We start from the raw sequence: 72,089 nt of genomic DNA on the forward strand, positions 1-72,089 counted from the left end.
ATCTAGGCAAATTTCTACTTTTCAGATGTTTCAAAAGCAGTGTAGAATAATAAACAAGCACAATACGTTTAACAATATGTATAAAAATACCAAGCCAAAAAGTGAGTGAGCAATGAAAGTAGAGTGCTCAGGGCTCGGCATGACCAGCCGATTGGTTGAACCGGGCCCATTCAACCACCCGTCTAGGTAAAATAAGGTGCGAAGTGGTGTGTTGGGCAAAGGAACACTGTTCCTGGAACCAGTGCCCTCAACCACCAGCCTCCCGTCCTCCACCGACACAGGGGGGCGCAACCCACGGCAAACGGGTTGGTGGATCAAATATCCCCGGGTCCACAACGGGGGTCGAAGGGCGCTTAGCGTTACCCAGCACCCACCACGAGGAGGTGGCCCTTCATGGGTGCCATTAGTATAATGATTATGCCTCACATTTTTTATAATTTGTTTCCTAGATTCATAAAAAGCTGATGTGTTTGCTTGCAATTCCTGGACGCAGCACATATCGAGCCAGCCTTTATTAAGGTGAAACAGCAGGCAGTGACACCGGATCTGGTCGCCCTCTGTGACTTTTACGAATCAACATGGATCCGAAGCTCCGTCTGGACCGTGACTAATTGGAGAGTTTTGGGACGGCCATTCGGACGAACAACGACCTGGAAAGCTGGCACAAACGCTTGAACCAGCTGTCCGGGCGACGCTGCCTACCTTTCTACAGACTGCTTCTCCTCCTCTTCAGAGAAGCTGACCTGCTGCCTTTACAAATTCGACTGGTCGCAGACTGTCAGCTGGCCAGAAGGCAGCATGCTGGCCAGCGTGCCAAGTCCGATAAGTTTTTTAGGTTATGGGACGAATTCCAAGCCACAAATCTTACCGTGTCCCAGCTGCTGCGAGAGGTGTCTAAGTTAAATGGACCAATGGTCACTGAGTGACTGATACGTGCTTCCTTCCTTATCATCATTTGCGTGATAACGGTGTTATCTAACTACTACTGTGATACGTGCTTCCTTCCTTATCATCATTTGCGTGATAACGGTGTTATCTAACTACTACTGTGATACGTGCTTCCTTCCTTATCATCATTTGCGTGATAACGGTGTTATCTAACTACTACTGTGATACGTGCTTCCTTCCTTATCATCATTTGCGTGATAACGGTGTTATCTAACTACTACTGTGATACGTGCTTCCTTCCTTATCATCATTTGCGTGATAACGGTGTTATCTAACTACTACTGTGATACGTGCTGTTGTTACCTATTGTTGTTGATCATAAATATATTACATTATCACTCTTCTATAACAATGTTGTCTGTCTTTTACATTTTAAGACGCTTCATCTTTATTACACACAAAGTCACACAGTAACAATATTTTCGTATCACTGAAAACAAAAAAAATACAACACAAACCCTACATATACAAATACAAATACATGTAAACAAGTCTAGACAAGATACGGAAAAATATTCGTTCACTCTTCAATCACACTTTTCTTGTCCTTAGAGAGTGAGTGAGTTAATATTTAACGTCACATCGGCAATATTTCAGCCATATTGTGACGAGAACATTCGATATTAGAATGAAATATATGTATATTATATAGTGCCATACACTCGGTGAGGGGATTTTCATGATTATTTCCAATATAATATGAAAATCCCTCACCGAGATAATATGGCACTGTGCCCGATACCGTCACAAACGTCAGGAACTATGTTTGCCACACCTGAACATAAACATATACAAATCCAATAATATATAACATTCTACATCTGTACATTATCAATCTACTGTACATAAAATATCTGTTCTAATAACCCATCCCATCATACATACATTCATTCATACATGCAAAGTTTGGCGCATTAGTTTAAAGAAGTAGATGTACACATTAGGTTTACCTACACAATAAGTTAGATAACATCCTCGTGGGAATGCTGTCTAAGATTACCTGCAATACACTTACATATATAAAGTATTGCTAAGACCTAGTTATGTTGCATGTAACAGATAGTTAATTTGATTAATATTTACCACATATAACATGATACATGCTTTAAAGGAAGCTAAGAAATAATACATACATACTAAACATGAAAACATAAAATACACAATCCAAATATAAACTTACCTGTTATAAGCTGTTGCTAGCTGTGACCAGTGACCAGACAGACTGAAGTGAAAATGATAGCTGACCCACAAAACACCCTGCTATTGAAACTAAGGGGCCTGGGGCTGGGGCAAGACAATAGATACAATAGACAACGTAAGCGCAAGGGTGACCGTGCTATTGTGAAAGTGAAGCAGGTTAGATTGAGTGGTTAAGCTGGGGCTAGACTTACTGATTAAAATACAAATTAAAATACACTTGCTTATATATACATAATTACATACTCCTACATTACTACTACTGTGATACGTGCTTCCTTCCTTATCATCATTTTGCGTGATAACGCTGTTATCTAACTACTACTGTGATACGTGCTGTTGTTACCTATTGTTGTTTATCATAAATATATTACATTATCACTCTTCCATAACAATGTTGTCTGTCTTTTTACAATTTAAGACGCTTCATCTTTATTACACAAAGTCACACAGTAATAATATTTTCGTATCACTGAAAACAAAAATACAACACGAACCCTACATATACAAATACAAATACATGTAAACAAGTCTAGACAAGATACGGGAAAATATTCGTTCACTCTTCAATCACACTTTTCTTGTCCTTAGCTGCCCTTAGTTTCGTATCACTGAAAACATAGCATAACAACTTCGTTATACACAATCTAAGTAAAAATCAAACTCAATATATACTATTATTCAATTATTAATACACACGTCTACGAGCCAGTCTGGGCTACGAATCCACCGCGTCTACGAACTGGTTCAGTCTATGAAATCACCGTCTCCCATCAAAACTACTGTCTACTTGTAGTTACATATGTATATGAATCATGACCAAAAGGACACAACTTGTAACATAACGATTTCTTCCGCGGAAGCGAGGTGGGGTTCAAAGTGAAAATTGTGGTATGTTATTGTCCGATAAATTTCTAGCTACAGTACATTCCACGTGGTTAACGTGAATTCACCCAGTATGTAGACATTAGTCGATCTTCTTCCTGTAACGGTGATGAGCAAGACTGGTCGCCGTTTTCACCATCACTAGCGTCTGGCTCGAACAAATAAGGCCTTGCGATTGTTTCTTCATTGGTATCTGAGAAACAGTCACTGCTTGAGATCTGGCAATCCATTGAAGGGAAAGACTGTCGCTGTATGAATTACTTCCGGACATGTCAGAGTCTGCTTTGTAACGAACGAAATGCCAATCCACTGAATTAACCATATTTAAATCACTTGACATAAATGTTTTAACACCCGAGTAAATTTGGGGAACAAAAGCCAGACCAAGCCAACAGGTACCCCTTGTGACAACAGGCGATGTTGACAGAATCGTCTATGAAAACAAGCTGTAACTCGAAAGTTTGGCAAAGCAGGTGACAAGATTAAATGACAGTAGATTGTGAAAACATAAAGCTTTCACTTTTCACAACAATTGTCACGATTTCAGGTTTATACAAGCCTGTAAACAAGATAATTACCCCTGAAATGTACATGAAATTCCGCATCGGCCCTCAAATCTATTCCTTATATGACGTCACACAGACGCGCCGCTCTGATTGGTTGAAATTTCGTTCGCGGGTGGGAATTGTGCACTGTTGTCAAAAGGTCGATTTAAGTTAATTAAAGGTCGAAATGAGTAGTTTTAATGACGGGGTTTCATTTATAATGAATGCCAGTTAGTGATTTATGTATTTGTACCCCCATAGAGTATATGTGATCTTTAACATGATTTAGCTCTGTGTAAAATTCATAGGTCAACCCGACTATAAACAGCCAGGATTCAATTAGTCGTAGGGATCGATACGTGTTGACAGCAGAACAATAAAGGGCAACAGCAGCCAGGCGACGTGGCGTGTGCCACGTGGGGTGTATTTCCCATACTGCCTACAGGTTAACACAACATGATACGGTCCAGTGATCAGGAAGTGAATACACCGATCTGACCTGTTCTACCCCTGCTGAAATGAACTTGACTAGTTGGCTGGTTAATTCTATGGTGTCTTCCCACTCTGCCTACAGAAGTTTTAAAAAATGACAAGTGTTGGTTGGTAGGACATCTTTATTCATTCTAAGAATTCTCAGACTTTACATGGAGACATGGATTTATCATGAAAACTGATAGGTTTTACAGTCTTTCAGTAGTTTTACAGTCTTTCACACAAAACTGACAATCACTTTGCAAACTTGATGAGATGTCCAGCAGCATCAAGGTACTGAAGAGGCGTTTTTCTGCCGCTCTGGAGGTGCTCCTTCAGTCTCAGAAGTCTCGTATCGAGCTCTCTGTAAACACGCTTGCGTGACTTGGGGAGGGCACCACAGTCGAGCTGAGCACATTTAGCTTTGTCTACGGCTTTGATATTCTTGATGTTGCAGATGAAGAGGTAGATGTTTGGGTGGGCTTTGGCAATACGGTTTTTCAGCTTCAGGTGCCACCCCTCAAGGTGGTTGTTAGTCCGCGGGCCAATATTTCCATACTGCGTCCAGATCCTTACCGAAAACGTGCCTCATAGTCCACCCATGTACTCGTGACGTAGTGGTTGAAGTTCCTGACCTTCTCTGTCCCCGGGCCTTCGTCCATGGCAGCGATCCAAGTGTCCTGTACCATGTCCCGCGGAAGTAGTGCAAAGGGCAGCTGCTCTCCTGACATGGGTCTGCATCTGTGGGATGTCCTTGTAGTCGTTTGTCAGTCCTTTCTCAGACACATTTCGCCACACAGGCTGAGTGAAGTGGAAGATGCATCCACGCACTTCACAATCCTCATAGATTTCCTCCACTGCCCCTGATGGCTGACCCCTCAAAGTCTATCTGGATTTCACTAGGCGCAAGTTCACCCCTACTTTGTCCCTAACAACATCATTCAACAACGTGAATAGTCTGACATAGGTAGCCCTCGTACGATTTGGCAACAGCGCATGCACACATGGATACATATCCCCATTCACCACACAGTGAATGACATGCCTTTGCATTCAGAATGTACACACTTCCAATGTGTTGTGGTCTGTCGTCTGATGTTGAGGCGATATCGGTACCCAGCAAAGAAAACTTGCTGTCCTCCTGCTTGAGAAGTTATGAATTGAACGTAGGATGTAGGCAGTTTGGAACTGTGGGACCTAACCCCAAGTGGTCTCTGATCATTCCAGAGGCAGACAGTCGCCATTTTGCCACAGTCGCCAGCGTGAAGACAGGGAGGTAGGTGTTTGACTATTGAGCCACACTACAGTCTGTTACGATTATACTATGAATTTCTTTCCTGCGTTGATACATCTCCGAAAAGGAAAGACCCAGTGTCCTAAAACGAGGATATTTGCCTAATAATCTGGAAATTTCCCGATGTTTATTGGCATACCTGTGATCAATGCCCTTTTCTTTCTTTTAGCCAGTATTTCCATTCGCTGTTGACTTTGCCATTTAATGTGTCTGTGTGGTGCATTTCATAAGCCACGTTCAGCCATTCTCCATAATCGATTACAGGACGATAAAGAACATCTACTTTGTTTTGACAACAGATCGTATCCATATTTTAGATTTTGTGTCATCTCCTCCAGGCTTCTAAAAAAAAACACCTCAGAAACAGTGGGGCACTGCGATACTGAATTCAATGATATAATATTATCAGATAAATATTTTTAAAGATGTTCACCCGTTAGGATTACTACTAGTTTTTCCCCCGGGGCCCTCCATTTCAAGTTCGTCGATAAATCCAATCATTTTCCGGTAAAATTCTCTATGGCAATGTAAAACTTCGTTGGTCTTCATTCCAATAACCTATTTCACTTATATCCGACATATTTAGGGAAACAATAATCAAACACCTGCCTCTCGGTCTACAAGCTGTGGCGCTTTACCAGGCGTTGCTAGGTTGGGCAGCTACTTACCAACGGCGGTCTTGGTTGGGCCTCCGTTTTATAAGCTGTGCAGCCATGTTGTTTAACTTAGCAAAGGCGGTCTTGGTAGGGCCGCTGTAAGAAATAAAACCACCATTCTGTGTACGACACTACGCCTGGTGTTGTTTCAAGAGCTCCGAAGGTGTTACACAAGGTGTTACAGTATCTTGCTCCGAGCGCGCATCACCACAACCTGATGGATCACTTTCTATATCTTTATTAGAAACTACATGAGGTATGGAGCTGATACTGCTGAATTTAACTGACTGACATTTCAACACGCATCGCAAAATGATTGCTCAGTGTTCCTTTTGACCTTGATAATATCGCTAAAACAACATCTTTCTTTTAACAATGTGAGGCGATATGTCACGATACTTGAATTCTGACGTATGGCTGCCCCTGGTATTGCCCACCATTCCGCCTGAAGACCTAACATGTCACTTCGGTGTGAGCTTGGTCTCTTGCATTTACTCTCCGCCCGCCCGGGCGTGCAACTCAACGTTAAAATTAAATCATTTATATTTTTGCATATTTAAACTAGATTTACAATGCAATGCATGCTGTATTGCATATTAACAAATTAAAGGATGCTCCACATTTCGAAGTACATTCATGTGAGCAACTACCGATTACTCAAAACATGCAGCAGAGGCTCGTTTGATACAAATATGTATGCATGATCGCACCTGTCATTCAACCACTTGCATACTAAAACTATTCGACATACTAGTCTACACACGTTCCAGCTCGATGAAGCACCACAACATTCCGCTATTCCAGTCAGGATTGTACACAGCCAGTAGCAGCACACAGAGGAAAACTGATATGGCGAAGCACGTTATTCGAAGGGCGACCAGATATGATTTTGCTGATGTCATGAGGATCGGAGACGTATACGACGGCAAGGACTACCTCTGTTATCGCTACAAAAGCTTCATCGACGACCCCAACAACAGATCATACATCTACATGGTCGGCCGTGCTGTGGTAGGTGCTCAGCAAGTTACTTCCAGAAGCTAGAGGGCGGTGGGGTAGCCTAGTCGTTAAAGCATTCGCTTGTCACGCCGCAAAGACCCGGGTTCGATTCCCCTCATGGGTACTACGCGTGAAGCCACTTTCTGGTGTACTACCGCTATGATATTGCTAAAAGCGGCGTAAAAGCATAGTTACTCACTCACCTACTCACCGTATGACTCACTCCAGTAGAGAACATTCACAGAAAGCTGTAACGAGACACCGTATTGTGGTTTACAAACGGTTAGGTCCCGTAAGTTCGACCTTTGGATGGGTGTAAAAACAAACTGGTCAGTTTGGAGGGGTATGTCGTTTAGGTCAACTTGTTCCAGAAGAAGAAGATGTCTATTCTCATAAATTACATGTTGTGGCATAGAGAACATACAGAGATAATTTACAATATGAACAGTATGAATTTATACATGGCAACAATAACAAAAAATAAATTACAATTATGCACATGAAAAAATGTAATCTCATTTGTAGAAACATAAGCCCTCCTTTGATGTATTTGGCTAATTTCATGGCGAGTGGTTTATAACTGGATTTCATAATTGAGGTGGATTTATCTATTGATGGATTATTATAAAAATACTTAGGCAGATATTTATTTCTTAGGGTTGCTAGACATGGGCATGATAAAAGGAAGTGGTATTCGTCCCTCACTGCTTCATTACATAATGTACATTGTCTGTCGGATCTTATAACGTTAGTCCATCTTCCAGTTTCTATGGGTAGTCTATGGTTAGTTGTTCTGAAGCGTGTGCACCATATTCTAAGATTTGGGGGTAGTTCTAGAAGATAAGAATTTAGATGAGGTAATTCTTTATAAAGATTGTAATATTTACCTTCTGAGGAAGCATTTACAGTTGCATTCCATGACTGATAAAGCTGCCTGATCCTTTTAACATTAGTTTTTAAAGCATTAGGAGAAACAATATACTGTGACATCCACACATGATATAAGCCAGTATCCTGTAGGATATTTTCTATTGACGTAAGCAGGCTAAAGTTATAATTAAGCCAGGTTGACTTCATGGTATACATGAGAGAATATATTTTGGATGACAGCCTGTCTGGGAATAATAACATTTTACACCAATGAAAAAGCATTCGGATTTTTACGGAGATATTTAACGGATATCGACCCAGCTCGCCGTATACCATGAAGTCAGGAATTGTCATTTTAACCTTGAGAATAAATTTACAAAACTTTAGATGGAGACGTTCTATGATTTGTGTATTTTCATATCCCACACTTCAGAAGCAAACAATAATATGGTTTGTACAAGTTGGTCAAACAGTTTTAACTGGCAATCTAGTGGCATCTCTAACATTCTTATTTTTCTCAATACTGCATACATGGCTCTGGAAGCTTTGGAATGTAGTCGTTTAATACCTTTACAGAAACGTCCATTATTTTTTAAAACAAAATACCAAGATAAATGTATTCTCTTACAACTTCAATATTTTCATCATCAAGTTTAAATATGGGACTTTTTTACAACTTCCTCTAGAGAATATTACAACCTTAGTTTTTGATATATTAACCTTTTGTTGCCATGTTTTGCAGTATTCTGAGAAGATATTTAATGCATACTGAAGATCATCACTGGATTCAGCAAATACTACAGTATCATCTGCATACAACAATAAAAACAACTCAATGTACAAACCTATCTGATCTTCAAACATACTCTGAGCTGACTTCAAGCCAATATAATAATGTTCAGCAAGGAAAGATTCGAGGTCATTCAAATACAGGGCAAATAAAAAAGGCGACAAATTTTCGCCCTGTCTGACACCAACATTACAGGAGAAGAAAGGGGGTTCAATCCCATTATGTACTACAATCTTTTATATTTTGATACATGTCATGGATAATGCCAAAACATTTCCCACCAATATTATTCCTAATCATTTTTTGCCAGAGACCATAGCGCCAAACAGTATCAAATGCTTTACGAAAATCTATGAAGACACAAAACAATTTCTTCCTCATATTTTGGTATATATCTATTAGAGCTTTAAGAATATATATATTATCTATTGTGGAAAACGACTTTCGAAACCCAGCTTGTGAGTCACTTATCAAATTCGCATTATCTGAAAACGTTTATAGGCGCTTGGATAATATAGCCCAGCCAAGATAAGAATTGTATTGCTGTTTCGTTGATTTTAGTAAAGCTTTTGATACTGTGTGGCACTCAGATCTATGGAGTAAGATGATTAAATATAATATTTCAGGTAAATGTTTTTCGTCATACGTAACATGTACAAATATATTAAGTCATGTGTTTCATACAATGGTAATACCAGTGATTATTTTCATTGTGGTTCTGGTGTTAGACAAGGCGAAAATCTCTCCCCATTTCTCTTTGCATTATACCTAAATGACCTGGAAGAGTATTTATTAACCAATAATTATAATGGCCTTGAACATTTGAATAGTAACATTCATCATGATCTCGGTATCTATTTAAAAACTTCTTTTGTTACTCTATGCAGATGACACAGTTTTATTCGCAGAAAACCCTACTGATCTAAGCAAATGTTTATTTTATTTGATGAGTATTTTAAAAGATGGAAATTAACTGTAAATGTTTCTAAAACAAAAGATAATAATTTTTGGGAGGAGGCCTGACAAAATGCACCATGTGTTCAAGCAACAACAAGCAAAATATTGAATCGGTCTCAGAATATGTAATATCTTGGTATTTTTATTTACTCGCACTGGTAGATTCTGTAAAGCTCATAAGAGAATTGTCAGAACAAGCCTCAAAGAGCAATGTATGCAATTTTTAGAAAATTACGTTTGTTAGATATGCCCATTGATTGTCAACTTAAACTGTTCGATAACCTTGTGCAGCCGGCGATTTTTGTTATGCGGCTCAAGAAGTCTGGGGCTTTGAGAAGAGTACTATCTTAGAAAGGGTTCATTTAAAATTTTGTAAATATATATTAAAAGTTAAACAATCAACACCAGATTTTTATGATATATGGTGAACTGGGAAGATATCCAACAGATATACCCATAAAGGTTAGAATCATTTCCTATTAGGTTTAAACTAATCTCATCAACTAGCACATTATCTAGTATTTTATATCGGATCATGTTTACAATGAAAACAGATGACCCAAACATATATTTACCTCTTATCAATGTTGTTTAAAACAATTTTGGAATGTTCTGGCTTAAACTATATATGGATGTCTCAAACCTGTACAAGTAAGATTTGGCTTAAAAGTAGCTTATACCTTAAGTCTATATTATGTAACCAGTTTTATCAACACTGGAACGAATGTAAATCGAAAATCTACTAAAGGCCACTATTATAATATGTTTAAGATATATTCCATACCTTGAAAGTTATCTATTACACCTCCCATTAAATGTACGCATTTGGCTTACCTATATTAGAACTTGTAACCATAAACTTTCAATAGAAACAGGTAGATGGTATAATATTATTAAAGAAGAAAAGATTGTGTACACTGTGTAAGAACACAATAGGAGATGAACTTCACTTCATGTTATATTGTCCATGTTTAAGTAATGTAAGAAATTCATTCCTACCAAACAATTATTGTAATTATCCATCATTTAGATAAATTTATATCCCTCATGTCTTGTACGCATAAAAGCACTATTGTTAAAAAATAAGCAACTATGTGAAAACTGGACTACGTATGCTCCCATGAAACAAATCTGTACATTTATGTTTTTCTCTATGTCACTATTGCGTGATCTTCATGAGAATAAACCATTCATTCATTCGATAGGATTGCTGTGAACAGCTTGCCTAAACAAATAACAATAGATATTCCCCTGTCGGTATCAGGGGTCGGCTTGGCTACCTTTGTTTTTAAAATGGGCTTTACGTAACCATCTGACCAAGCTTGGGAAAAGCCCGTGATCCTAGTATGCCCCGTTCTTACCGCTCTGCCTTCTCAAATTCAAGATCAGGTACTGCTCCTCTTCATTTGGAAACCGGCAGATATATACTAAAATGTGAATGTGAATGAGAGTGTATGTTCTGTTGTATTGCCCTGTGTATGATAATTTGCGTGAAAGTTTATATGAAAATGTCTGTTGTAGCTATCCCAACTTCTTAGATCTCTGTGATGATGATAAATTAGTTTTACTTTTTAAACACCATGTATATTTCAGTGCCAAAACCTGCTTTTATATCTTGCAAAGAAGAAAACATATTTTTACGGATAGATTTTATACTGTATATAACTATATCATTATTTATTTTTAGTGTTTATAGTGCATTTGATACATTCGTCTCTCATAACCCTTAAAGGGTGGCTCACTTATATGTTATCTTTTATAAGTATATTTATATATGTATTTTATGTGAGGGTGAGACTGAAATAAAATATCTGTCTAGTACCAGGTTAAACAATTTAACATAGGCTGGTAGCATTACATCAGCAGAGGCTTTGATATATTCGTTACGTACATTATCTAAACCACAGGCTTTGTTATTTCTTAAATCTTTAATGCATGACATAATTTCAGCTTCAGTGATCCGGCTGTCTAACACGGACATGTCAATTGAAGAGACATCACTTATTTCTATATTATCATCGTTATGTACATCAGTATTCATTTTTTTTAAATGGTTGAATAATGTATTGATTTCAATTTCACACGGCTGGTTTTCGCTTTAACAAATGATTCAAGATACCCCAAAATGTTTTAGGGTCACTGCTTTTCGTCTCTCGCAGCCGCTGAGTACATTCGTTCTTAAATAATTTGTACGACTTTCTAATAGTTTTTCTATAGTGTTTACTGGCCGAAATGAACAATTCTGTCAACATTGCCTTTGTGTAACCCATAAAACCTTTTGTGCGTATGGTAATCCTTTCGAGCCAGTTTACATGATTTATTAAAGCACGGTTTATGCTTTGCTTTACCCCTTTGGAATAGCTTTACACCCAAATGTATATTTGGCTGCGTCTACAAGAGCTTGCGACGTGACATTCGTAATTTCATTAATACGAACAGATACATTACTGGTATCAATAGAGTCAAATAGCACATCGATTTCATGTAATACATTACTATCAACCTGGTTTACATAAACATCACATTTCCAGGCTTCCCGTGGATTCAGTGTTACACGTGCAGTACCCGTGTCATTGACTTGTGTGGGGTTACATACCTTCACCTCGCATCTTAACTTGAAAGAAATGGCGCAACGAACATCTGACAATATGCCATCAAAATCACATATTTCAAAATCCTCAATGTTAGGGAACATTTCAGCCGTAGCAACACAATAATCAACAACACTGGCATTCTTGCAAGTATGTTTTCCGATATCCTTGTCTCTCCCAACTCTCCTATTGACAATATACACACCATTGTTTTTACACATCCAGAAGCTTATAGCCATAAGAGTTCACAGTTTGTCCCGCAATGTCAATGTTATTTTCACTCAGTGTTTCCAGCTTAGAGTACATTAAAGATTCGTCTATTTGGTCATTATCCTAAAACAGTCATCAAAAACTATATAATCAGGTAAGTCCTTAGTGTGAGCATTAAAATCACTAGTTATGCACACATAGTTGGTAAAGTGTAGACATATTAACAATATCAAGTTCGAGTTGCGTAAAGTGTTCTTTATCTGCATATTTACTGTTTTCTGGCGGCATATAATCACATCAAGCATTAAATCAGATGGGAGGTTAAGATAAGCCTTGGAAATTTTACACCATAGAGTTATATCATTTGTCCTTGGGAACACAGATATATAGTCTCTTAGATGTTTTGTTATAGCTACTATGATTCCTTCCGATCCACGGTTTGACGGGTATTTGTGTAAACACAGAACCCGGGGATATCAGTGACATCGATTTCACACAGTTTAGTCTCAGTTAGACACAGAATATCATGATCGTTGATGGTGTTAATAAAGTCGGGGTTGAGGAGTTTCGATGTAATACCACATACATTTAGAGAACAGAAGAAAGTTACTTGATACAGGTTTAGGTACTGTATGTTCGGCGTCTCCTATGCGGTTTCCATCGCTGTACCGCTTCTGGCCTGCATGAAGTCCTCTGAGTGTGTGGTGGCCGTCTGGAGTACATCACATCTTGACCCGTGGACAGGCTTTCCAAGATCGTAGAGTCTGTCGTTGATATACAGTCTGTCGACTGTTAGTTAGCACGACGCACGGGATATAACTGTTTCCTTTTGTCCTGTATTTCATTCGGGAACTGTTCTTTGATATAGAAGTTTGATCCCTTCAAGTGTGCGAATCCTGCCTGTCTAACTACATCTCTGTCCTTATATTGAGGACATAATCATAGATGATTGGCCTATCGATCACCAATCATGAAACCTACCAATTCTTTATTGTTAATTCTGTAAGTCGATTGAAAGGGCTTGATTTGACCACACCCCTGGTTTGTACGGACACATCGTCATCCATTTGTGTCAAGATCGTTTAGTTGGGGGTCAAAATCGGGTGTCAATCGACTTGCAGAAATAACACTAAAGAATTGGTAGGTGTCATGAGTGGTGCTCGATAGGCCAATCAGAAGTGTCCGGCCTTGTCATAATGTATTGTACTGTGAAGCATTTCGAGTCGGGGGTCATCTCAAATGTTTTGTTTTTTTAACATCTTTAATCCTCGCAAAGACACGAGGGCCTGTGCCCACGGTGGCTTACTTTAGCTTGGGGGCGAGGAAACGGGGACTGCTGCGGGGCCGGGGGTCCTGGCGGTGGTCCATACGTGAACGTTGGGGACGTCTGGTACTGTCCATACATAACATTGTTTGGTGTACTTTGAGGTCCCTGAAACATGGCCATCCTTCTTATTTCATCTATTTCTAACACTGTTTTAGTCTGTTGTTTTTGCACATTTCTCTCATCATGGGGTGGACTTTCTTAAGTTTTCCTACTTCTGTTTCTTTTCCTTTTCTTATTGACGTTCATTCATTTGGTTGCGCTTGGGTTCTCACCCGTGAGCTCTTGAAAACACGTCCGTACCCGACGAAGCCCAAGCTCTTGTTCAGGACAATGGGCAGTCAATGTTTTTACAACGGCACAGCTAATGCTAAAATGTTCACCGGAAAATAAATGAACAAGGACGTTGTAAAATGTCATTTGTATTTGTGCATTCATTAGGGCAGTAATTTCCATTCTCTACATGATAAATAATACACATAAATAAAGTTGATAGATGTTATAATATTTATTTTTATTTTGTTGTTCAGTAATATTTTAAGAAGATGTGTATACTCTTGTCATAACACGTAACTTTCTTTCCACAAATGGCATGCAACCTTTTACAAGATTATTTAATGTATTTTACCTTTAAACCTCCCTCTGTACCATCGTAGTTCTTACTTCACCAACAATGTTCGATGCCAGTTGATCTTGCAACTTACAGACGGGTGGGTGGTGTTTTCTATTTGAAATTGCATGGTAAAGCTTTAGGAAACTTCTACCATTTAAAAATGCTATTTTCATCTCTCAGCTTGTACAATCCGTCCTTTTCAAAATACATAATCATTTTACGCTTATGCTGCGGAGATGTCCACCCAAACCCTGTGCCAATATGTAGAGATCTGAAAATTGGTAATCAAACTCCAAGCCACAGAATTAATCAGCCTATTCTTGACTCTGTTCATAAATTCATATTCTTTCAAATAGATTCAAATTATTCTAAACTCTTATGCATGCAATTACCACGAATCATTTGATATATTTTAGACTTTTTGCTATGTTATGCATTTCATGCCTTTGTGGACATAATTGTTTTTGTACTTTGTTTGAAACTAATTATTGATTGCATAGTTTTGTGTAATGTTTGATGGAGCGGCACTTACATAAGCCGTTGGCTTGTTGTGTCAATCCATAGTCATATTATGTTTATATTTCATGAATAAAATATGTGTATAAATTATATCGTTCACTGTTGAATCTCTTGATCTGCAGTCTTTCCCCTTTTCCTCTTGTTGAGGATGTACATATAACCATTTACACATAGGTATCTTCCACCACGAGACGTAGGAAGAAACTTGTAGTCTAATTGTACATTTGCCATAAGTGAAGTTGTGGAAATGACGATGAAAACTGCCATTTCCAACATTCTTATAGCATGCAATGTAAGAAAGTGAATAACTCACCGGTAATCAACATAATCACAGTCATTGAGTGAGATTCATTCACTCGCTGGTACACATGCCATATTTCGTTTCCTGAGTGAACACATTGCACATTTTGTAGAAAGCCAGTGTCTTAATCTCTGAAAACAACACTGTTTTCACAACATCAAACACTTCACCTTCACTTCACGCACTATAGCGTTTGGTAGTCGTTATTGGTCTCTTGTTTGTATCCATGATGGATGCGACCATAGCGGCAGGACTTGCTCATCTGTTCGTAATCACTTTTTGGTAAGTGACTGTATAAACAAATGCTTATGAAAAAATCGAACTCATACAATCAACAATGTCCTGGGCAGAGGACTGTGGACATTGACAGGGTTTTGTTGCATATAGTTGTTATAAATCGTTCATTCATTGACTAAGGCAAACACGGTCAATCTATTGCTGTAGATATATTGTTAGCAAGGGTTTTGACTTGCTGAATGTCAGTCGTATTACACAGAATGGAGTGTTGGTGTTATGATAGTATTCCGACACACCGTTTTAGCAACAGATTATATGATCAACGTGTCAAGAATAAATTATTTGTATTAAAATATTCCTATATGACAGGTCGGCTTCACTGCATCATTCCTCATTGATTACACCCATCCAAAGGTCGAACTTACGGGACCTAACCGTTTGTAAACCACAATACGGTGTCTCGTTACAGCTTTCTGTGAATGTTCTGTAGCTACTGGAGTGAGTCATACGGTGAGAAGGTGAGTGAGTGACTATGCTTTTACGCCGCTTTTAGCAATATCCCACAATATCATAGCGGGAGTACACCAGAAAGTGGCATATTTTTGTATGATCAAGTAACTTTTAAATTAATTCTGTGTTACAGGTTGGGTTCTCTGCATCCTTTCTCATTGATGGAGGACAGACTTTGCTGTGTCGTAGCGGTAGAGTGAAGGCCTCATTCCATGGTCAAGGCATATTTCGGACATTGAAGAAATATGTACGCCATCAGTACAGAAGTAGAGAATCCCTAAAATACGAAGTAATGGTTGCAGACAATATAAACTTGAGAGAAAGACCAACTTTGAGGCAATCATTTACTGAGCTTTCTTGCAAGGTATGGAAAACGTTCTAGATCCTAGAGTTTACCATGTTTTACACATCAAATCAACACAAACAGAAATACTTGATTAAGAATCGCATCATTTATGTGTCGGCTGAAGCAAACCTCAAATATACAACCAACCTTATGAACAATATCGGGTTCACGTTTTATGACACCGCCTCCGTGGTGTAGTGGTTAGAGCGTCCGCCAGGAGAGCGGAAGGTCGCGGGTTCGATCCCCGACCGCGTCATACCAAAAGACGTTAAAATATGGTACTTGTTGGTCCCTGCCTGGCGCTCGGCATTAATGGGTACAACAAGGACTGGTGGGCTCGGAGTCAGAATAATGTGTCTGAGTGGGGTATTCATGCTTCACTCCGGCATGGTATCTCAGTGGGCTAGCACTATAAAACCAGCTTAAGTCTGGGCTAGTACAAGCAGTACACATACACATACACATACACACGCATGCACGTCGTCATATGAGCGAAATATTCTCAAGTACGACGTTAAACCCAATTTCACCTTACCTCACGTTTAATGATGTATGGACTGATATGCTGTTCATGGTCACCTTTTGTATGTTCAAATTTGTCCCCAGCTTCAAATGCAACCGATTTGATTGGATGGTCAGGTGCCATGGTTAGAGATGATTTTGTGTGTTATCGTTCCCCAGTGTCATGTAGCGTTGTCCACTCACTCACTCACTCACTCACTCACTCACTCACTCACTCACTCACTCCACTCACTCACTCACTCACTCACTCACTCACTCACTCACTCACTCACTCACTCACTCACTCACTCACTCACTCACTCACTCACTCACTCACTCACTCACTCACCAGTATATTTCAAGACCGGCATCAATCATTTCGAATCGGAATGATCATGATCAATGTACAACCGCTACTTCTATTTTAGAACGTGATGTACTACACCAGCAGCGTCTCCCAGGTGGCAAGGTTACCTCAATCAACATCAATTAACATGGTCAAGGAAATGACAAAAGTTGACATGGCAAGACTATTCTCCTCCCAAGAGTCATGCCGTCAATTGTTTCCTGATGGTAAACTCACGGTAGATTGGGCGCCTTTTCGACCGATAACCGCAAACATGCAGTACATATTTCAGCAAGACTCCCTGATCCTCTCGTCTAAGAACGAGGGTGACGCGTCGTTGGTAACATTGGGAACACAAATAGCAGCCAGTGGAGGTCGCATGTACCATGTTGACATATATGGCAGTGACGTCAACACACTACATCATCATGTCTTAAGACATCTTCATCACATGATGACGTTCCGCCAAGATGACGTTCTTATATGCTTGGTATCAGAGGAGAACATGACTCCCATAATTCAGGATATTATGAAGACCTTCTGTATTCATGAACACCATTGCTGTTGTACAAAAATGTATGTTTTTGAAAGAGACCTGGTTCGCGTTCAGTGAAACGTTAACAGTATACTCTGCTGTCACTTATGTACTCTAACGAAACATCAACTACTATTTGCCAAATAGTCCAGGGCGAAAAAGCGAATCTGCCCCAGGACGTTCATATATTTTTGCCGCCGTGATATTGCTGGATTATTGCTAAAAACGGCGTAAAACCTCAATCACATATATTTTTGGCGGTTGAAGTAGCGTAAAATTATTGTCCTCCTACGAGGGTACGTAAGTCCCAAATCATTTCAAGTCAATTTAAGTGTACCAGGTTTTTAATCGTAGTATTTTTGTGTTTTTAATGTATGGCTAAATCTCAGCATCAACGCCAATGGCTGAAGGGATGGTGTAAATCCAGCTTGGGTCCATGCAGGTAGCAAACGTAATGCATGTCCCCATGGGCCATAGTATGGTGATCTACCTTCAGTTGTTGGCGATCTATAGCCCGTATTTTATATTGTATTGTCTTCTTTGATTGGAATATTTTAACTTTGCTCGCTAGTTTTATATTTATATCTGTGATTCTCTAGTCTTTTTACTGTCCATCGTCGACAGGTTTTAACTTCAAAATGTTTCCACTTTTTATTGTATGGATTGTTTTCGTCACGATATGGCTGAGATATTGCCGATGTGACGTTAAATAGTAACTCACTCACTCACTCATATTTTTTTGGTATCAGAGGAGGACGCTATCCACATAATTCAGGACATTATGAAAACCTTTTGCACTGACAAATACCAATGCCTAAATAACAGCATGTACCTCTTTGAAAGATATCTTGTCTATATTTAGTGGGTGAGTGAGTGAATGAGTGAGTTAACATTTAACATCACTTGGGATATATTTTATTTTATTAGTAAACTTGTGAATGAAGTTTGGATTTGAAGCAGAGAAGGGGTGTGTTGTCAAAGAAGTGGAACCATACAATTACCTTTTGAATTGCACGAAATTGAGATGCATGATGTATTCTAGGAACAAGGCCAGCAATGTTCTCTTTAGAAGGCCAGACGCTTTTCATTTTAACTCAAAGCAGTCTTAAGAAATCAGGAGTCTTACCCACCCTAAGTCACTGGAATAAGTGCCGACATGCCACGTCTCGGGGGACATCACGGAAGAGCTGTAGTTATGTTTCATTTTCATACCTTGCAGCGTGAAATTAATCATTTATTCAAATATTCCATAGAAACATGAGTTACAGTTTCAGCAAAACGCCAAGTCATAGGACGTCCCTGCAGTGGAGACCGCATAAGGGCCGCATGTTCACATGCTACGAAGGTGCCAAGCACATTGGGGCATAAATTTCATAATTTACAGTGCGTTTTTTAACTGCATTAAAAGACGACCGCACTAAAATTGACGTTTCTTCATATTGCAAGTTACTGGAATGCATGGTGCAGGGGTATCCTTTCGAAGGTCGGTGCAAACATGAACATAAACCACACTCTTAGTAGCAGACTTGTCAGGAATAGCTGGGAGAGTGAGGAAGACCAATGGCCGTGATAACCGATTCCTAACTGAATACACAATGCCAATCATAATGACCCATGCAAACGCAACGGACATTGGACTCCATCTCTCCAGCAACACCATCAGAAGGAAGCTGTGGACTACTGGTCTAAGAGCACTTTGTCCGATGAAATTCAATCCTTCATCAGACCGAAAAACTTTGGAATGGCTTCTTGACATTTCAGTGGAGGGGTCATGTTTGTTACAGTTGGACAACCAAGGGCATATCTTGGGCCAAACGGATCACTGTTGTGTGGTGGAACTCGTTCAGTTATCTTTAGCAGAGACGCCTTGTCACAAATCAGAAGAAGAGATTAGGTTCCAAGGTTTATTGAACCAACCTCCAAATATACAATACAAAACACGCTTTTCACACATTCATCCTATACAAAACAGAAATAGAGCTCTCTCACATGCAACTCACAATTATGTAATTCACATGTAACTCACACGCACATAACCCAGGCTTTTCAATCCTCACCCACATATACTCAAACCATGACACACACTTATTCACCTGCACACAGACCCTCAAACACTTACCTAACCAGACCTACTCATCGGCACAGTCGTAGAACAATAACTGTTATACGGTACATGTTTATAGTGATAAAAGTAAATGAGGGTTACTATGGCAAATAGTGATACAAGTAATTGGTTAATGGTTACTATAACAACAAGGTAACAGTATCCGTGTTTGGCATCAATCCCTGGCTTCTGTCAGTACGAATCCACAGTTACCAGGCTACTGGCGTTAGCAAATTTCTTCCGTACTTCCACTGTCCGACTCATCAGCCTACAATAGCCACTACTCCAACCTTGGCAATTACTCCTGGTGATCTCACGCTTGCCCTCTGGTCAACAGCACATCACCCTTTTGGAGAATATCAAGTTCAACAGTCTTCATGTCTTTATATCCTTCGTGCTAAATACAAACCACTTGTATTTCCTAATATGTACGACAATCATTTGGTAAGAGTCCCAGCTTGAGATGTGAAGGTTTGGATTAGGGTTAGGGTAAGGTCCTGACATCTGAATATGTTTAGAAATCTCAGGCCGAAGGCTGCGTTCGATTCCCCACATGGGTACAATGTGTGATGCCCGCCGTGATGTTGCTGCAATATTGCTAAAAGCGGAGTAAAACCCAAATCGCTCACTCACTCCTTCCCTCCCTTATATCTTACTTATAAATTCCAATTATTCCTTCTTTTAGATACTACCTCGGAGGCATTTCAAAACTTGTGCAAAGTTCAAATGCATTTGTGAGTATGAGTTCGCTTGCAGGCGCACATACTTCCTGAGTGTCGGGGCATCGCGAATCGCCATGTTGTTGTAAATGTAGCTTTAACGTTGTGTCTGCTGTATACCTAAACCTATTTCCAATGCATGCTGGAATATATATTTCAGCATATTTCGTGAGTGCAAAACACCCATTGTACTAAACACGCTTTACAAACATGTCACTGATTTAGTATGCAGCCTATACACATTTAATGCAAATCGTTAAGCAGAACCTGACTGCCATACATTTGCATGATAAAATAGTTTACACCAGCTCTCTATATAGTTCCAGCCTCGTGACGTTTCACGACACTAAATACTATACTGCTCAGCAGGTAGCAGCACATGGCTCCCGTTTCTGTGATCCAACTGATATGACAAAGCACTGTATTCGAAGGGCGACCAGACATGACTTCGATGACGTCATGAGGATCGGAGAGGTGCATGGCGGCAAGGACTACCTCCGTTACCGCTACAAAAGCTTTTTAGACGACCCCAGCAACAAGTCATACGTCTACATGGTCAGTAGGGTTGTGGTAGGTACCCAGCATGTTTCAGAATTACTTGGAAACCTCTATTAGTAAGACGTCGTGTACAGAAAGCTGTTAAGAGACTCGATGTTGTTTTACTAAATCAAGTGACAAATCTTTTATTCGTATTAAGAGAAGAGAAATTATATGTGTGAATACTACAGTGATGCATAACTTCGCACTGAATTTACATTACACTATTCTTGTATCTCATTTTTCATTCGAGATATATGATTAGATAGTTTTCTCAGTACCCTCACACCGTTCGAAGCGTGTGAGTGAATTTGGTTTTACGCCGCTCTTAACAGTAATTTCAGCAATATCACGGCGGGGACACCACAAATGGACATTACACATTGTACCCATGTGGGGAATCAAACCCGGGTTTTCGGCGTGACGAGCCGACGCTTTAACCACTAGGCTACCCCACCGTCCCCTGTTCGAAGGGAGAGGCAGTATATATGTAAACATACTCGGATTATGTAATGGCATTGCGATTAGGTGCCTCACTCTGTGGGTGTGGGTTCGAATCCCTGATAGACTCAACCCCCAAAAAGTACTAGAATCTGTACTTTACTAAGAAAATGTAATCCCAAATATAACATATGTTACATTTGACCACTTTCTAAATGGCATTGAATCATAATCGGATTATGACAATACATTTTAGACAGAGAGAGGTGTATTCCGTTCATGTAGAAATTACTTATTGAAGTTGAGTTGAGTTGGGCTTTACGTCACATCGGCATTATTCCAGCCATGTAGTGACGAGAACAAGGGGGCCACCTGCCCTTTATACACATACATGTCAGACGGATTCAAGATATGACATGAAGCGCCATAAAAGTGACGGAATGAACATAGAGGTATAATTGTACCGAGATGTGAACACAGATCAGCAGGATGCAAAATATTTGATACGTTTATTCATAGCTAAAAAATATATATTTAGCAAGGTTGTTTATAACAATATTATTTTGAGAAGTAAACAGTAGAGCTAGCTTGTTTTCAGAAGGATATACATGATAAAAACGTGGTATGAGAGATGCTCTCAGATCGTCATAGAATGGACATTCAAGGCAAAAATGGTATTCTGATTCGATCATAGGAATACTGACTGACTGACTGAGTTGGTTTTACGCCGCTTTTAGCAATATTCCAGCAATATCACGGCGGGGGACACCAGAAATGGGCTTAACACATTGTGCCCATGTGGGGAATCGAACCCGGGTCTTCGGCGTGACGAGCCAACGCTTTAACCACTAGGCTACCCCACCGCCCCGATCGATCATAGGAATAACACACAAGGGACACAACCGTTCGTTGCGTGCAAGATTTAAACGTCTTCCATGTTCAATCATTAACATATGATTTGAACAGCGAATCTACAAAGGACAATACAATATACCTTCACATTTACAGCACTGATGTAATATTCTTCGGACACAGTCATTTTTATCTGTCTGCAAAAAATCTAGTTTAGTATATTTTTCAAGATCTGAAGCCCACGTTTGAAGATCAATATCAATACACCTCTGCTTAAATTGTATGAGAAATTGTTAACATTTGTAATTTGTTGATCAACCCAAACATTTCCAAAACCATAGCTGAAGAAAAGTTTCTTAACTCTCAAAGCCCAACAATCAGGATTCTTTTCAGCTAAACAATACTGATATTTATATACTTTATACAAAATAATATTCTTATCTTGACTTATTAACCTGGTCCAGTATTTCACAATTTTATAGTAAATATTAACCTTCAAAGAATAGCGACCTATTTCACCACGTGCAACGATGTTCGGAGTAGCAATAGGTAGGTGAAGTATTTGCTTACAAAACTTGTCATGAATATGTATATTTGGTGAGGGATGAAAACCCCAAACTTCAGAACCATACATCAAGATTGGAAGAATTTTAACATCAAATATATGTAATAAAACTTTCAGTGGTAAATGTGTAAAGTTTTTCATAGAAGATCATACAACAGACAGTACTTTCCAGGATTGTTCCGCTAACGTTTTTTGGGGTTTGATACCAATGTCCAGAGCAAGAGAAATGGACGCCGAGATATTTATATGATGAGACTATCTGTAAAGGGGTTCCGTTTAAAAAGAATTTTTCATATTTCCTAAGTCTACCTGTTTTTCTAAAAACAATAATTTTAGTCTAATCAATGTTTATTTTAAGTTTCCATTTATTGCAATACGTGCTTAACTTATCAATTCTCTTCTGCAGCCCTAGAACTGTGCCATCAAATAGAACAATGTCATCAGCGAACAGCAGAATAAGCAGTTCAATAAAATGTAAATCGATACACCTCTGCTTATCAGCAGACAAATATTCAACTAGATCATTGATAAAAAAGGAGAAAAACAAATGGAGATCCTTGGCGTACTCCATATATGCATTCAAAGAAAGAGGTGTAGCCTGTTTTAAGTGAGACACATGACTTTACATTTTGGTACATATTTTTAAGCACAGAGAACGTCTTTCCTTTCACATTTCCAAGCCACAGCTTGTAAAGTAACTATTTCTGTCAACAGAATCGAACGCATCCTTTAAATCGACAAAAGCACAGTATAGCCGTCCCTTATATAATGATAAGTGTATTTATTGACGACAGTATGAAGAATAAAAATATTATCAGCTGTTTGGAAACCATGTCTAAAACCAGCTTGCTCTGGGGTGAAAATTCTTCTTGCTGAACGTATGCATACAACCTGCTATTAATGACTTTAGCAAATATCTTTCCTGAAACTCCCAAAAGTGTAATCGGTCTATAGTTAGAAGGTATAACTACACTGTCCTATTTATGCAGAGGAATAATAACACCTAGAGTCCAGGCTGACGGGTATACCCCTGAAGATAGTATGGCATTAAACAAAAACTGCAACACTTGGAAGCAACTGATTGGAGCATTTTTGAAGAACTCTATACTTATCCCACTAAACCCCGGTGCTTTACCTGACTGCATACTCTCTACCGCGTCGACAACTTCCTGCATGGATATTTCCCTATCAAGATATTCCTGGTCTACAGTAGAGGTAATGAGATCAACATCGATAGAATCTATAAACGTTTGAACTAGTTCATAAAACTCTGCCTCAACATTTGACGTGCAAACACCTCTAAACAACGTTAAAAATAATCAACCCACTCGGAAGCTTTAATCTTGTTACATTTAAAGGCACGTTTCTGGATAACGATTGCCACGAATGATTTATTATCCCTCGTACACAATGCTTTATTTAGTTTCAACATAATCTTGAAACTGACCAGACATTTTCGATGAACAAAGCTGCTGATAAAACTTCCACGCATCGATGTACCGTTGTTTATCACTGAAACTTGCATGAAATGCACGGAGAAAACGACGAGCCTCACAACGAGCTTCAATGTATTCTGTATCAAACCAGCTACGTCCCCTGGTATCACCTGATTCACCTGAAGAGACAACCTTCTTACAATGCTCAGCACACGACTGCATTATATACTGAAAGCCATTAAAAATGCAATTTGACATTCATACTTTCTTTACTCACACTAATTTCAACATAAATAAAACCTAACTTTAGATGAGAAGATTCCACTTCATCAGCAATATCAAAGCTGTTAAACAGTTCGAAGGTATTTTCTGTACAAAGAACATAATCTACAGTACTTTGTCAATTATTTGCAAAAAACGTAATTTTGCCAATACCCTTATCGTTGAACAAACGACCATTACAAATGATAAGTCCTGTAGTTTTACAAAAAGTCAAGAGTTGATGTCCACGTTTGTTGATTACACGATCCTGGGATACACGTGGCTCAATCCCATCATCAGATTGGTAGTTTATCAATTGGTAAATAGGTGGGGGTCATCGTAAATTATGATATCGGAATACACATCACTACCAGTTCGTCCATTAAAGTCTCCTTGGAGAATAATTTGACAGTCAGAATCCTTTGATCGAAAATTTGTAATATTATCTTCCAGAATAGTGAATATTGGTTCATTAGCAAAATCACTCGAGTTGACAGGTGAAAAATATACAACACCATAATATAACACGTGCAATGAACGGTGGCTGTGTATCTTTAACCACATTATATCTGTACAACAACTGTTTAATAAGATTACACATTTTGAAATCTCTCTGCTAATAAATGTTAAAATGTTATATAGTACTGCTATGTATCAATTGCATCTTGTTCAAACACCTTACGAACAGCAAATCCAGCCGTGTGCACCCCTCGTTGTGAAGCGTGAAAATAGCACAATTTTGCATGATGGTTTTCTAACAACTTTTTCCGCGATCGGTCAAAAAACGTCAGATGTCAGATCCTGTTGGGTACAGGTTTCAGGACCATGTGTCTTATTTGTGTTTTGTGCACTTATCCCTAAACATAAAACTGAGAGGATCCGACCTTGAACATGAACCAAACCCCGGTACGAGAAGTGGAAAGTCATATACACCTAGGCATATCTCTACAGAGCCATGGTGGATGGAAAAGTCATATCGAAGATATCGTTAGGCCCATGAGAAACTGTCTCCTAAGTTTTAAATATCGCTTCTCCACAAATACGCTAGAAACCATGTACAAATCGTTTGTGATGTCGATACTTGACTATTGTTATCACATCTGGGATAATTGTAGGAATGACCAAACCGTTATTCTTGAACAGTTACATCTAGATGAACTTCGTACAACATGCGGCGCTTTTTGTGGCACGAGTCATCATAGGTTATATATCGAAACAAAGTCTAAACCATTAAAAGAAAGAAGGCGCTACATTAAACTCATGGATTTTTTCAAGATGAATAACGATCTCGCACCTGAATACCTCTGTGACCTTGTTCCTAAATTTGTCTCAGAAAACAGTCAATAATAATAATCTCCGTAATAAATCTAAGCTACAAACTATAAATTGTATGACTAAAATATATGAACAATCGTTCCTACCTGACACAATTAAAATTTGGTATTCATTAACTGATAATTTCGTATTCGCTAAGTCAATCGGTGTATTCAAATCTCTGCTTAAAAATGATGAATCCAATAATTACATAGACCTGAAGTATGGCAGTCCATTCTGTCAGATCGTCCACTGTCGACTTAAGCTCGGCTGTAGTGATTTGAATGCGGATAAAGTAAATAGACACATTTCCAACAACCCTGAATGCGCTTGTGGATGCCACAATGAAGATACTGTTCATTATCTTTTTACATGTAAGTTATACACTGCTGTTAGAAATAATACCTATTTCTATGTAAATGGCCATAGTCTCCAAGCTGTGTTATACGGACTACCTACAGCTAACAACGATGTCAATAAGAACATAATAGAGTCCCTGCATCAATACATTTTTAAGTCTAAACGATTTGATAAATTATTCCAGACAAACATGTAAACAATTAATTAAGTGTAAATGCAGCCTCAAGGTTGATAAGCACCTACAACGCACATATATGTGGTTTAATGTGTCGTTTTGTGTATCCAGTTCTTGTGTATTTTGTTTAAATGACATATGTACTGGTGAGGTATTGATATAAGCAAGGTTCTGCTTGTTTACCAAACCATATTCTTTTGGAAAAAAATATGTTTAAACCAAGTTGAAGGTCAAGACATTACTGACACCAATGCCTTCCCTTTACAACGAGGAACCGTTAAGCCTAGTCCCTGGACTGAAGACAAAACCTCAGCCATCGAGTCCATGCCATCCTTTGACAGCGTCAAGAACCAGCTGTACAAGGCCAAGACGTACAGTCTTCCCACCTTTGCAGGCGACCGCTTCCTATGCATCGATGACGGCGCTGATGACAAAACATAAGGTTTCACCACCAGGAAGAATCTTGAGCATCTCTGCGAAGCTGATGTCATTTACGGTGATGGGACTTTCTATGTATGCCTTAATCTCTTTCTCCAACTCGATTCACGCCAAGGTTGCAGATCAGATGTTTCCACTGGTATTCTTTCTGCTGCCCAACAAGACCAAAAAGACCTACACCCGTGCTTTTAGACTCCTGAGGGATGCTGCACCAATGCAGGTCTCCAGTTGAACCACAGATTGTTCAGGTAATGATATTACAATTATATCTTGATCACATAACGAATTTACTTAACCATAACGTCGTGATAAATTGACATTCACACTAATTTATTTAATTCTTTTTTTACAGATGGATTTTGAGTCGGCTTCCAAATCTGCGGTCCTGTCCGTATTTCTAGCTGCAACGGGGAAGGGATGCTTCTTCCACTACACACACTGTGAAGTGTGGCATTCCATAGTTTGGAGTTTTCTTGCTTTGAGTATTTTCATTCATGTTATAAACTGTGCCCAGTTTATCTTCATGCCTCGACTGCTGTGGTCTGCTTTGCTTTCTTTGAGAAATGGCGAATGGATTGGAATCCGCTTCAACTATGTCTCGCATCCCAATCAAGCAAGTCAATCAAAGTATAATCATGGGTGGCCGCAAGTACTCTGACATGTTCATTCCATCTGCTCACAGGTAAACGTCTGGCTACTTGAAGAACAATCTCGCAACTCGACAAGTTGGATTCCTAGTTCAACAACTGTAATGTGGTTATGCAGTCCCTCAGTGAAATGTAGAGTTTTCTCATTGCTTGGGCATCATTAGAGTTGAGAACCTACTTCCAGTGTGACATCAAGGGTTGCATGTTCCATTTCCGACAGGCACAACGGAAAGGTGCCAAACGACACGGCTTCCAGACAGCTTTCAAAGACATACAATCAGTGAACCAGTTTTGTGAGTTGAGCTTCAGCCCTGCCTTTGATACGAATGCAAGCAATCGGAGACTTCTGGTGGAATGCATCTTCGACCCAGGAAACGAAAGAACCGAGAACTAAAAACGAAAAACTACAAACAGAGAAAGACCATCTTCAAGCAGGAGTGAGTGAGTTTAGTTTTATACTGCTCTCAGCAATATTCCAACTATATGGCTGGGGATTATTCGAGTCTGGAGCAGACAATCCAGTGATCAACAGCATGAGCATCGATCTGCGCAATTTGGAACCGATGACATGTGTCAACCAAGTCAGCGAGCCTGACCACCCGATCCTGTTAGTCGCCTCTTATGACAAACTTAACTCACACTCTCTTATGCAAAAACCATTTGCAGATAAGTTTATTTCAAGCTCAGTACTATTCCATATTTCCACATTACTATGCGTTATGGTGATGCGATGGTATCAGACCTATCCATAATAGTCATGACCGGCGCAATGTTAAAAGACACACTTTTTTAATGTTAAAAGACACACTTTTACACAGTGGATAACGTTGCCACATAACCTTTATAAGAGACAACAAAATAGACCAGGTATTCAGCATTTATGAAATTGTTAATTTGATACACCTTGTACCCGATGGCACTGAATAGGGCTCGCATTCACAATCACGGGTTTGTCTGGTGACCGGATTACAAGTCAAATATCCACTTTGTTGAGTAATTGGACATGACACGTTCTGATAATTTGATCCTAAATTGCCTACATATATTAACTGAGATCGTTATCTCCCGTGGCTACATTGTCAGGGAGTGTTAAAACGCACTGACCGAAAGCAGGATCAATGTCAGTCAGTGATACTCGTAGGATTTACACGCTGAATATTCCAACCATTTATGTACAACAACTGATTCTGAGCAATACCTCTTGGTATTGTGTGGAACAAGCGCTGTGAATAATAGTCACGCGACACTATATGAAATGAAACACATAATTATCAGGGTCACATTACATCCCAGCTGTCACCTGTTTGGGTCGTCATTACCGCTGGATTTCCGTTCCGATGGATTTCAGTACATTCCTGACAACACCGACTCGGACTGCCCGTTATTGATGAAAGATGAGCGAACACTGGAGCGAGTCCCACAGTCAGGGACAGTCACGGTCAGTCGTGTATCCATATCCACTTTTCTGAATACTCTAACGTATGTGTACATTGTCCAGATGAAGGTGCCGTCGCTGTAACTCATCGGAGCTGGTGCACGAGTGGTGCATCGCCACAGTCATTCCATACACGTGTATGTGGAGATCTGAGTTATAATTTGCCTTCAGCAACCTAAGCCTGGCGTAAGAGGCTGCTGACGGGATCGGCTGGTCATGCTTACTGACTTGGTTTATGTATCTCGTCCAATTGCGTAGCTCCACGCTCATGACGTCAATCACTGGACTGTCTTGTTTACAAGACCGACGTCATATTGCTGGAAGGAATATATCTGAGTGCCAAAACGAACACAAACATGTATATTAACTTCACTCGAACTAATTAACTGATTTACAATTCCAGGCTTCTACCACTCCATTCTGACTGTCGTTTTTTAAAACCTACAGTCAGTACTTCCTGACCTATGTCTCTTTGCAGTGAAACAATCGCTGACTATCACATAAGGCGTGCCACGGTTGATGACTTTGACGACGTCATGGATATTGGGGAGGTGATCAGGGGGGATTGACTACCTGCGCCATCGTTACCACAGCTTCATGGACGACAGTAACGTCAGGTCGTACGTCTGCATCATCGGAATGGAGATAGTGAGTAGCTTGATAACACACGTTTGTAACCAGTTCTTGCCATTCCTGGACAATAGACGTCTGTATTGATGTATGAACGCAAGAACTACCATGTATGTAGTTTGACATTTCACGCCACGTCGGCTGTATTTCAAACATGTAGAGAAAAATGTTTGACACATTGTGTGATGGATGTACAAAGATAACAATGTAATGACGAAGCCATTAAGATAGGGAAATGTGACTGATGTTGGTATGAAGAATCGTGTCACTTATTCATGTTTTTCCAACTTCGAAAAGCCTTTCAAAGAAAAATTTTCCTATATTTGCTAAACATCTGTCAGTAACAGAAAACAATGTTAAGATCAGTCATAGTTATCAAAATGGAAACGATAAAGGGAACATGAGAATGTTGATGTCAATATTTCATACAAATACAGCCCCCGCTCCTGCTGGTAGATTGACGGGGGCGGTGGGGTAGTCTAGTAGTTAAAGTCCTCTTGAGAGGGTACGTAAGTCAAATTTTCACGGACCAAGTTTTTATACGTAGTATTTTTGTCCTTTTAAAATTTTGGCTACAATCGCAAGCGGCTGAAGGTATGGTGTAAATCCAGCTAGGGTCCATGCAGGTAGCAAAAGTAATGTAAGTCCCCATGGTTCCTAGTTAATTACACTGTTTTAGTTTTAAATGCTAGTTTTATGTTCATATCTGTGATACTCTAGTGTTTTTACTGCCAATCGTCGACAGTTTTAGCTCTTCACAATGTTTTCACTTTTGTATTATATAAATTGTTATCGTCACGATATGGCTGAGATATTGCCGATGTGACGTTAAATATTAACTCACTCGCTCTAGTGGTTAAAGCGTTCGCTCGTCACGCCGAAGACCCGGGTTCGATTCCCCACATGGGTACAATGTGTGAAGCCAATATCAGGTGTCCCCCTCCGCGATTTTACTGGACTACTGCCAGAAGCGGCGTAAAACTAAACTCACTCACTCACTCGTAGATTCACGTCTTGTGACCGGTCAATGAGTGCTGCCATTATGTCTACATAACACATGATTATCGTCCATGCGAAGTCCATTCGTGTGTAAATCATCTTAAATTAAAACTGAACAGAATGCAAATTTTCAAAGTTACGATATGATCTTCAGTTTTGAAGCGTTTGCATGAGGCCACTGCATGAAAGATTGCAGACAGAGAGTAACTAATAATAAAGTACTGTCCGAAATAGAAAAAAACCCTTGAAATTTTCGCATTTATATTTCGAATTTATATAGTTGATATGTGAATGTGTGAAATATCTGTTAAACTAAGTTCGGCCTAACTACAGTCTCGGTGGTAGGGAAATAGCAAACGTAGAAAAAAGACTTTACTGAGGAGAGATTAGTGCAGAAATGGGCAATGCGGTTTTTTTCCAAGGCGACTTATTTGGAACAGACAATGGCTTTATGCTAAATTAGTGTGCGACGATATAGTATTACAAAGGAAACTTTTTAAATGTCCATTTTGAATTAAACTAAGCTTCATTATAAACGATAGCTGACGACGTAAATGAATAATAACGTAATACTGAAATCATTAAGGACGCAGCTACCATGGAGTCTCACTATCACTATAAAATAGAAACAGGTAAGAGGGGTCGTCTCAAAGCAAAACAAGGACGGGTGTCGCAGACGGTGGTTGGGGTCGGGCTGGGGGGATAGAGATATCAGCTGACATAAGATAATCCTTTAGGGGAATTAAACTGTGGAAGCAAACGGCATGTCATAACAACTTGAAAATACTATCCAGTCCTCCTATATAGTTTGAGACATTTAATACGCTGTCTGATCGAAGCTTTTCTATGGGTATCATACTCTTTTACACATCTCAACATAAACTTTTTGGAAGAAAAACACGTGATGTTAATCAATAAATGAGACATATTCAAAACACATGAACAAGCATAAACTATCTTTGAGATGACCCCTTGCGCCTGCAGGCAGCATTTGCATTCGTCGTCATACCTGGCTGAGCGACCTAATTGCTATCTATAGTCTGATCTAATTTTTTTAGCAGCTATTCGTTTTTTTCTAAGTTATACCAGATTTTGCGAGTAAACATGGTTTTCTGGATACCCTATTACACATCCCACTGAACGTCCAGTTAGGCCCATGTGGGTTATTTCGACATATGCTATTTGCAGTTGTTTAGGAATACTGAGTAATAAAGCTTCAGATTACGACTTGTCTAATTCCCAAGCATGCCTTCAACCATCCTCTGGCTACTTGCAATTGTTGGCAAGCTTACCAGTACAGCAGCAGTAAAAGAAATCATACCGACAGATCTATATAATATTCTAAAACACACTATTTATTAAACAGTTTTTTAATCGTACAGGAACAACCCAAGGTTTACACTGTTCTAAATGCCTTCTGTGTTAATAGGTTGGTTTCTGCTGTGTTAATCTTATCGACGATGGTTTGACCTTTCATCTACGAACCGGTAGGGTGAAGAAAGGCTTCCGAGGGCAAGGTGTTTACAGTCGCCTACTCAAACACGTTTACGCAGAATACAAAGACGTAGGCGGCATCAAATACGACGCAGTGACCATCAACAAACACAACTTTGAAGCTATGAAGAAAACCTTTGAGGACACCTATAGTGTATCGTGCAGAAAGGTCTGTAACTATGTCACTCATGGCAATAAGTGCAACATGTTTCAGATACACAAGCCTTACCTGTAACGATTTGAAACAAATAGGTATATAAAACAAACAGGAATAGGCATCGGCCACGAGTGGGGACAGTGCATATAATGCGTCTCCAGCACCCCACTGCTTCGCATATTAGGCGACCGAACCGATAGTCTGTTTGCCTTGTGATGCATCTCTGTATCGGCAGATGAATGAAGACCAGTGGTTGAGGGCGTCGGAGAACAACACAGTCCCAACACACCATCCCAATTTTGCAAAAACGGGTGGTAGTAAAAGCCTGTTTTATTCGTTCGCACAGATGACGTTTTCAGAGCAAAGGGATTATTCACATATCAAATACTTGTACACTGTTTCTCATTTGCTTATTTACGGGGAAATGTAACTGTGCTTTTAACAGAGTTCAATAGATAAACAATCATTCCCTAATGTATTAATATACCCCAGTACATATTCTTGACGTGAAAAACGGATGGGGATGGACCTCCCATGTGTGTCTCTTGCGATGAAGTGTTCACCATCAAACATATTCTGCTTGACTGTGTGGACTTTTCGACTGCAAGGGATGCACATTATGATGCGAGAAATCTGAAAGATCTGTTTCAAGTGTGAGCGGGCATCTGATTGTAAACTACCTGAGGGAAGTTGGCCTGTATCATAAATTGTAACTTTGTAAAGAGAATAACAAATTGCTTGCTTTTGTATTTGGTGCTATGACATTTTTTGTTTTGAAATAGAAATGTAATGAATATATATGTTTTTAAAATATAACTCTTTTGGACCTTGGACTTAAAATGGTAATGAATGGAAACTTGATCTCGTCACTATATGGCTGGAATAATGCCGATGTGACGCAAAGCCCAACTCAACTCAACTCATCTCTCGACGTAAAGGTCGTGATTTACTCTTTGTGTATGATAATGAGCACAATGTGGATGTCTCCGTCTTTCACTGCACATTTATCATATACAAACGTTTCCAATTGCGATCTATTTGGCTATCAGGGACTCAGCAAAACACCTCTGTTCAAATAACGTTCACACACTGCCTTGCCTTGCTGAAAATAACACGCTGTGGTTAAGATTAAGCTGTGTTTTCATTAATACGCATAGGAGATATGCAGCCGGACAACACCCATGCCATGCAACAGGTCGGTCGTCCACATGTTACATCATGCAGACATAGTCAGTTGGTGGATCTACAGAATTCATACTAAACTTCTACATTAACATCGAGGAAACCAGTGAATGGCATCATTTTCATTATCAATAGATAAACCCTTTCCTTATCTTCACAATTCTTTGGCAGTATCGTAAGTGTGAGTTTATGAATCAGAATCAAACTGTGATGGTACTACGCATTTGCCAAACACTGAAGGTATCTTGCCCCTCCAGTAGCCCCTGTCATCAGCTCATTGAATGGTAAATGACCAAGATACGAACAAAAATAGGGACTAGCATTTAACATTATTTTGTCACTGTTACGTCACATGTTAAACTTTCCTCCACGTCTTCTCTAAAGCATTTTGAAAGGTTTTCTGAGGCCATAAATGCTATACCTTTGTGAAGACTTCAGAGCAAGAGTTGTATGACGCTCTTTCACATCTGGGGCGGTGGGGTAGCCTAGTAGCCTAGTGGGTAAAATTCGCCTGTCACGCCGAAGGCCCGGGTTCGATTCTCCACATGGGTACAATGTGTAAAGCCCACTTCTGGTGTCCTCCGCCGTGATATTGCTAAAAGTGGCGTAAAACCCAACTCACTCACTCTTTGGCATCTCCACGAATTGGGCCTACTTTATTGTTTCTCGAAAGATGTGAAATGTAAACACCAAAGACTCGAGTTGCAAGAATATTGTTTGAAGTAAGTTTATATCGACTACTGAAAGTTAAGTAAGGCGGTTTTACTGGTCTCCTGTATTTCCGGATAAGGTGCGTAAATCAGTGGAATGTAGCTTCGGTTAAACCTCTTGGCAATATGCCCTTTTTCTGATTTGGAACAGGGTGTAGACGTCGTTCTATTTTATGTCACACATGCTCAGCAGGGTAGAGATCCAGTGAATGTACAGGCCATTGTGTACATTGTGCTGTTGAAGACGAGCCAAAGCAACTGTATTCACATGAGGAAGTCGACGTGCTTTATCATGTTGTACTATGAATCTTGGGCCACGGCGTTGAAGAAACCGATTTGTACAATCGGAAATGTTAACCTTTAGCCTGCTGAATTAATTTCAGCATAAGGCCTTGTAAAGAGGGTGGGTGATTTCCAACAGTCGGTGTGTCATTAAATAAGGGACAACTAAAACAATATTTTGGCACATTGATACTAGATAGAAAAATGAACATTATTATCCAGAAATATCCTGATAATTTCAAACATACAGATGTTAATGACAAGGCAAACATAAATCATGGAACTTTTCCTGAATTTACCTGAATTACTTAATTGACAGTAGAATGCGTTTCATATAAGGAACCTGAATAAATCGTTAAATTAGCGCAAACCAATTTCAATATTCGTATTGCCGATATATCATAATTATCTGACTTCAAATTTGTATGTTTGTATCGACAATTATCAGCGCGATTGCAAATTAAAAAACATTTCTGAAAAAAAAATAATCGAAAACGTTCGTCGTAAACAAATCGTATTTTCGATTACACAATGTCATTTAGAATGTGGTCAAATGTAACATATGTTAAACTTGCGATTACACTTTCTTAGTAAAGTACAAATTCTAGTACTTTTTGAGTTGAGCCCCATCCGGGATTCGAACTCACACCCTCAGAGTCAGGCACCTAATCGCCAGCACACAAAGTCAGACGCCTAACCCACTCAGCTACCGCGACTTCCACAAAAATGGAAGTCGGACAACTGGTAGTCTGGACTGCGGGCTTTGTGTACCCCTCTGATAAGTGTAACTTGGCACGGCTCCCACGGCCAAAAGCTATGATTACACGATGCCATTTAGAAACTGGTCAAATGTAACATATGTTATGACTTCGTGTGCTGGCGATTAGGTGCCTGACTCTGAGGGTGTGAGTTCGAATCCCGGATGGGGCTCAACTCAAAAACTACTAGAATTTGTAGGTGGAATATTGCCGAGTGTGGCGTTAAACAAACAACAAATCATATCTTACAAACCTACGATCGCATGATCTTCTCAAAGGACGTAACTCTACAGTTCTTGTCTGTTGTGAAACATCCTTTTTATATATCGTACAGCTACCATCTGTCATCTCATGTACTTTTGTATTGTAGACCATCTTAAGTTACCAATTTACGAGTGAAGAGACGGAATCTCCAGCACCCATAACGCCTTTTCTGTGGGAGGTAAACTCGTCGGCTATGACGGCATTGTTTGAGGACGCCAAATCCCGAAATACACTGTTCCCTGAAGGCAAAATAATAATAGATTGGGTTGCTCTTCGTCTCTTCTCATCAAATATGAAATACATACTGGCAGTGGACACATTTGCTCTCAAGTCGACATCCGGCTGTAAAGTGTCACTTCTTACAGTTGGAACACCGACAGAATGTCAGCGTGGACTCCGGTACCTCATAGACGTTTTCGGAACTGACGTCAGAGTCCTACGTCGTCACGTTATACGTCACCTGGAACATCTGAAGGCGTTGACACAAAAAGAAGTTGTACTTCAATTATGCACTTCTTCGAATTTAGCAAAAGTCGTGGATGACATAATGAAAGATCTACGAATGTCACAAATCCATGAATTGTCAACTGAAATTTTCTGTCTTGAAAAGGTTTTCCCAATGACAATGTAGGACTCGGTCATATTATTCAAATCACGCATGTATCTGTTACCCGTTACACCCGAGGCTAGCCCTCGGCTATCTAGAGCTTGTTGTCTCCGCTTTTTTAGTTCAACAAATATGTTATGTTATTGCATACAATAATACCGGAAACTTTTCAAATTGTTTGACATTATTAATAAAAAAGTATGTTCTGTTTTTCACAACGCTCTTAATTATGTTTAAGCGCACCATGGCTTTTTCAAGTACATTTAACCAATCTTACATCTCCAGCTCCTACATTCCACTCTAACAGACAACACAACACATTGTATCAACATTGGGCTCGCTGTGCACAACACAGCCTAGATTTACAATAATCATAATCACCTTCATGGCTTACCCGTAAGCGACTTATTTACACAATGTGCAATATATGCAACGAATGTTAACGAGTCAGTTACACAATGCTGAAGCCCGACACGTAAAACCAGAGATAAAGTTTCAAAGAAAAACTCTTGAACCCAAGGGGCGTAGCTACCATTAACAAAAATAAGCCCGGGCTTACTCATGATTGTTGCTAAAAAGGTTGGGCAAGCCCTCAATACTATCTAAATATAAAGCTTTACAACCTATCACCTACCTTTATGATCCTACCCGCATCAAGCACAAGTTTAAGCATTCTCAGCCTCAATCCATTAAATCTTCTGCTCTAGTCACAAATGTATGTACACTATTCGTGATCACAACAGTATTATAGCGGCTCTGCGGTTCAGATTACACCTGGATTTCATCACACGGTGGTATAACGGTTCTTATCTCCAAATTGTACATGCTATCCATTCATTATCAACACGGTGCTATAATTTGTTGCTCTGCTACGATTTCACATATATTTCATTCGATCTCAACACAGTATTGTAACAGCTTTTCAGCTCTTAACAGGGACAAACACTTAAATTGAATACATGCACTATTATAACGGCTCATCAACACCAACACAAACCACGGTCTGAATACCTGTTTTGGATTCCTCAATAAACAGCATCACGTGAGAGTGGTAAAGTACAATATCAGCTCGAGTAATCGTTAATAATTCAGCAGATCTGAGAAATCCCGCATAGCCAAGCAAACAATCTGCAAATATTCTTAAATCCATTAGAGAACCTTTTGCATCATACAACTGCTCTAAACCAGATGCTTCAACTGATTCTTTTTTATACACTTTTTCCAGCCAGCTTTCTTTTTGCAGCTGCTACCACGTTTATAACTAATCCATTCTCTGTAGGACTAACCAAGCCAACACTGAAATCAAGCTATAATAAGCATTCAAAACAGGCGACACTGAATCACCTGCTTGCACAATAAACAAAAAATAAATTGCACCTTGCAAAGGTGATATAGGCAAAGCATCAGACATGTTATTACTCTTTGCCTACCTTTCCCATGTTGTATAACCCATGCTGTTCTTCGTTGTTATGGCTCTTGAATGAAATATCCCGGACATGGGAAGAAAGACAACCAATGTCATCGTGATTGGTTGGTAGAATTCATGAAACATACCTGTAACAGGTCAATCAATATTAACGAAAATCAAGCAACAGTGATAACATGCTGAAACGCAAATGATGTTCACCAAACATACCTCCTCTTATTCTACCAACAACATTTGCGTCTTTTGATCTTGACATATATATGCAATCTTTCTCTTGTGGTATGTACCGACACTGTGAATACAATATTTGTCAGATAGAAGACGACTTCCACTCTGGAACAATAAGCGTGCCTACCGCGTCACATTCATACATGTATCAAATAACTCTGGGTATCAAACACACGGGGGACATCCCAGTTCATTTCTCCTTTCGACTCACAGTGAAACAGCCTACAGCCTAACACCCTGGATCGCTACAGCGTAGGTTGGTAGGTTTATTTAATTCCTCCAGGTTTGGAGATACAAAATTAATTGAATATTAAAAACTTAATTTTTTAGCCACAAGTGTTGAAATTTTAGGATAGATTAATTAGGGTCTTTAAACAGTGAAACTGGACCAGTTGATCCCAGATGCAAACTGTCCAACCAGTAGCAGCAGTTGTATGGTGTCAATGTCATACGTGTGACGTCCGAGCACCACTTCGGTAAGCGTTCTCTGTTCTATATTGTCTAACAGAACATGTGTGTCTACACCGAATATGTCTAGAATATCCAGCCACATGGTTTCTCGTCTTGCGCTTACCACATTGTCAGTACAAAGGTGAAGAATGTGGTGTACAAGACCATGAACAATGCAGGAACACATTGGGCACTGTTCAGTTCTCACTGGGTGCGTGATAAGAGAGAGAGTAGCTTTAAGCCTCTCTAGCCTGTGTGGGTGATGTCTACTCATGGTCCATATCAGATGTGGAATGTACACACTGTGGTTGATGAGGAACAGCGACATACTTGCATCAGTCTCCATCCATGACACAAGTTCATCAGTCTCAGTTTTGAAAACATGCTTCTTCACTTGGGTATTCCAGGTGTTTTGGGTTTGGGAAGGAACATAATTGGATCTGTGACAGAGCATATGTGAGTCCGTAGCAGTTACACAGTCTCTTGATCTCCGGGATGAATCCATGGGTGACTGGACTATTGGTGACTGTATCGCTCAAGTAGCAATATAGCAGGACATGCTTTGCTGGACAGGATGTTGGGCATGTGAGCAATCGTCCAAACAGACAGAGTTTTCTAATGCTTATGGTTGCAGTGATCGGCGGGATACCTGTAAGTGAAAGCACCATATCAGCTCTAGTTCGTGTTGGTAAGCCTTGGATTATCTTCAGGCAAAATCTGTGCGCCCTTCCCAGCTGAAGACAGGAACCTGTAGACACGTTGTACTGAGTTTCACAGCCGTACAATGCACGTGGGAGAACAACTGACTCGTATATCTTTGCTGCTGTGAATGGGTGAAGTCCATTTTCATGAATACCAAGGTTTCTGGTGGCAAAGAAGGTTGACTTTATTGTTCTACAGATGGTGTCAACCTGTTCCGTTGACTTCATGTTCTTGAATATTGAAGTGCCAAGGTGAGTGTGCTGGTCAGTCTCCTGTATTGGCTTGTCTCCCAGGAATCTGGTTCTTTGGGAACGTTTGTAGGTTGCAGTTGATTCGTTAAATACTATCACGGCACTCTTCTTTGCACTGTACTGGAACCGTCATTTACTGCTGTACGCAGCACAGATTGCCAACAGGGAGTCTAAACCCTGTTTCGTAAAGGACAGCAGTGTTATGTCATCAGCTTGAGTGGGTGCAGCACATGGGATTGTGTTAATACAGGCTCCAGACGGTGAAGCAGAAAGAAAGACTCTAGCTGTTCGTCAAGATATAGCTGGTAGAGCCAAGGTGGTAGTACACCTCCTTGCCTAGTCCCTTGCTTGATATCCAACCACTTGCTTGAGTAACCCCCTGTGAATAACACAGCTCTGCATAGTGTCACACATTGATAGGATAACATCCAGAAGTACTTTTGGAGTGCCGATGTGTCTCAGCTTTAAGAAGAGGCCAAACACAGTCAAATGCTTTTTCAGCGTCAAGGAAACAGCTGTAGAGTTTAGTGTTATTTTCCACAGAATATACTATGCACTCTCGGAGAAGAAATGAAGTCATACCCCCTCTTATTTTACCAGTAACATTTGCTTCTTTTGACTTTGACATATATATGCAATCTTTCTCTTGTGGTATGTACCGAGACTGTGAATACAATATTTGTCAGATAGAAGACGACTTCCACTCTGGAACAACAAGCGTGCCTACCGCGTCACATTCATACATGTATCCAATAACTCTGGGTATGAAACACACGGGGGACAACCCAGTTCATTACTCCTTTCCGACTCACAGTGCAACAACCTACAGGCGAACACCCTAAATTGCTATAGCGTGGCCTCAGACCACAATTATTTTCCTTCTTTGCTATCTACAGTGACATGCCAGTGCACCATAATTAATATCGGTCGTAGGCTCTTCTCCTGTTGCATGCTGACCAACCTGCCACTTGTCACTTAATCGGCAAAATATGAGCCTGGATCGACCATGTCAATTTTGCTGTATCCACTGTAAACAATGGTCACCGGAAGTTACGAGCCGAAACACACTAGACAGTCTTGAACTTGGGGTCAAATCAAGGAAGGCTGGTGTCAATACCATGAGTAGATTGTGGACCAAAAGAATTTTGCAATAAAGTACAATGTCTTAACTTTCATTTAAGCTATCACAAGTCACCCTGAAAAAATTAGCACAAGCAGAACAGCCTATTTAAACAAGGCACTATATTCTCATATTTTACTTCCGGGTCATGGTAAAAGTTAACGGGGGTAACTGTGGTCTGAGGCCTATCAGGACACCAAAACGTCTGCAAATTAAATAAAATTTCATCAATACTAAGCCCAGACACTATGTAAGGCTCACAGAAAAGCCCTAACTCATACACAACTTGACTTATACTCCTTTTACTCCATGCTGTATCTCTGGCATTTGAGTGTTAATTTGGGGCATGAATTAATTTCAAACACAATTCTAATTTGTCTATAACTCCGTAACCAGGTGGAAATTGACAAAAACATCAAGTGTTCCTCTTTTGTTATTGCATGTGCTATCAGAGGACACTGGTTTCAGTCCATTAAAGCATTTCTTTCATTTTTTTTCCTATTTTTATATACATACATGCATTTTATACTAAAATAATTCCATTAAAGTTCATATTTTTCAACACAAATGAAAATTTGTTAAATTGTTATTCATTAGAAAGCCCTATCTTTCCTCGTTAAATTGATTGTCTGGTCAAGTAGCTGTGTACAGCCAATCAAGTGCAGCGAGTCACCAAGCGTGTCCACTCTCACCTGACACCTGGCCAATACACGACAAAGTGTCAGTAGGTGTGTATGGCTCAACTGCGATTTACACCAGTGGGACAAGACATGTGTATGTCTTGAGTTTCCAATACATTTTCTAATACATATACCTGCTTGTCAGTGCCAGTGACAACACACAGAGATAGGATATATAAGTACATGCTGTGCTCAGAGCTCATTAGTTCTATTCGACACAATCACGATGAAAGGCGACCGCAAGAGAATCAAGTCACAGTTCAGCAAAGGCCATACTCCCTGGAACAAAGGTCTCACCCTTGAATCGGAAGAGTCGGAAAGTGCCTCTCCACCCCAGATACCCAGGACAGTCACTAGGTTGAGTGCAGAAGACTTCTCCCTGGTCACCATGTCAAGGCTGGATGGCACTGGGCTGTCAACACCTGACTGCGATGGCATCTCTACTTCAGTGAGGCTGCTGCGTCCCACTTCAACCAGCAAGCATGACCTGAAACAAGAGTCAAGCAAAGATGACTTTGAGGGTATGCGACTAGTCGACAATGAAAAGGTGGCCGAAGCATGGAACACAGCTCTGCGACTGCATCGGTCAACATCCAGTGACTGTGACGACCCTCAGCTGCAGATAGCCAAGGAGAGAAAATAGGGAGCATGCTGGAAAATAACACTGAAATGTGTCACATGTGACTTTGTAGCACCTGAAATGAAGTTATACAAAGAAATTGAGACGGGTAAACCTGGGCCAAACCTAGCAGCACCCAACGTCGGACTTGCCTTGGGTCTACAGGACACATCTATAGGAAATACGAGAGCGAGGTTACTGATGGCCAACATGGACATTCCACCCCCATGCAGGAGCAGTATGCGGAGGACCTCTAACAAGGTGGCTAAGGCTGTAACTGAACTTAACACTAAGGATATGGCAGAAAAGGTGGAGTTAGTGAAGGAAGTTAATCGAAAGAGTTGTACTGAGCCACGTGAGATGAACATTGCTATGGATGGCCGATACAACTCGACAACAATAGCAAGCAGGAAGAAGCCAGGGCAGAATGCATCACAAGCAATCGGCATCGCCTGCGAAACTGTTACTGACAAGAAGTTCATCATCGGTGCGTCATTCCAGAATAAGCTCTACTGGACTGGTGCCTGGCTGAAAGGAAAAGGCATGGATGTGAAATGTCCAGGGGGGCACCCAGACTGTACTGCGAACATGTCGGCCTTCACTCCATTCTCTGAGTTCAATATGGGAGAGGACATTGGTAATCAGCTCGCACTACAGGGTGTACTCATAAAGTATGCCACGACCGATGGGGATTCGAAGTCTGCAGATGGAGTAGACAAAGCTCTGAAAGTGTTGGACCCAATGTGGAAGGTGCAAAGGCTAGCTGAATCACTCATTTCAATATGGATGACAATGATAAACACTTGCTTAATGAAATTCTCAAAATGAAGCTAAGTGTAGAAGTGGTGGAACAAATGAAACTGTACACAGACACACAGAAATGTGAAGCTGCCAATCGATCACTGAGTATATCTTTGCCAAAGAATGTAAACTTTTCAAGGAACATGATTGGGAGGGCTTCTTCCACAATTCACAGGCTCAACAATGGCCCTGGGACATCAGCAATCGACAAGTGCGACCATTCTGTGGTGAAACTTTCAAGCCGAGCTGTGTGGTCACTTGCACAAATGGACAAGGAGGCTACCTATCACAAAGACTATCAGAAAAGCCCCAGTGTTGTGAAAAGGAAACTTACACAGCATGGAAGCAAGATCTGTGAACATTTGAAGTCTAAACAGACTGACAAGCAGAGTGGGGACTACAGAAAGGGTCAGTTAGACCCTGTACCCTGTTTCAGCAAAAACAATGAACATTCTTATTCAAAATATTGAAAATGTGCAGTGATGCTGCAGAACTGTATGTGCTAATTACTTCCTAAAGACAGATACTGTGTAACTTTAAGTTTAAATACATCATAATGTCTCTAAAGCTATGTGTTGTGAATAAGTGCTATGTCACAACCAACTGTGACTGTGGTGAAAATCAGGAAATATGAATAAAATTTTACTATATTATATGTTATAGTATTTTTCATATACTTTGCCTTTGTTTTTCTGTTCTCCTATAACTTCAATGCCAAAAGGCAATCTGGGAAAGGTGCATGGCCTTTACACACACCCCTGTTTACACAGGCCACTCTGTCTGCATTTATGCTGTGTTCGACAGGTGTTCGACATAGGTGCATTTACTGTTGTGGCACAAATGGCTGATGTCGTAATCACCTATGTCGAAGTTTTCCGTGTGTACTTTGAAACTCAGCCTGTGAGTACCTCAATACCCCATACCCACTGTGCTTGCATGCTCCAGTCCACATATGACATATGTCATTTTCCTCACTGAGGACTGAATTCTTCACAAACTTGGCTCTATATCTTTTGAAAAAGGCTTGAATATTAGCCATTTTAGGTATCACATTCATCTAAAAGGCACGTGCGGCGTAGTGATACATACATTCACCATAATGGAACCAATCTGACTAAATATGATGCGTCCGCTCACTCACTAAAACAATATGCAATCAGAAAATTGAAATAAATTCATAAAAAATGTAAAAAGAAATATTTTCAGTTGAAAACACATGTATACAGATTTCATGCAATGTTCAAGTGAATATTTTGAAAAGTAACAGACATATAGCAAATTAAACACTTGCACTACCTTCACCATATCAGGCCTCAGACCACAATTATTTTCCTTCTTTGCTATCTACAGTGACATGCCAGTGCACCATAATTAATATCGGTCGTAGGCTCTTCTCCTGTTGCATGACCAACCTGCCACTTGTCACTTAATCGGCAAAATATGAACCTGGATCGACCATGTCAATTTTGCTGTATCCACTGTAAACAATGGTCACCGGAAGTTACGAGCCGAAACACACTAGACAGCCTTGAACTTGGGGTCAAATCAAGGAAGGCTGGTGTCAATACCATGAGTAGATTGTGGACCAAAAGAATTTTGCAATAAAGTACAATGTCTTACCTTTCATTTAAGCTATCACAAGTCACCCTGAAAAAATTAGCACAAGCAGAACAGCCTATTTAAACAAGGCACTATATTCTCATATTTTACTTCCGGGTCATGGTAAAGTTAAGGGGGGTAACTGTGGTCTGAGGCCAGCGTAGGCCCCCGGCTTTAGCCTTGACCTTAACCTGCCTCGCACTGAAAAGAGTCAGCGATTTGATGGGACATATTTTATTTTTAGCCAATGAGCTCCCTTGCTCTTTAAGTGCGGGGCAGGTTAAGGCCAAGTTCCTCAAAGGCGAACGGGCACGACACAATTCTGTTTGCGATGAATAAATGTACGTAAACTCATTATGACAGTTAGATGTTAGTGTCTCCGAAAGAATGGCAGGCGCCATCAGTTCAACATGTTTTGGTGAATGTCGTATGTGTATACTGTGAAATAAACAAGATGTGAGTTACCGCTACAAATTTTGAGCAGGGATTTTGGCTCGGAATCGACCCTAGCTCCCAAAGTACTTCTTCGATTGTTGTGCTGTATGTCTCATTTTGTAGGTACATCTATTGGCTTGAAATGTATGAGACTAGAAAAATGTTTGACACATTGTGTGATGGATGTACACTGATAACAATGTAACGACGAAGCCATTAAGATAGGGTCAATATGATTGATGTTGGTATGAAGAATCGTGTCACTTATTCATGTTTTTCCAACTTCGAAAAGCCTTTCAAAGAGAGAGAGAAAATTAATTCTCCTATATTTTCTAAACATCTGTCAGTAACAGAAAACAATGTTAAGATCAGTAATAGTCATCAAAATTGAAATGATAAAGGGAACATGATAATGTTGATGTCAATATTTCATACAAATACAGCCCCCGCTGCTGCTGGTAGATTGACGGGGGAGGTGGGGTAGTCTAGTGGTTAAAGTCCTCCTGAGAGGGTACATAAGTCCCCTAAACATTCAAAGTCACATTTTCACGTACCAAGTTTTTAAACGTAGTATTTTTGTTCTTTAAAAAGTTTAGGCTAACTTATCCTACAATCGCCAGCGGCTGAAGGGATGGTGTAAATCCAGCTAGGCTCCATGCAGGTAGCAACAGTAATGTAAGTCCCCATGGTTCCTAGTATGGTGATCTACCTTCAGATGCTGGCGATCTATAGCCCAAGTTTTATATTGTATTGTCTTCTTTAATTACACTGTTTTAGTTTTACATGCTAGTTTTATGTTTTATGTTCATATCTGTGATACTCTAGTGTTTACTGTCAGTCGTCGACAGGTGTAACTCTTCACAATGTTTTCACTTTTGTATTATATAAATTGTTATCGTCACGATATGGCTGAGATATTGCCGATGTGACATTAAATATTAACTCACTCGCTCTAGTGGTTAAAGCGTTCGCTCGTCACGCCGAAGACCCGGGTTCGATTCCCCACATGGGTACAATGTGTGAAGCCCATGTCTGGTGTCCCCCTTGAAATTTGCTAAAAGCGGCGTAAAACCATACTCACTCACTCACGGTTTTCACTCACATGACTGTCACTCTAACGTGAGTGAGTTTAGTTTTACGCCGCACTCAGTAATATTCCAACTATATGGCGGCGGTCTGTAAATAATCGAGTCTCGACCAGACAATCCAGAAATCAACAGCATGAGCATCGATCTGCGCAATTTGGAACCGATGACATGTGTCAACCAAGTCAGCGAGCCTGACCACCCGATCATGTTAGTCGCCTCTTATGACAAGCATGGGTTACTGAAGATCAATATTCTAACGCGTCACTCTAACGACGGTGGTAATGTAAATATTAACATTTCGTGGTATTAGTATTAATATCAGCATAGGGCTTTTAGTATATAGTGTATATAGTGTAGTTTGTTTTAGTATTAAGTTTAACATTTATCCATTAGTATTACGATTAGTATAAGTAGTTAATATAGGTATTGTAATTAGCAATTACTTATTAGTATTAAGATCAGTATTAATAGTAGCTAGTATTGGTATTACTATTAGCAATTACTTATTAGTATTAAGATCAGCATGAATAGTAGCTAGTATTGGTATTACTATTAGCAATTACTTATTAGTATTAAGATCAGCATTAATAGTAGCTAGTATTGGTATCACTATTAGCAATTACTTATTAGTATTAAGATCAGCATTAATAGTAGCTAGTATTGGTATTACTATTAGCAATTACTTATTAGTATTAAGACCAGCATTAATAGTAGCTAGTATTGGTATCACTATTAGCAATTACTTATTAGTATTAAGATCAGCATTTATAGCAGCTAGTATTGGTATTACTATTAGCAATTACTTATTAGTATCAAGATCAGCATTAATAGTAGCTAGTATTGGTATTGTAATTAGCTGTTACTTATTAGTATTAAGATCAGCATTTATAGTAGCTAGTATTGGTATTGTAATTAGCTGTTACTTATTAGTATTAAAATCAGCATTGATATTAGTAGTCAGTATTAGTGTTACTAAAAGCAACTAGCTATCAGTATTAATTTGTAGAATGGGTTTAAGCATTTAATGTAGTTGAGGTAAATAACATAATTTCCATGTTGTGTGAGAGATACTGTGTGATGGCTGTGTATAGCAGGCAAGTATTTGAATGTGAAATCATTATAATGCATATAGTAAATGTATTGCAAGTGTGTAAAACTTTATGATAGTTCCAGTATGCATGTGTGTGTAATTGTTTTTGACAGTATATGTAGATGTGCAGATATGTATTGAATGCATAAACGATGTAATGTTGTTTTCTGTTGCTAAAGGGGGCGGTGGGGTAGTCTAGTGGTTAAAGTGTTTGCTAGTCACGCCGAAGATCCGGGTTCCCCACATGGGTACAATGTGTGAAGCCCATTTCCGCCAAGATATTGCTGGAATATTGCTAAAAGCGGCGTGAAGCTTAATTCACACTCTCTTATGCAAAAAACATTTGCAAATAAGTTTATTTCAAGCTCAGTACTATTCCATATTTCCACATTACTATGCGTTATGGTGATGCGATGGTATCAGACCTATCCTAGTAGTCATGACCGGCGCAATGTTAAAAGACACACTTTTACACAGTGGATAACATTGCCACATAACCGTTATAAGAGACAACAAAATAGACCAGGTAGTCAGCAATAGACCAGGTAGTCAGCATTTATGACATTGTTAATTTGATACACTTTGTACCCCATGGCATTGACTGGGGCTCGCATTCACAATCGCGGGTTTGTCTGGTGACCGGGTTACAATTCAAATATCCACTTTGTGGAGTAATTGGACATGACACGTTCTGATAATTTGATCCTAAATTGCCTACATATATTAACTGAGATCGTTATCTCCCGTGGCTACATTGTCAGGGAGTGTTAAAACGCACAGATTGAAAACAGGATTAATGTCAGTCAGTGATACTTGTAGGATTTACACGCCTGAATATTCCAACCATTCGTATGTACAACAACTGATTGTGAGCAATACCTCTTGGTATTGTGTGGAACAAGCGCACACGCGAACTATAGTCATGAAACACATAATTATCAGGGTCACATTACATCCCAGCTGTCACCTGTTTGGGTCGTCATTACCGCTGGATTTCCGTTCCGATGGATTTCAGTATATTCCTGACAACACCGACTCGGACTGCCTGTTATTGATGAAAGATGAGCGAACACTGGAGCGAGTCCCACAGTCAGGGACAGTCACGGTCAGTCGTGTATCCATATCAATTTTCGGAATAATCTAACGTATGTGTACATTGTCCAGATGAAGGTGCCGTCGCTGTAACTCATCGGAGCTGGTGCACGAGTGGTGCAACGCCACAGTCATTCAATACACGTGTATGTGGAGATCGGAGTTATAATTTGATTTCAGCAGCCTAAGCCTGGCTTAAGAGGCTGCTGACGGGATCGGCTGGTCATGCTTGCTGACTTGGTTTATGTATCTCGTCCAATTGCGTAGCTCCACGCTCATGACGTCAATCACTGGACTGTCTTGTTTACAAGACCGACGTCATATTGCTGGAAGGAATATATCTGAGTGCCAAAACCGAACACAAACATGTATATTAACTTCACTCGAACTAATTAACTGATTTACAAACCAAGGCTTCTACCACTCCATTCTGACTGTCGTTTTAAAACCTACAGTCAGTATTTCCTGACCTATGTCTCTTTGCAGTGAAACAATGGCTGACTATCACATAAGGCGTGCCACGGTTGATGACTTTGACGACGTCATGGATATTGGCGAGGTGCCAGGGGATTGACTACCTGTGCCATCGTTACCACAGCTTCATGGACGACAGTAACGTCAGGTCGTACGTCTGCATCATCGGAATGGAGAAAGTGAGTAGCTTGATAACACACGTTTGTAACCAGTTCTTGCCATTCCCGGACAATAGACGTCTGTATTGATGGATGAACGCAAGAACTACCATGTATGTAGTTTGTCATTTCACGCCACGTCGGCTGTATTTCAAACATGTAGAGACTAGAAAAATGTTTGACACATTGTGTGATGGATGTACAAAGATAACAATGTAATGACGAAGCCATTAAGATAGGGACAATATGACTGATGTTGGTATGAAGAATCGTGTCACTTATTCATGTTTTTCCAACTTCGAAAAGCCTTTTAAAGAAAAATTCTCCTATATTTTCTAAACATCTGTCAGAAACAGAAAACAATGTCAAGATCAGTAATAGTTATCAAAATGGAAACGATAAAGGGAACATGAGAATGTTGATGTCAATATTTCATACAAATACAGCCCCCGCTCCTGCTGGTAGATTGACGGGGGCGGTGAGAGGGTACGTAAGTCCCAAAAACATTCAAAGTCACATTTTCACGGACCAAGGTTTTAAACGTAGTATTTTTGTTCTTTTAAAATGTTGGCTAACTTATCCTACAATCGCCAGCGGCTGAAGGTATGATGTAAACCCGGCTAGGCTCCATGCAGGTAGCAAACGTACTGTAAGTCCCCATGGTTCCTAGTATGGTGATCTACCTTCAGATGCTGGCGATCTATACCCCCGAGTTTGATATTGTATTGTCCTCTTTAATTACACTGTTTTAGTTTTACATGCTAGTTTTATGTTCATATCTGTGATATTCTAGTGTTTTGACAGCCAATCGTCGACAGGTTTAACTCTTCACAATGTTTTCACTTTTGTATTATATAAATTGTTATCGTCACGATATGGCTGAGATATTGCCGATGTGACGTTAAATATTAACTCACTCGCTCTAGTGGTTAAAGCGTTCGCTCGTCACGCCGAAGACCTGGGTTCGATTCCCCACATGGGTACAATGTGTGAAGCCAATATCAGGTGTCCGCCGCCGCGATTGTACTGGACTACTGCTAGAAGCGGCGTAAAACTAAACTCACTTACACACTCGTAGATTCACGTCTTGTGACCGGTCAATGAGTGCTGCCATTATGTCTGCAGAACACATGATTATCGTCCATGTGAAGTCCATCCGTGTGTAAATCATCTTAAATAAACTGAACAGAATGCAAATTTTCAAAGTTACGATATGATCTTCAGTTTTGAAGCGTTTGCATGAGGCCACTGCATGAAAGATTGTAGACAGAGAGTAACTAATATTAAAGTACTGCCGGAAATTTTCCCATTTATATCTAGAATTTATAAAGTTGATATGTGAACGTGTGAAATATCTGTTAAACTAAGTTCGGCCTAACTACCGTCTCGGTGGTAGGGTAATAGGAAACGTAGAAAAGGACTTTACTGAGGAGAGATTAGTGCAGAAATGGGTAATGCGATTTTTTTCAAAGGCGACTTATTTGGAACAGACCATGGCTTTATGCTAAATTAGTGTGCGACGATATTGTATTACAAAGGACACTTTTTAAATGTCCATTTTGAATTAAACTGAGCTTCATTATAACGATAGCTGACGTAAATGAATAATAACGTAATACTGAAATCATTAAGGACGCAGCTACCATGGAGTCTCACTATCACTATAAAATAGAAACAGGTAAGATGGGTCGTCTCAAAGCAAAACAAGGACGGGTGTCGCGGACGGTGGTTGGGTTCGGGCTGGGGGATAGAGATATCAGCTGACATAAGATAATCCTTTAGGGGAATTAAACTGTGGAAGCAAACGGCATGTCATAACAACTTGAAAATACTATCCAGTCCTCCTATATATTTTGAGACATTTAATACGCTGTCTGATTGAAGCTTTTCTATGGGTATCATACTCTTTTACACATCTCAACATAAACTTTTTGGAAGAAAAACACGTAAGATGTTAATCAATAGATGAGATATTTTCAACACACATGAACAAGCATAAACTATCTTTGAGATGACCCCTTGCGCCTGCAGGCAGCATTTGCATTCGTCGTCATACCTGGCTGAGCGACCTAATTGCTATCTATAGTCTGATCTACTGTTTTCAGCAGCTATTCGTTTTTTTCTAAGTTATACCAGATTTTACGAGTAAACATGTTTTTCTGGATTTCCTATTATGCATCCCAATGAACACCCAGTTAGGCCCATGTGGGTTATTTCGACATATGCTATTTGCAGTTGTTTAGGAATACTGAGTAATAAAGCTTCAGATTACGACTTGTCTAATTCCCAAACAGGCCTTCAACCATGCTCTGGCTACTTGCGATTGTTGGCAAGCTTACCTAACAGCTTAAGCGGTACAGCAGCAGTAAAAGAAATCATACCGACAGATCTATATAATATTCTAAAACACACACTATTTATTATACAATTGTTTCATCGTACGGGAACAACCCAAGGTTTACACTGTTCTAAATGCCTTCTGTGTTAATAGGTTGGTTTCTGCTGTGTTAATCTTGCCGACGATGGTTTGACCTTTTATCTACGAGCCGGTAGGGTGAAGGAAGGCTTCCGAGGGCAGGGTGTTTACAGTCGCCTACTCAAACAAGTTTACGCAGAATACAGAGACGTAGGCGGCATCAAATACGACGCAGTGACCATCAACAAACACAACTTTGAAGCTATGAAGAAAACCCTCGAGGACACCTATAGTGTATCGTGCAGAAAGGTTTGTAACTATGTCACTCATGGCAATAAGTTCAACATGTTTCAGATAAACAAGGCTTACCGGTAACGATTTGAAACAAACAGTTATATAAAAACAAACAGGAATTGGCATCGGCCACGACTGGGGACAGTTCATATAATGCGTCTCCAGCACCCCACTGCTTCGCATATTAGGCGACCGAACCGATAACCTGTTTGCCTTGAGATGCGTCTCTGTGTCGACAGATGAAAGAAGACCAGTGGTTGAGGGCGTCGGAGAACAACACAGTCCCAACACACCATCCCAAGTTTGCAAAAACGGGTGGTAGTATAAGCCTGTGTTTTATTCTTTCGCGCAAATGAGGTTTTCAGAGCAAAGGGATTATTCACATATAAAATACTTGTACACTGTTTCTCATTTGCTTATTTACGGGGAAATGTAACTGTGCTTTTAACAGAGTTCAATAGATAAACAATCATTCCAAAATGTATTAATATACCCCAGTACATATTCTCGACGTGAAAAACGGATGGGGATGGACCTCCCATGTGTGTCTCTTGCGGTGAAGTGTTCACCATCAAACATATTCTGCTCGACTGCAAGGGATGCACATTATGATGCGAGAAATCTGAAAGATCTGTTTTCCCGCTTGAGCGGGCATCTGATTGTAAACTACCTGAGGGAAGTTGGCCTGTATCATACATTGTAACTTTGTAAAGAAAATAACAAATTGCTTGCTTTCGTATTTGGTGCTATGACATTTTCTGTTTTGAAATAGAAATGTAATGAATATATATGTTTTTAAAATATAACTCTTTTGGACCTTGGACTTAAAATGGTAATGAATGGAAACTTGATCTCGTCACTATATGGCTGGGATAATGCCGATGTGACGTAAAGCCCACCTCAAGTTAACTCATCTCTCGACGTAAAGGTCGTGATTTACTCTTTGTGTAATATGATAATGAGCACAATGTGGACGTCTCCGTCTTTCACTGCACGTCTTCATATACAAGCGTTTCCAATTGCGATCTATTTTTTCTATCAGGGGCTCAGCAAAACACCTCTGTTCAAACAACGTTCACACACTGCCATGCCTTGCTGAAAATAACACGCTGTGGTTAAGATTAAGCTGTGTTTTCATTAATACGCATAGGAGATATGCAGCCGGACAACACCCATGCCATGCAACGGGTCGGTCGTCCAAATGTTACATCATGCAGACATAGTCGGTTGGTGCATCTACAGAATTCATACTAAACTTCTACATTAACATCGAGGAAACCAGTGAATGGCATCATTTTCATTATCAATAGATAAACCCTTTCCTTATCTTCACAATTCTTTGGCAGTATCGTAAGTGTGAGTTTATGAATCAGAATCAAACTGTGATGGTACTACGCATTTGCCAAACACTGAAGGTATCTTGCCCCTCCAGTAGCCCCTGTCATCATTGAATGGTAAATGACCAAGATACGAACAAAAATAGGGACTAGCATTTAACATTATTTTGTCACTGTTACGTCACATGTTAAACTTTCCCCCACGTCTTCTCTAAAGCATTTTGAAAGGTTTTCTGAGGCCATAAATGCTATACCTTTGTGAAGACTTCAGAGCAAGAGTTGTATGACGCTCTTTCACATCTGGGGCGGTGGGGTAGCCTAGTAGCCTAGTGGGTAAAATTCGCCTGTCACGCCGAAGGCCCGGGTTCGATTCTCCACATGGGTACAATGTGTAAAGCCCACTTCTGGTGTCCTCCGCCGTGATATTGCTAAAAGTGGCGTAAAACCCAACTCACTCACTCTTTGGCATCTCCACGAATTGGGCCTACTTTATTGTTTCTCGAAAGATGTGAAATGTAAACACCAAAGACTCGAGTTGCAAGAATATTGTTTGAAGTAAGTTTATATCGACTACTGAAAGTTAAGTAAGGCGGTTTTACTGGTCTCCTGTATTTCCGGATAAGGTGCGTAAATCAGTAGAATGTAGCTTCGGTTAAACCTCTTGGCAATATGCCCTTTTTCTGATTTGGAACAGGGTGTAGACGTCGTTCTATTTTATGTCACACATGCTCAGCAGGGTAGAGATCCAGTGAATGTACAGGCCATTGTGTACATTGTGCTGTTGAAGACGAGCCAAAGTAACTGTATTCACATGAGGAAGTCGACGTGCTTTATTATGTTGTACTATGAATCTTGGGCCAAGGCGTTGAAGAAACCGATTTGTACAATCGGAAATGTTAACCTTTAGCCTGCTGAATTAATTTCAGCATAAGGCCTTGTAAAGAGGGTGGGTGATTTCCAACAGTCGGTGTGTCATTAAATAAGGGACAACTAAAACAATATTTTGGCACATTGATACTAGATAGAAAAATGAACATTATTATCCAGAAATATCCTGATAATTTCAAACATACAGAGGTTAATGACAAGGCAAACATAAATAATGGAACTTTTCCTGAATTTACCTGAATTTCTTGATTGACAGTAGAATGCGTTTCATATAAGGAACCTGAATAAATCGTTAAATTAGCGCAAACCAATTTCAATATTCGTATTGCCAATATATCATAATTATCTGACTTCAAATTTGTATATTTGTATCGACAATTATCAGCGCGATGGCAAATTAAAAAACATTTCTGAAAAAAAATAATCGAAAACGTTCGTCGTAAACAAATCGTATTTTCGATTACACAATGTCATTTAGAATGTGGTCAAATGTAACATATGTTATACTTGCGATTACACTTTCTTAGTAAAGTACAAATTCTAGTACTTTTTGAGTTGAGCCCCATCCGGGATTCGAACTCACACCCTCAGAGTCAGGCACCTAATCGCCAGCACACAAAGTCAGACGCCTAACCCACTCAGCTACCGCGACTTCCACAAAAATGGAAGTCGGACAACTGGTAGTCTGGACTGCGGGCTTTGTGTACCCCTCTGATAAGTGTAACTTGGCACGGCTCCCACGGCCAAAAGCTATGATTACACGATGCCATTTAGAAAGTGGTCAAATGTAACATATGTTATGACTTCGTGTGCTGGCGATTAGGTGCCTGACTCTGAGGGTGTGAGTTCGAATCCCGGATGGGGCTCAACTCGAAAACTACTAGAATTTGTAGGTGGAATATTGCCGAGTGTGGCGTTAAACAAACAACAAATCATATCTTACAAACCTACGATCACATGATCTTCTCAAAGGACGTAACTCTACAGTTCTTGTCTGTTGTGAAACATCCTTTTTATATATCGTACAGCTACCATCTGTCATCTCATGTACTTTTGTATTGTAGACCATTTTAAGTTACCAATTTACGAGTGAAGAGACGGAATCTCCAGCACCCATAACGCCTTTTCTGGAGGAGGTAAACTCGTCGGCTATGACGGCATTGTTTGAGGACGCCAAATCCCGAAATACACTGTTCCCTGAAGGCAAAATAATAATAGATTGGGTTGCTCTTCGTCTCTTCTCATCAAATATGAAATACATACTGGCAGTGGACACATTTGCTCTCAAGTCGACATCCGGCTGTAAAGTGTCACTTCTTACAGTTGGAACACCGACAGAATGTCAGCGTGGACTCCGGTACCTCATAGACGTTTTCGGAACTGACGTCAGAGTCCTACGTCGTCACGTTATACGTCACCTGGAACATCTGAAGGCGTTGACACAAAAAGAAGTTGTACTTCAATTATGCACTTCTTCGAATTTAGCAAAAGTCGTGGATGACATAATGAAAGATCTACGAATGTCACAAATCCATGAATTGTCAACTGAAATTTTCTGTCTTGAAAAGGTTTTCCCAATGACAATGTAGGACTCGGTCATATTATTCAAATCACGCATGTATCTGTTACCCGTTACACCCGAGGCTAGCCCTCGGCTATCTAGAGCTTGTTGTCTCCGCTTTTTTAGTTCAACAAATATGTTATGTTATTGCATACAATAATACCGGAAACTTTTCAAATTGTTTGACATTATTAATAAAAAAGTATGTTCTGTTTTTCACAACGCTCTTAATTATGTTTAAGCGCACCATGGCTTTTTCAAGTACATTTAACCAATCTTACATCTCCAGCTCCTACATTCCGCTCTAACAGACAACACAACACATTGTGTGAACATTGGGCTGCTGTGCGCAACAATGCCTAGATTTACAATAATCATAATCACCAGCATGGCTTACCCGTAAGCGACTTATTTACACAATGTGCAATATATGCAACGAATGCTAACGAGTCAGTTACACAATGCTGAAGCCCGACACGTAAAACCAGAGATAAAGTTTCAAAGAAAAACTCTGGAACCCAAGGGGCGTAGCTACCATTATAAAAAAAAGCGCGGGTTTACTCATGATTGTTGCTAAAAAGGTTGGGCAAGCCCTCAATACTATCTAAATAAAAAGCTTTACAACCTATCGGGCTTACACACAAAAATTTGGCTTGCTACGCGCCTGGAACCGTGTCCCCTCAACGATGCAGCAGCTTATAACTGGAGGGATTACTGCGTCACACATATGCAGATATTTCACAAATATATCGATACAAAAAATGCCTATATTGAAATAATATAATTTGTTAACCCGCATCAAGCACAAGTTTAAGCATTCTCAGCCTCAATCCATTAACTCTTCTGCTCTAGTCACAAATGTATGTACATTATTCGTGATCACAACAGTATTATAGCGGCTCTGCTGTCAAGATTACACGTGGATTTCATCACAGGGTGGTATAACGGTTCTTATCTCCAAATTGTACATGCTATCCATTCATTATCAACTACGATTTCACATATATTTCATTCGATCTCAACACAGTATTGTAACAGCTTTTCAGCTCTTAACAGGGACAAACACTTAAATTGAATACATGCACTATTATAACGGCTCATCAACACAAACACAAACCACGGTCTGAATACCTGTTTTGGATTCCTCAATAAACAGCATCACGTGAGACTGGTAAAGTACAATATCAGCTCGAGTGATAGTTAATAATTCAGCAGATCTGGGAAATCCCGCATAGCCAAGCAAACAATCTGCAAATATTCTTAAATCCATCAGAGAACCTTTTGCATCATACAACTGCTCTAAAACAGATGCTGCAAATGATTCTTTTTATACACTTTTTCCAGCCAGCTTTCTTTTTGCAGCTGCTACCACGTTTATAACTAATCCATTCTCTGTAGGACTGACCAAGCCAACACTGAAATCAAGCTATAATAAGCATTCAAAACAGGCGACACTGAATCACCTGCTTGCACAATAAACAATAAATAAATTGCACAATGCAAAGGTGATATAGGCAGAGCATCAGACATGTTGTTACTCTTTGCCTACCTTTTCCATGTTGTATAACCCATGCTGTACTTCGTTGTTATGGCTCTTGAATGAAATATCAAATCAGGTAGCTCATATGCGAAATCTCAAACATGGGAGAAAAGACAACCAATCTCATCGTGATTGGTTGGTAGATTTCATGAAACACACCTGTAACATGGAAATCAACATTAACGAAAATCAAGCAACAGTGATAACATGCTGAAACGCAAATGATGTTCACCAAACATACCTCCTCTTATTCTACCAGCAACATTTGCTTCTTTTGATCTTGACATATATATGCAATCTTTCTCTTGTGGTATGTACCGAGACTATAAATACTCTTCCACTCTGAAACAACAAGCGTGCCTACCGCGTCACATTCATACATGTATCCAATAACTCTGGGTATCAAACACACGGGGGGACAACCCAGTTCATGACTCCTTTCCGACTCACAGTGCAACAACCTACAGCCGAACACCCTGGATTGCTATAGCATAGGTAGGTAGGTTTATTTAATTTCTCCAGGTTTGGAGATACAAAAGTAATTGAATATTAAAAGGTTCAGTTGTTAGCCACAAGTGTTGAAATGTTATGATATTTTTTTAGATACAATTCTTTATTCGCAGAATGTATGTAGGCCATCGGCCCATAATACAAATATTACATATTTGCAGCCATATATGATTGGCGGTGTCTTACAGCATAATAGACAAACATTGCTATATTTCTGATGACAAAGGTATTGTTGGAGGTCATTAATATATTGTAGTTTGACAAAGAAGGGTATGTGTAAAACTTGGCAGGAATATATAGTGTGCGCAAAGAACTATATGCAGTACACACTAAAAGGAAATGATACTCGTTTTCTATATATCCATTGTCGCACATGTTACATAACCTGTGATGTCTTGGTTTATTTGTGTATCTACCTGTCTCAATATTTAATTGATGGGAACCACAGCGAAACTGTGCGAGTGCAATGCGAAATTTACTAACGTTAATAACACTTAGATATGGTTCCATAGATAGATTACACTTGAAAAGAGAATATGAATAAGTTTTAGAACTTGATGATAACGAGTTATGCCATTCCTGATGGGATATATGCTGAGCCCTGATCATAAATTCAGACAGGAAGGAATTTAAGCTACTAATAGACTGTCTTTCCCATATATATCCAAATCCCATATTATAAAGTAATAACTTAAGCTTTGATACCCAATTTGTTTTGCCATGGCTAGCATCTAACAATAACAGGTTGTAACACTTTCTGGGCAGACGAGATACTGGCATATTCAACAATTTATACCAATATTTAATACAGCGTTTGTAAGCATAAACATAAACAGGGTATCTGCCACACTCACCCCGAACGATGTGATTAGGGGTTGATATTTTGACACAAAGCAGATATTTACAAGCCAGAGTTTGAACTTTTCGATTGGTGAACTAATATCACAATCCAAGCCCCAGACTTCAGCCCCATAAAGTAGGATTTGTAAGATTTTTGAATCAAAGATCCTGAAGAAAATGTCACCGCGAATAGGTTTTAGCTTCGATAGTGACCTAATAATACTATAGAGGGCCTTTTTAGATTGTAGAATGGAATTATCAAAATGTTTATGCCACGACGAGCTTTGAGAAAGAAGAACACCCAAATACTTATACCCTGGGACACAATCTATTCTCATGCCATTCAAATACCACTTTTCATATTTAGAGAGCTTACCTCGATTTCTGAAGACAACAATTTTGGATTTATCTAGATTAACGGAAAGGTCATACTCATTACAATACTTTTCCAAAACATTGATACGCTTTTGTGGGCCACAGATAGTATCAGAGAGGAGTACTACATCGTCAGCGAACAACAAGAGAAATACTTGTGTTAGTTCTGGATGCATCTGTATACCGGGATAACAAGATGACTCAATTTCACTAGCCAATTCATCTATAAAATAGAAAGGGTTTAAGACACACCCTTGACGCACTCCAATATTACACTGGAACATTTCAGAAAACATATTATTTGATTTAACGCAAGATTTGACACAATCATAGATGGATCGGACACAATTCCACATTTTGGTAGACACGCCCTTCTCATTTAATACAGACCATAATTTAGCCCTATTCACCAAATCAAACGCTTTTGAAAAATCTACAAAAAAAGCATATAATTTCGCTTTCTTAGATAGAATTCTGTTAATAATAGTTTGTAAAATGAAAATGTTGTCTATAGTCGAGTAACCAGCTCTGAACCCTGCCTGCGACTCAGAGATCTTGCAGTAAGCATCAGTCCAAAACCCATCAGTCCAGTCCTATTATTGATAACCGACACATATAGTTTACTGAAGACACTGAGAACTGTAATCCCTCTGTAATTGGACACCTTATTGACATCACCCTTTTTATGAACAGGAACTATTATACCCATTGACCACTGAGCTGGGAATATACCTTTATCAAAAAGCATATTGAATAAAATAGTAAGATATGGAATAATAACATCCGAAGAGTGCTTAAATAATTCCGCAAGAAGCTTATCATCCCCCGCTGATTTAGAACACTTGAGTGCATCTATTCCCACCATTATCTCATCAGCCGAGATTGGCGAGTCAAGAATAGCAGTGGTATTACTATCAGTAAACTTGGACTCATAGCTATTGGCCACACTATCACTAACTGACGATCTACCAGGCGTCATATACATATTGCAAAAATAGTCATGCCACTCCTGTAATGAAATACTAGGGGTAACTGGAACTGTGGATGAAAAACGTTTTAATAACTTCCAAAATGCCTTACCATTATATAAATTATCTCTCAAAGCTATAGACATTTTATCTTGGTAAGCTCGCTTCTTATCCCTCGTAACAGAAGAAAAATTATTTTTTGCCCTTAGATAATCTTTAAGAGTATCGTCAAGTCTACATCGTCTAAAAACACCCAACAGCCTCTCGCTCTCAGAGCGATAATAGCTACACTCAGAATCATACCAAGGCTGAGAATTTACAGTGCCAACACGACATTTACGTTTCATACATGTACCAGCTTCACATATAGCATCAGTAAATAAATCAACAGACTCAATAATATTATCGAACATGCGATCTAGGCATTCATCAAACATTGAAATATTTTTATCTGACAATAGATTTTCTCTAAAAAGTTCTGTGTTAGCATCACACCATACATAGCGGTAATCATCTCGGGTGTTTGATGAATCACTATCCTGAGCGTGCAGCACGGGCTGGTCACGTAACTGAAATTGACATGTTAGCGGTAGATGATCACAGTCGGATCGAGAGAAGATGTTGAAGTGTTGACAGACATTGAAGATAGCAGGAGAAGCAATGACGTAGTCAATGACACTTCTACCACAATGGCTTATGAACGTGAAGTCACCCAAGCCAGCATCGAGTCCACATCGACCATTCATAATAAATAAATTTAATACAGCACACCAATTTAGCAATTTACGACCGGTTTGATTAAGAGTTTTATCACAGGAGCGACGTGTTGTGGAGACTGTATCAAACAGAGCACAGTAGTCTTCATCCCCAAGTGCTTCAGATATGCTGTTGTCGACACTATCTAGTTCTTCGCCTGTTCTCGCGTTAAAGTCACCTCCAATAATAACACATATACAACAGATAATAAAACATCTTTATCTAGATTGAATACTGATTTGTCTAATAGTATAAATATAGCATTGTCTGTAGTTCTAGAAGATTTCACATATGATTGTAAGGATTTGTTTATCAACAAAATAATTCCACCAGAGGGTCTACCTGTATTAGAGGTTTTTAAAGCATCAATGTGGTAACATATAAAGTCGTGAAATATTGTTGCATAATCGAATCCAATTGTCCACGTTTCGTTCAAACCTATAACACTGAAAGATTTGACGAATGAAATAAACTTTGTGTCATCAACTTTGTTAAAAAAACCTGAGATATGCCAAAAGAGACAGTTTATCACATTGTTTACATCCTGGCGTTGTGTGACAGGCCGGCCACGCCCCTATGTTGTGATGACAGGTCCTCTGTGAGCTGGAGTGCTTTCATCCCCTTCTGCTACGGTGTCACCAGTCGACACATGGGGAGAGTTGTTGGAGGAGCGCCTGTCAACAACAACTAATCTGCCATTTTTATAAAATGCTTATTTTGAAGTTTTAAATCTGATATAACTTTTCTCTGCTTTCTTGTCAGGTCATTCGAGAGTCCATAACCATCAGCTTTCATATTTTCACGGCACTTAAGTACAGCTATTTTGCTAGATGTAGATTTCAGTTTGATCATTATGGGCCTTAGATGTTTGCTTTTGGCAGACAGAGTACCAATTCTATAAGAGTCATTAATGTCCTAATCACAGATTTGCACGTCAGGGCTGTGATTATTAATAATGTCACAAGCAAGAGATTTACAATCTGATCTGGTCTCATCAGGCAGTTCACTCACCCCGTGAAGTAAGACGTTGTTCTTCCTACTGAGCTGCTCCATCCGCTCTATACTGCTTTGGATTTCGGAAATATCCTCTTCGAATTTAGACACACTTGACTGGCTGTCACGGTGCTCCAGATTCATAAGTCTCTCGGTCAAAGCGTCCACGTCCAGACGTAATATGTTTTGTTGCGCCTTTATGTCTTCTAATTTGTCAGTAATTTCGTTAACTGTTGCGTTGAGCTTTCTTGTGTCAGCTTTGACATCTCGTATATCACGTGAGAGGTCATTCTTCATCGAGCGAAGTTCACGTAGAATGTCGTCTTTCACAGTTAATAGTTCGCCATTATCTGTCTGTTTCGGAGGGCCAGGATTAGATTCAATGTCTCCAGATAATAAGAGAGCATTGGCACAAACAATGTTCCTAGATAGTATGGAAATACTGCCAAGAACAAGCAATGTTGAAAGTAGCCGATAGCCTACATACATTCCGGGTGACCATCTTGTGGTCGGGGTGTACCTGGCAACATGGCCGACTTGTTTCGATCCACGTGGATGGCTAAAAAGTCCTATTTTACTCCTCCACTGTTCCACAGATACCCCCATATCGCTCACGACGATGCAGAAACTGTTGCAGTACCTATTTGTGCTTCTGTACATAGGGGAAAAGATCGTAGGTCCCTGTTTCTGTGGAGATCTCGTCGAGAGCACGACTTGCTAGCTGCAAGGGCGGTAACTCCGAATATATTAATTAGAGTCTTTAGAAAGTGAAACTGGACCATTCGATCTCAGATGCAAACTGTCCAACCAGTAGCAGCAGTTGTATGGTGTCAATGTCATACATGTGACGCCCGAGCAGCACTTCGGTCAGCGTTCTCTGTTCTATATTGTCTAACAGAACATGTGTGTCTACACCGAATATGTCTAGAATGTCCAGCCACATGGTTTCTCGTCTTGCGCTTACCACATTGTCATTACAAAGGTGAAGAATGTGGTGTACAAGACCATGAACAATGCAGGAACACATTGGGCACTGTTCAGTTCTCACTGGGTGCGTGATAAGAGAGAGTAGCTTTAAGCCTCCCTAGCCTGTGTAGGTGATGTCTACGCTCGGTCCATATCAGATGTGGAATGTACACACTGTGATTGGTGAGGAACAGCGACAGGCTTGCATCAGTCTCCATCCGTGACACGAGTTCATCAGTCTTGAAAACATGCTTCTTCACTTGGGTTTTCCAGGTGTTTGGGTTTGGGAAGGGACATAATTGGATCTGTGACAGAGCATATCTGAGTCCGTAGCAGTTACACATTCTCTTGATCTCCGGGATAAATCCATGGGTGACTGGACTATTGGTGACTGTATCGCTGAAGTAGCGATATAGCAGGACATGCTTTGCTGGACAGGATGTTGGGCATGTAAGCAATCGTCCAAACAGACAGAGTTTTCTAATGCTTATGCATTATGCTGTTTTATTCGTTCCGCACAGATGACGTTTTCAGAGCAAAGGGATTATTCACATATAAAATACTTGTACACTGTTTCTCATTTGCTTATTTACGGGGAAATGTAACTGTGCTTTTAACAGAGTTCAATAGATAAACAATCATTCCAAATGTATTAATATACCCCAGTACATATTCTCGACGTAAAAAACGGATGGGGATGGACCTCCCATGTGTGTCTCTTGCGATGAAGTGTTCACCATCAAACATATTCTGCTTGACTGTGTGGACTTTTCGACTGCAAGGGATGCACATTATGATGCGAGCAATCTGAAAGATCTGTTTTCCCGCGTGAGAGGGCATCTGATTGTAAACTACCTGAGGGAAGTTGACATGTATAATAAATTGTAACTTTGTAAAGAAAATAACAAATAGCTTCCTGTTGTAGTTGGTGCTATGACATTTTCTGTTTTGAAATAGAAATGGAATGAATATATATGTTTTTTAAAATATAACTCTTTTGGACCTTGGACTTAAAATGGTAATGAATGGAAACTTCATCTCGTCACTATATGGCTGGAATAATGCCGATGTGACGTAAAGCCCAACTCAACTCAACTCAACTCTCGACGTAAAGTTCTTGATTTACTCTTTGTGTATGATAATGAGCACCATGTGGAAGTCTCCGTCTTTCACTGCACATCGTCATATACAAGCGTTTCCAATTGCGATCTATTTGGCTATCAGGGGCTCAGCAAAACACCTCTGTTCAAACAACGTTCACACACTGCCATGCCTTGCTGAAAATAACACGCTGTGGTTAAGATGAAGCTGTGTTTTCATTAATACGCATAGGAGATATGCAGCCGGACAACACCCATGCCATGCAACGGGGCGGTCGCCCACATGTTACATCATGCAGACATAGTCGGTTGGTGGATCTACAGAATTCATACTAAACTTCTACATTAACATCGAAGAAACCAGTAAATGACACCATTATCATTATCAATAGATAAACCCTTTCCTTTTCTTCACAATTCTTTGGCAGTATCGTAAGTGTGAGTTTATGAATCAGAATCAAACTGTGATGGTACTACGCATTTGCCAAACACTGAAGGTATCTTGCCCCTCCAGTAGCCCCTGTCATCAGCTCATTGAAAGGTAAATGGCCAAGGTACAAACAAAACTAGGGACTAGCATTTAACATTATTTTGTCACTGGTACGTCACATGTTAAACTTTCCTCCACGTCTTCTCTAAAGCATTTTGAAAGGTTTTCTGAGGCCATGAATGCTGTACCTTTGTGAAGACTTCAGAGCAAGAGTTGTATGACGCTCTTTCACATCTAGGGCGGTGGGATAGCCTGGTTGGTAAAGCATTCGCCTGTCACGCCGAAGGCCCCGGGTTCGATTCTCCACATGGGTACAATGTGTGAAGCCCACTTCTGGTGTCGTCCGCCGTGATATTGCTGCAATATTGCTAAAAGTGGCGTAAAACCCAACTCACTCACTCTTTGGCATCTCCACGAATTGGGCCTACTTTATTGTTTCTCAAAAGATGTGAAATGTAAACACCAAAGACTCGAGTTGCAAAAATATTGTTTGACGTAAGTTTATATCGACTACTGAAAGTTAAGTAAGGCGGTTTTACTGGTCTCCTGTATATCCGGATATTATGATGGTTATTGAACAATGAGATCAGATCAGATTATCGGTATACTTGAAGCTTCGGTTAAACCTCTTTGCAACATGCCCTTTTCTGATTTGGAACAGGGCGTAGACGTCGCTCTATTTTATGTCACACATGTTCAGCAGGGTAGAGATCCAGTGAATGTACAGGCCATTGTGTACATTGTGCTGTTGAAGACGAGCCAAAGCAACTGTATTCACGTAAGGACGTCGACGTGCTTTATCATGTTGTACTATGAATTTTGGGCCACGGCGTTGAAGAAACCGATTTGCACATTCGAAAATGTTAACCTTTAGCCTGCTGAATTAATTTCAGCATAAGGCCTTGTAAAGAGGGTGGGTGATTTCTAACAGTCGGTGTGTCATTAAAAAAGGGACAACTAAAACAATATTTTAGCACATTTATACTAGATAGAAAAATGAACATTATGATCCAAAAGTATCCTGATAATTTCAAACATACAGAGGTTAATGACAAGGCAGACATAAATAATGGAAATTTTCCTGAATTTACCTGAATTACTTGAGTGACAGTAGAATGCGTTTCAAATAAGGAACCTGAATAAATCGTTAAATTAGCGCAAACCGATTTCAATATTCGTATTGCCGATATCTTATAATTATCTGACTTCAAATTCGTATATTCGTATCGACAATTATCAGCGCGACAGCAAATTACAAAACATTTCTGAAAAAAAAAATAATCGAAAACGTTCGTCGTAAACAAATCGTATTTTCGATTACACAATGCCATTTAGAAAGTGGTCAAATGTAACATATGTTATACTTGGGATTACACTATCTTAGTAAAGTACAAATTCTAGTACTTTTTGAGTTGAGCCTCATCTGGGATTCGAACTCACACCCTCAGAGTCAGGCACCTAATCGCCAGCACACATAGTCATAACATATGTTACATTTGACCACTTTCTAAATGGCATTGTGTAATCGTAGCGATGATATGCCCAACTCGGATGTGTCGATATTCGGATAAGTCGATATTTTTTTCCTGGTTCCCCAAATATCGAGACAACGGTGTTCGACAACGTATTTTCTAACATCCACGTGTCTTGTCACTCGAACACCCGCGAGTTTGGCCACGCCCTTGCGCGTCACCCACGGCTGTCAACAATGTCAGTGTCGGAAGGTTTATCAAACAAAATCATTATAAACTCGATAAATATGACAATTTTGTTATAAAGACAATAACAGATACCGAACCAGACCATGTAATTAATTCGAGCAAAAATAATTGGATCTATCAAAAGGATAGTACAATTATTTCGGTATCATGATGCATGTGGAGTTGTTTGTTTACCGCAGTTGCCATGATCGTTCCTATTTCATCCAATCGGTGATGTAACATTTTTGTTTATAACTAATTAAACTGAAAGTTACCAATTTTAGAAAATATGAAACTTCAGTGTTTTCTCTTCACCAAAGAACAAAAATATTGATCCAATTTTGAAAATAAAATTCATTATGAAGAAAATAGTAGACTGGGTACCACTCGACGTGATGTGCTGTCAACAATGGCCGTTATTTGTGGCTGTATGCGGAGAAATTTGGCTAACAAATTTTAATTCCCGGGCGTTTCGTTTTAGGGTACATAAACTAATTGAAGATTATATATTTAGAAAGTTGAGAATTAATGCATTCCATACATCATTCAAATGACAGGTAAATCCGACTTGTTGAATAATTATTGCAAGTTCTATTTGGCAATGTCATTATGCTGCTGTCCTGTCGAATGGGTTCGACAGTAGCATTGAGAGGATTAAACAGTCCTCAACCGATACGTTTGACGGTTTTCTCGATGGTGTTGAGTCAGGAAGACTCAGGATAGGTCGTATGGGTTGACATGATCGTATCCCGCAATGACGCAAACGGTTCCTAACTGTGTTGGGGTGGACAGGCCAAAGCTCTGAAATAGTCTAGGTCACTCTAACGTGAGTGAGTTTAGTTTTACGCCGCACTCAGCAATATTGCAGCTATGTGGCGGCGGTCTGTAAATAATCGAGTCTGGACCAGACAAGCCAGTGATCAACAGCATGAGCATCGATCTGCGCAACTGGGAACCGATGACATGTGTCAACCAAGTCAGCGCTAGGTCACTCGTATCTATCTGTCCTGCCTGGTGATAATGTAGGGTTTGACTGTGTGTTTGTGTTAAGCCTGTTATTACATGGCTGGGTTGATCCCTCGACTCCTGGCCAAGTAGCATCCGTGAAGGTTCATCTAATCAATTCAACGTTTCAACAGACTAAACAAACTTAAGTGAAGATCAGTGAAGATCCGGGTTAGAATTGATCTTCAGTAACCCATGCTTGTTGTAAGAAGCTTGTTGTTACAGGATCGGGTGGTCAGGCTCGCTGATTTTTTTGACACATGTCATCGTATCCGCGTTGCGCAGATCGATGCTCATGAAGTTGATCACTTGATTTTCTGGTCCCAACTCGATTATTTAGAGACCGCCACCACATAGGTGGAATATTGCCGAGTGTGGCGTTAAACAAACAACAAATCAAATCTTACAAACCTACAATCACATGGTCTTCTCAAAGGGCGTAATTCTACAGTTCTTGTCTGTTGTGAAACATCCTTTTTATATATCGTACAGCTACCATCTGTCATCTCATGTACTTTTGTATTGCAGACCATTTTAAGTTACCAATTTACGAGTGAAGAAACGGATTCTCCAGCAGCCATAACGCCTTTTCTGGAGGAGGTAAACTCGTCGGCTATGACGGCATTGTTTGAGGACGCCAAATCCCGAAATACACTGTTCCCTGAAGGCAAAATAATAATAGATTGGGTTGCTCTTCGTCTCTTCTCATCAAATATGAAATACATACTGGCAGTGGACACATTTGCTCTCAAGTCGACATCCGGCTGTAAAGTGTCACTTCTTACAGTTGGAACACCGACAGAATGTCAGCGTGGACTCCGGTACCTCATAGACGTTTTCGGAAGTGACGTCAGAGTCCTACGTCGTCACGTTATACGTCACCTGGAACATCTGAAGGCGTGGACACAAAAAAGAAGTTGTACTTCAATTATGCACTTCTTCAAATGTAGCAAAAGTCGTGGATGACATAATGAAAGATCTACGAATGTCACAAATCCATGAATTGTCGAGTGTAATTTTCTGTCTTGAAAAGGTTTTCCCAATGACAATGTAGGACTCGGTCATATTTTTCAAATCACGCATGTATCTGTTACCCGTTACACCCGAGGCGAGCCCTCGGCTATCTAGAGCTTGTTGTCTCCGCTTTTTTAGTTCAACAAATATATGTTATGTTTTTGCATACAATAATACCGAAAACTTTTCAAATTGTTTGACATTATTAATAAAAAAGTATGTTCTGTTTTTCACAACGTTCTTAATTATGTTTAAGTGCACCATGGCTTTTTTCAAGTACATTTAACCAGAAAATCATACTTCTCCAGCTCCTACATTCCACTCTAACAGACAACACATTGTATCAACATCGGGCTCGCTGTGCGCAACACAGCCTAGATTTACAATAATCATAATCACCAGCATGGCTTACCCGTAAGCGACTTATTTACACAATGTGCAACATATGCAACGAATGCTAACATGTCAGTTACACAATGCTGAAGCCCGACACGTAAAACCAGAGATAAAGTTTCAAAGAAAAACTCTGGAACCCAAGGGGCGTAGCTACCATTATAAAAAAAAGCCCGGGCTTACTCATGATTGTTGCTAAAAAGGTTGGGCAAGCCCTCAATACTATCTAAATATAAAGCTTTACAACCTATCGGGCTTACACAAAAACAATTGGCTTGCTGCGCGCCTGGAACCGTGTCCCGTCAACGATGCAGCAGCTTATAACTGGAGGGATTACAGTAACTGCGTCAGACATATGTACGCATTTCACAAATATATCGATACAAAAAAAATGCCTATATTGAAATAATATAATTTGTTAACCCGCATCAAGCACAAGTTTAAGCATTCTCAGCCTCAATCGATTAGATCTTCTGCTCTAGTTACAAATGTATGTACGCTATTCGTGATCACAACAGTATTATAGCGGCTCTGCGGTCCAGATTATACGTGGATTTCATCACACGGTGGTATAACGGTTCTTATCTCCAAATTGTACATGCTGTGTTGAGAAAATATATGTGAAATCGTAGCAGAGGAACAAATTATAGCACCCTGTTGATAATGAATGGATAGCATGTACAATTTGTGTACAAATTCTAGTACTTTTTGAGTTGAGCCTCATCTGGGATTCGAACTCACACCCTCAGAGTCAGGCACCTAATCGCCAGCACACAAAGTCATAACATATGTTACATTTGACCACTTTCTAAATGGCATTGTGTAATCATAGCTTTAGGCTATGGGAGCCGAGCCAATTAACACTTATCGGAGTTCGAATACCGGATGGGGCTCAACTCAAAAAGTACTAGAATTTGTACTTTACTAAGAAAGTGTAATCCCAAATATAACATACGTTACTTTTGACCACTTTCTGAATGGCATTGTGTAATTGAAAATACGATTTGTTTACGACGAACGTTTTCGATTATTTTTTTTCAGAAATGTTTTTTAATTTGCTGTGGCGCTGACAATTTTCGATACAAATATACGAATTTGAAGTCAGATAATTATAAGATATCGGCAATACGAATATTGAAATCGGTTTGCGCTAATTTAACAATTTATTCAGGTTCCTTATTTGAAACGCATTCTACTGTCACTCAAGTAATTCAGGTAAATTCAGGAAAATTGCCATTATTTATGTCTGCCTTGTCATTAACCTCTGTATGTTTGAAATTATCAGGATACTTTTGGACAATAATGTTCATTTTTCTATCTAGTATAAATGTGCTAAAATATTGTTTTAGTTGTCCCTTATTTAATGACACACCGACAGTTAGAAATCACCCACCCTCTTTACAAGGCCTTATGCTGAAATTAATTCAGCAGGCTAAAGGTTAACATTTTCGAATGTGCAAATCGGTTTCTTCAACGCCGTGGCCAAAGATTCATAGTCCAACATGATAAAGCACGTCGACGTCCTCACGTGAATACAGTTGCTTTGGCTCGTCTTCAACAGCACAATGTACACAATAGCCTGTACATTCACTGGATCTCTACCCTGCTGAACATGTGTGACATAAAATAGAGAGACGTCTACGCCCTGTTCCAAATCAGAAAAAGGGCATGTTGCCAAGAGGATTAACCGTAGCTACATTCCACTGATTTACGCACCTTATCCGGATATACAGGAGACCAGTAAAACCGCCTTACTTAACTTTCAGTAGTCGATATAAACTTACGTCAAACAATATTCTTGTAACTCGAGTCTTTGATGATTACATTTCACATCTTTCGAGAAACAATAAAGTAGGCCCAATTCGTGGAGATGTCAAAGAGTGAGTGAGTTGCATTTACGCCGCTTTTAGCAATATTTCAGCAATATCAGGGCGGAGGACACCAGACGTGGGCGTCACACATTGTACCCATGTGGAGAATCGAACCCGGGCCTTCGGCGTGACAGGCGAATGCTTTACTACTAGGCTACTAGGCTACCCCACCGCCCCAGATGTGAAAGAGCGTCATACAACTCTTGCTCTGAAGTCTTCACAAAGGTATAGCATTCATGGCCTCAGAAAACCTTTCAAAATGCTTTAGAGAAGACGTGGAGGAAAGTTTAACATGTGACGTATCAGTGACAAAATAATGTTAAATGCTAGTCCCTATTTTTGTTCGTACCTTGGCCATTTACCTTTCAATGAGCTCATGACAGGGGCTATTGGAGGGGCAAGATAACTTCAGTGTTTGGCATATGCGTAGTACCATCACAGTTTGATTCTGATTCATACACTTACGATACTGCCAAAGAATTCTGAAGAAAAGGAAAGGGTTTATCTATTGATAATGATAATGGTGTCATTTACTGGTTTCTTCGATGTTAATGTAGAAGTTTAGTATGAATTCTGTAGATCCACCAACCGACTATGTCTGCATGATGTAACATGTGGACGACCGACCCGTTGCATGGCATGGGTGTTGTCCGGCTGCATATCTCCTATGCATATTAATGAAAACACAGCTTAATCTTAACCACAGCGTGTTATTTTCAGCAAGGCATGGCAGTGTGTGAACGTTGTTTGAACAGATAGCCAAATAGATCGCAATTGGAAACGCTTGTATATGAAGACGTGCAGTGAAAGACGGAGACATTCACATTGTGCTCATTATCATACACAAAGAGTAAATCAAGAACTTTACGTCGAGAGTTGAGTTGAGTTGGGCTTTGCGTCACATCGGCATTATTCCAGCCATATAGTGACGGGATCAAGTTTCCATTCATTACCATTTTAAGTCCAAGGTCCAAAAGAGTTATATTTTAAAAACATATATATTCATTCCATTTCTATTTCAAAACAGAAAATGTCATAGCACCAACTACAACAGCAAGCTATTTGTTATTTTCTTAACAAAGTTACAATTTATTATATATGTCAACAATCAGATGCCCGCTCACGCGGGAAACAGATCTTTCAGATTTCTCGCATCATAATGTGCATCCCTTGCAGTCTAAAAGTCCACACAGTCAAGCAGAATATGTTTGATGGTGAACACTTCATCGCAAGAGGCACACAAGGGAGGTCCATCCCCATCCAGTTTTTCACGTCGAGAATATGTACTGGGGTATATTAATACATTTTGGAATGATTGTTTATCTATTGAACTCTGTTAAAAGCACAGTTACATTTCCCCGTAAATAAGCAAATGAGAAACAGTGTACAAATATTTGATATGTGAATAATCCCTTTGCTCTGAAAACCTCATCTGTGCGAAAGAATAAAACACAGGCTTATACTACCACCCGTTTTGGCAAAATTGGGATGGTATGTTGGGACTGTGTTGTTCTCCGACGCCCTCAACCACTGGTCTTCTTTCATCTGCCGACACAGAGACGCATCTCAAGGCAAACAGGTTATCGCTTCGGTCGCCTAATATGCGATGCAGTGGGGTGCTGGAGACGCATTATATGCACTGTCCCCCACTCGTGGCCGATGCCTAATCCTGTTTGTTTCTATATAACTGTTTTTTCAAATCGTTAGAGGTAAGGCCTGTGTATCTGAAACATGTTGCACTTGTTACAAACCTTTCTGCACGATACACTATAGGTGTCCTCAAGGGTTTTCTTCATAGCTTCAAAGTTGCGTTTGTTGATGGTCACTGCGTCGTATTTGATTCCGCCAACGTCTCTGTATTCTGCGTAGACGTGTTTGAGTAGGCGACTGTAAACACCTTGCCCTCGGAAGCCTTCCTTCACCCTACCGGCTCGTAGATGAAAGGTCAAACCATCGTCGATAAGATTAACACAGCAGAAACCAACCTATTAACACAGAAGGCATTTAGAACAGCGTAAACCTAGAGTTGTCCCTGTACGATTAAAAAACTGTATAATAAATAGTGTGTGTTTTAGAATATTGTATAGATCTGTCGGTGTGATTTCTTTTACTGCTGCTGTACCGCTTAAGCTGTCAGGTAAGCTTGCCACTAATCGCGAGTAGCCAGAGGATGGTTGAAGGCCTGCTTGGGAATTAGACAAGTCATAATCTGAAGGTTCTATGACACGCAAAGTACTGTCGGAAATAGGGAAAAACTATTTTAGGCTATTACTCAGTATTCCTAAACAACTGCAAGTAGCATATGTCGAAATAACCCACATGGGCCTAACTGGGCGTTCAGTGGGATGCGTAATAGGATATCCAGAAAAACATGTTTACTCGTAAAATCGGGTATAACGTAGAAAATAACGTATAGCTGCTGAAAACAGTAGATCAGACTATAGATAGCTATGAGGTCGCTCAGCCAGGCATGACGACGAAGGCAAATGCTGCCTGCAGGCGCAAGGGGTGATCTCAAAAATATTGTATGCTTGTTCATGTGTGTTGAATATGTCTCATCTATTGATTAACATCTTACGTGTTTTTCTTCCCAAAAGTTTATGTTGAGATGTGTAAAAGAGTATGATACCCATAGAAAAGCTTCAATCAGACAGCGTATTAAATGTCTCAAAATATATAGGAGGACTGGATAGTATTTTCAAGTTGTTATGACATGCCGTTTGCTTCCACAGTTTAATTCCCCTAAAGGATTATCTTATGTCAGCTGATATCTCTATCCCCAAGCCCGACCCCAACCACCGTCTGCGACACCCGTCCTTGTTTTGCTTTGAGACGACCCCTCTTACC

The 72,089-nt window shown here is 39.8% G+C and overlaps 1 long non-coding RNA gene across 1 annotated transcript; it reads right to left on the minus strand.

Annotated features, from left to right (window-relative positions):
* Positions 1-15,023: 15,023 nt before the first annotated feature.
* Positions 15,024-36,552, minus strand: LOC124267019. The gene is made up of 3 exons (XR_006895928.1): positions 36,528-36,552; positions 29,392-29,397; positions 15,024-15,129 (listed from the first exon to the last, which is right to left on the minus strand). It is a non-coding gene; the product is annotated as an uncharacterized LOC124267019 (long non-coding RNA).
* Positions 36,553-72,089: the final 35,537 nt, after the last annotated feature.

This window comes from Haliotis rubra, unplaced genomic scaffold, assembly GCF_003918875.1.
Source record: "Haliotis rubra isolate DU_JTF1 unplaced genomic scaffold, ASM391887v1 Scf1296, whole genome shotgun sequence".
In the NCBI taxonomy this organism is placed as follows: Eukaryota; Metazoa; Mollusca; class Gastropoda; order Lepetellida; family Haliotidae; genus Haliotis; species Haliotis rubra.